This window comes from Papaver somniferum, chromosome 2 (genome assembly GCF_003573695.1).
Source record: "Papaver somniferum cultivar HN1 chromosome 2, ASM357369v1, whole genome shotgun sequence".
Classification (NCBI taxonomy): Eukaryota; Viridiplantae; Streptophyta; class Magnoliopsida; order Ranunculales; family Papaveraceae; genus Papaver; species Papaver somniferum.
Window position 1 is genome coordinate 141,896,878 of NC_039359.1, and position 72,089 is coordinate 141,968,966.

Below are 72,089 nucleotides of genomic sequence, written 5' to 3' on the forward strand. Positions count from 1 at the left end.
GTATACATATAAAATAACGACTCTACGAGTCGTTCTCTGGTACATATGAAGAGTCGTTTGGTTTTAATCATTACGGATTAACGATTCATGTTAGTGGTTGCATTTATTTTTGAATTTAACCCAACCAAATGTGGTTGAGACAGTTTGGTCGCTCCATTCTATATATAGAGGCCCATATCTCACCTATTCCATATCAAAACCCTAATTATCAACCTCCTCTTCTCCTTCTCATTTAATTACCATTTAAGAGAAAAAAAAGAGAAACATCATGACTCCATTCACTAATGAAGAGAATTGTGCCATTACAAGAGCTTGGAAAACAGTCACTAACCACTTTGAAAGTCTAGACAAAGACATTGATGAAACATCGGATGCTTGGTGGAACCGCGTATTCATCGTTTTTGTGGCGTTGGACGGAAATTGCAACTCAAGGTCTTTGAAACAAGTCAAGGAACGCTTCCAGAAGATACAATTCGAGTGTGATGTTTTGAAAAGAGAACTTAAGGCTGTTAGGGAAGCCTTTCCGGATATGTTGAGTGTTGTAAGAGTAAGTATTTGAACAAGAGGTAAAACTTATAAAAAGCTTTGATCGATACTAACTAAGTATATTTGCATTTTCAGTTGGGGAAGGCGTATCGCTATTATGAGGAGCTTCGTGGGGAAAAGTTTGAGCTCCACGATTGCTACTTTATCTTGGAAGGCACTAGATATAACTACGCCATATATGATTAAGTGTATAAGTGCACCTTTATTATCTATTGTATTTCATTTCCTTCAATGCAACGCTATGCGAGATGTATGCCTTTTACGATTCAATGAAATGATTCTATGAAATCAAAAATTATGAGAATCTAGTGCAAGGGTCGTTATTTTATATAACTAATCAAACTAACGACTCTAAAAGAAATTAGTAATTGATAGCTAGGATCGTCATTTCATATGACTACATGTATGACGACCCTAAGTGTTACTTTTTACAGAGAGTTTTGGTTTTAGAGTCGTCAATGTGTAAACAAAACAACAAAACGACTCTAAGTGACCTAGTTAAAAAGGGTCGTCAATGTTTAGCACACTATCCTAACGATTTTTCATAACCTGGAAAAGTTGCAGGTTTGAGTGTGGTAGTGTCAATATACTGACGACCTAGAGATCGTTTGGGTATACACCCCCCGATTATGACGACCCTTTCTCTGAGTTGTTCCATAGTGTGGATGATTCGACCACTTGGAGCACCATTCCGACAATTTGAAGAGTATAGGAGGTTTACCTGATTATTTTGGCCTTGGGGTTCCTCATTTTGAGTGTTGGTTCCTTCATCTTGAGAAATGGGATCTTCATTCCAACTATTGTTCATGCCTTCCTCTATCAACATCTCCTCATCAAACATCCAACCCATATCATTAGTTGAGACAATCTTACCATCAACACAATCATTGTTGTTATTTGAAGCTTCACCAATCTCATTCCCTCCACTTGAATCACCCATTTGTAAAAACCCTAGGTTTTCCTCTCAAACTCCTCCTCTTCTTCTCAACACATAAAACACATTTTCCATAATTTTTTTCCTAAAATCAGATTTTAATCTAAATACACTTACCACACTAATTAAACCAATTAATTCCTAATACTAATCATATAAGGGCAGTTTTTCCATTTAAAAAATATTTTTTAAGGGGTGACCCAAATTAGGATTGGGTGACCTTTTTTGTCCCGTAGTGCATGGCCCCCAATTGGAACTTATGGCCCCCAATTAAACTAGGTTTTAAAACTCAATTGTAGAAGAAGAAGGTTTCATCCCTTGTATTTGATACTTCTCGATTGAATTTTGAAGCAGTTGTCGGCGGTGAAGGTGTGAGTAGTTGCAGAGGTGGTGATGATGAAGATGATGACGGTGGTGGGTTTGGTTTGATTTTCAATTGAAGATCTATCCCTCTCGATCTTAAATATCTTCTCTCTAAAATATTTTTCTCTAACTCTGAAATGGTGGTGGCGTTGCTAGTTGTGGTTGCGATTTGATTTCTTCCACCACCATCATCACTATTCAGTCCGACAGAAAAGGAGGTGGAGAAGACGGTGATGGCGAAGGTGATGAGGAGGAGAAGAGAGAAAGTTTAAGATCTGAAATATCTAGAGGATATTTGTGGGATTATTAATAAAATCAGAATCTCCTTAAAGATGGAAGGATATAAATAGGGAAAATTACGCGCAGACCCAAAAAATATTATTCTCATTGTCAGGCCCACAATTAATTTTAGGTACCATGACACCCATAATTATTTCCGTGACACCCATAATTATATGAAATTATTAAAAATGTCTGCATGACGGATTATGCATCCGCATGACGGGTTATGCATCAGGGGTATAATTGGTAACGCAACTTGGATATAATATATCTAAAAATCCGCGCCTTGGAATTTTACAAATTTGATATCGTTGGAAATCTTTTTAAGAGAGCTACGCAACGAGTACAAACAACAATATCAAATTTTTGTTTTTCACGAAAAAATAGGAGGTGATCATCATTTTAGGCAAAATTTCGAAAACTGACTACATAACCATTATGCAACCACCAAAAAAGATGCATAACACATTCTGCAGATGCATAACGAATTATGCAACCATTTTCTCGACTGCATAACAAATTATGCATTTGCATAACAAAGTTATGCATTTATAACAAGTTATGTAACCGTTGTTTTGGTTGATTTTAGTGTGTACATAAAAAATTGATGCATAATGCAGTATGCAACCATATTTTCGGATGCATATCAAGTTATGCATTCATTACTCTGGATGCATAAAAGATTATGCATCAATTTTTTTTATTTCAATGTACAAAAAAGTGATTACATAATGCTTTATACATCCATTTCACGAATGCATAACATCTTATGCAGATATTATTGTAGGTGCATGACAAGTTCTGCAGTTCTTTTTTTTGTTGTTTTCAATACTAACAAGAAAATTGCTGCATAACGTGTTATGCAACCATTTTTTTGGACTGCATAACAAGTTATGCAACAACTTTTGTAGATGTATAATATGTTATGCAACCATTTTCGTAGCTGCATAACAAAATTATTCAACCATTATGACCAACACCAACACCATTGTGATATTCGTTGTGCAAGCCTAATATTGGCAGTATACATGTAGAAGCCTTGGATTGGTGCATACATTAGGATTAGCCAAAAGCCATGATGCCTTGTCGTGCATCCTACGAATACCCGCATTCGCAAGCCTTAGATTTTGGTTATTTTTCCATTCCCACCTGAACAATAGTAGTAAGCAAATTAAAGACGTTAGTAGCTTCCAAAATGTTCAATGATGTGTTGTTTTATTTCTACTCTTTAACTAAAGCACTTATCACTTGATATTTCTATTAATTGAAGCATTTTGTCTAAGGGTGTACAGTGAGAGGAAACAAGGCTCTTTGAACAAGAGGGTTTCTCTAGAGCTGTTTAACCGAAACGTGAGAAAAAATCCACAAACTTTTCGACCCTAATTTGCTCAATCATACAGATTAATTGAATTTTCTTTTAAAAGAGGAAGCTAATTAGCAAGAAAATACCGGGGGTTAAAAAATGAAGGATGGCGTCATAGAGACGAACTTATTTAGGAATTGTTTTTTAGGGAGTGAATTAGAGAAGGATGAACGGGAGGAGGAGTTGAAGACCACTGGTTTTCAAATCCAGACTCTTTCCTCCACAGCTCAATCTCATCCACCAGCTGCAGTCTCTTTTGCCCAACCATCTAACCACCAACCACATAGCTCATCTCACCTTTGGCTGCACAGAATCCATCTCCCTACTCCAGTTACGCCTTCCCCAACACTTCCATAATTCCAACCATACTAAGAACCCTCTTTTCATTCCATTGTCCAACTTCCATCAGGTCCTGGAACTTGATTCTACCTTCACGCCTGCATAGCATCTCAACCAACTCTTCTTAACTCACTGACTCTCATCCTCCACCAGTACAAACGGCTCAACCTCGTTTCTTGCATGCCAATTGTTTCACAGTAGAGAATTACGAGCTGCTAATGAAAGTCAGTTCCAGACCACCCATTCATTATGACAGGCTCATTCCGGCCACACAAACATCACCACTGCAATCAGCTTTGTCGCAGCTGCCACTCATTTCTGAATTGAAGTACCAAGAGTTTCACATACAACACTTACTGAAATTGGAGACCCACACTACTCGCAGAACAACCAATCATCTTCTGTTGTACATTTCTTCATCGAAAACTCCATCTTCATATTATATTTCAGCACACACAGGCGACTTTGAAACTCATGGAAACATCCCGTCTTCACCTCATATTCACATTGATTTTTCAGATGAACTTCTATTGTTGTTGTTGCCGTAGGACATCGAAAATGCACCACAGTTTTAATTGAATCAGATGAGAACCCCCGAAATGCCTTCTTGACCTTTTAAACAGATCCCAACTCCATTTCCTTATTGATTTCTTCCATGAAAACACTTTACTTATACTTAAATCTCAGACCGTTTGAGACCCCCAAACTGCATTGACGGATAGATGCTAGAGTAAAACACTACTGCTTGCCCTGATTCGACTGCCTGCTGCAATTGCAAATCATAATTTCCAGATTTAAAATGAGTTTTATCAAATTGAAAAAAACAAACATGTCCGTGTTAAGGATCGAGCAAGAGAGAGGAAAGCATAAACGCGGAAGCATTGAATGTCTACATTGATAATAATTCTTGGTGTGTCAACTTTCATGGCTCAACAGCCTATTTATATTGTTCACAAACTTGACAACCACTCAAGGCACTTTCCTAACTAAGATCAAACTCTAAACATAGACACTTTCCTAACATAAACTCTCACAACTTAATGTGCATATCTCCTAAATATAGACTCTCATATATTATTTCCTAATACCCTCCCTCAAGATGGAGCATGTAGATCACGAATGCCCATCTTGGACAAAAGAAATTTAACTTCAGTTTTCTTCTTCTTTTTTTTTTTCAACACTTTGGTGAAAAAAAATCTTCAGATCGTAATTTAAGGACGTTTCGGTCCCCTTCGTAGTTTAAGGACATTTCGGTCCCCTTCGGAAGTTTAAGGACATTACGGTCCTCTTCGTAGTTTAGGGACATCTTTCGGTCATCTTCGTAGTTTAAGGACGTTTCGGTCCCCTATTCGTAGTTTAAGGACATTTCGGTCCTCTTCGTAGTTTAAGGACATTACGGTCCCATCTTCGTAGTATAAGGACGTTTCGGTCCTCTTCGGAAGTTTTAGGACATTACGGTCTCAATCATAGTTTTAGGACATTACGGTCCTCTTCGTAAGAATACTTCTTGTACTCTTGTTTTCTTGGTTTCTTTGATAGAATACTTTTTGTACTCTATCGACAACTCATAGGATCTCAACCTATTATTGTTGTTCTTTTTCTCATCACCTCTTGGTGATTTTTTTTCTTCTCTTTTTTTTTTTTTTTTTTTTTTCTTCACAACATGAATGTTGTTTCTTCTTCTCTCTTGTTCCAGTCACGCACTTCAGTACAATGTCGTTGTTGCTGAGCGCATTCCTACTTCAGTACCTTCTTCGACTACAAAGCCTTGTGAAGATCGAGAGTCCGAATTTTATGTCTTTGGCGTCGACAAATCTCATGACAAATTTCAAACTGATCAGGTATGGGCTCTGTATGACGAGTTGCACAGCTTGCCCAAGTACTATGCTCGGATAAACAAGGTTGAATCATACCCAAAGTTCAAAGTGCACATTCAATGGCTTGAAGCATGCACCCCACCAAAGGGTGTGATCCAGTGGCTTGACAATAAAATGCCCACATGCTGTGGAATTTTTTCTAGTGGTGAGACAATGGAGTTTTATGAAACTGCTCGTTTCTCTCATCTTGCGAAAGGAGCGGTTGCTAGGACGAGAAACAAGTACGAAATCTATCCAAGGAAAGGCGAAGTCTGGGCAATATTCAGAGAGTTCAGTTCAAATTGTCTTCTTCTGACCTCCAAACGTGCCAGTATGAAATAGGCAAAGTTGACAAGGTGAACGCACTTCTTGCGAAACCTTCACACTTCTTTGTTCTTCAAGATTCTCTCACAATCTTTCTCTTGTTACGCTTCTGCCACAAGCAATAACTAACACAAAGTCTGCCACACTTTGTAAGACTTCCAAGTTTCTGTCACAAACTCTTCAACCACACTTCAATCTTCCAACTGTTATAACTCTTTTGTCACGCTCACTGTAACACTTTCTTCTGTAACTATTCTTCAGTAACACTTAACTGTGACATCCTTTTGTCACACTACTGTTCTTATGTAACAATTCTTCTCTAACAATTCTTCATCTGTAACAGTTCTCCTGCAACTGTTGGCCTTTGTTCTTCTGTAACACATATCGCCCTTTTTTTTTTTTTTTTTTTTTTTTTTTTTTTTTTTTTTAAACCACCAATCTTGTAGTAACTCGATTTCTTGAGGTTTGTTTAACATCCGTATGTAACAGATTCGAACTCCTTTGATCTTCATCACATAAGAAACTGCATCAACAGCTCCTTGGAAGCAACGTCATTCTCTTCTTCCATCAACAACCCTTGTTCTTCTCAGCGTCATCATCATCACCGTGTGATTACTGGAAATCACCGAGGTACAATATCACCGCTTCCCTGGAAAACCATTCTTGCCTTCAACTATCCAGCAAACCATCTCCAGCTTCACATGTTAATGGCAGCAACCTTCGTCATGAGCCACCAACACCTGCTCATCATCACAGCAGCAACCACCAGACATAACCATCGTCACTGCCATTACTAGCAGAACCGATCAACCAAATATTCATCATCCATCCATCGTTAATGGCAGCAATCTAACTTTACTGCGAAATTCCTCCTTATTAATGGAAACAACACCTTGCTTGGGCTCTTCTCAACTGCACCCATCTTTATAACGGCTCAATGTACAACCAATAATACCAGCAGCAATAATATTTTCTAACTCGAGCCTATTCATGACTTCCAAAAATCATTCTTTGTTTTTCAACCACACAGCTCCAACTCTATCCTAATAGCAATAGCTCAACTTCTATAATCAACAGCTGTAAACCTTCTGATATCAGCATCTGAACTACGTTCATCATCTGTACTTCAACTTTCTTGCAAACAAATACTCCTCCAAACCTTTTGTATATGACAGCAGCAGCAACTTTCCCTATACGTCTTCTTCTCAGCAGGAACAGCTTCAATTTGAAAGACTTTGCTTTCACAGCAACACGACAAGTCTTCAAACAATTTTTTTTTTTTTCTTATTATTTTTTTTCGATTTCTCTACCAAAACTTACGAAGATTCTTTAACTCTTTCTACCTCTCCTCTCTCCCTCTCACCTTGCTCTGATACCATGTTAAGGATCGAGCAAGAGAGAGGAGAGCATAAACGCGGAAGCATTGAATGTCTACATTGATAATAATTCTTGGTGTGTCAACTTTCATGGCTCAACAGCCTATTTATATTGTTCACAAACTTGACAACCACTCAAGGCACTTTCCTAACTAAGATCAAACTCTAAACATAGACACTTTCCTAACATAAACTCTCACAACTTAATGTGCATATCTCCTAAATATAGACTCTCATATATTATTTCCTAATAGTCCGCAATCAAATCATCAAACTCTGAAGCTACAAAAGAAAGATTGAATTGAATTTTAGGTCATGTCTTCTAGGGTTTTGATTGATTAGATAGGAAGATATCTAAAGAAAGATGTTGTTAATGGTGTTCTCGTCCTTATTTCTCTTGTTTATAGAAAGAGATCTGAAAGAAAAAAAAACATAAAATATTAAAAATATGGGTCTGTGCATAATTTTGTGCGACTGTGAAGTTTTTTTGCCGTGAGTTTTCACAGTGGAGAAATCTGCCAAAATGGATCTTCCAGTAGTTTTCACATATAAATATTGTTGACAGAAATATTTATGAAGGCCCATTAAAACAAGGGATATATATTCAATTTCCACTATAAAAAAAACTGCTTAAGGGCCTTTTAGAATTTCTATCTAATGACCCTGTTTTGTCTTTATTTGGTTCGATTTTTTTTTTTTGGTATGCCCTAAAACATGATTCTAATTTTTGGCCTTCAGGATGTAATATACTTTTTTTTTGCTATCCTTAGCTGGAGCCCAGGTTGCTAGGCTTCAAAGCCAGCAGAGGAGTATTTATGAAACGAATTTGAAATTTAAAACTTATTATTGATTTATCCTTTCCCAATAAACATTTCTACGAAGAGATTCACATCTCTATGAGAGATTTGGGTTACATATGTATACATTTATATAGCTCTTAATCAAAAGACAATGCATCCTCATCGACCATGGCCTTTTACAAACATCAACATTATTGTTCTTCACGTAATTTTCCGAAATCGGCTTCTCCAGCTTGATGGATATGTTAAGACAAGCTTCACCATCTTAGCTTTGAGGGGAAATACTGCAATTTTCAACAACAACAACAAAACCACTTCAGTAACTTTGCAATGCATATAGGGCGGAAATTTTTAAGTGATGAAGAACAGATTTACCCCACCTTTTTTATGAGAGAGAGATAATATGGCTTGACTTTCTCGACATCAACTCTAACTTTGCTCTTGCTGTAAAGATCATATTTGCTGCATACGAGATATCAAGCAGAACAATTAGCACGAGTTCAATCTTCGTTAAACATCAAAATTTCAAGAAAACAAACAATGAAAGCTTTCAGTGAGTAATTTGCATACTTGAATTCATGGAGCCATTTAAGATTTTCATGATCCTCTTCGTTCATGAAATGTTTATATGCTCCACATCTATGTAAAGCTGCACATAAATTATCCACCGTTTAGTTAAAAATGATTTGAAATCTATAAGAACATAAAGCTTTCATTGAGATTGATCTGAGATCACTTACGGTAAAAAGAATGGTATCGAATAATAAATAATGCAGCAGATGGTAGAGTAGTCTTGTTTTCTTTGGCTACCAAATACATATAGTCATCGTGTCCCCAAGACATCATAACATTGTTTAGACCGCAACCTTCAGTGTAAATACCATTTTTACTGGTGTAAGCTGAGTTATTGTAATCCTCATTGTCCTTGAAGTACTGCTCAAAAAGAAGAAAAAAAAATTAGTCACTAATTCAATTCTATTTCGGTTTTATAATTACCCAAAGATTTTGTAAAATAAAAATCACCTTGAAATGAATGTTAGATTCGTCAAAAGCGCAACCAACAGGGAATGTATCACCAACAACAGCCCATTGAGGGAGTCCACCAAATTTTTCATGAAGAAGAACCTTACCCAAATCTGATATTTAACCGTTATATTAGATTGATTAAGATTTTTTTACTTGGATCATTTGGGTTAGTTTTTGAAATGCTACATACCATGAATAAGGCCAGTTAACTGCAACCAGTCTTCATCAGGATAGTCTCGTCGAATCGCTTCTGCAGTTTGTAGCAAGTGTTCAATTTGAGGTTCATCCAAATCAGGATCACTCTCATCCACAAATTCATTGAGCAGTTCACAACATTCCCAAATACTCATTTCTACTCTATCCAATTTCCCATATTTTTCTCTCATTGTTTTCACCTGTTGTGCACAAAACCATTATCTATGTAAATTTCCCTCTAAACGCATCCACAATCCAAAAAATCCGAATATGCTAAGAGAAAAGATGATGTCTTACGAAATCGTATGATTGGTTAATGTGCTGCATACGGTAGAATTCTTCTACGCTGTCCTTTCGTTCGCTTTCAGCATCATAATCCCTGTCAATTAGAGTTCAAATGGCAAATTAGTTTCAATACACCACTTATTCTAGTCCATTTTAGTTACTTCATAAGGTTGGGTGAGTCAGAATACTGACAATGCAATATCACCAAACTGATTAAAACTTGTGAACAGGAGAAAAATATAGGTAGAGCTAAAAACAGATAGAAAATAATTATGGCCCAAAAAATGCAGTTCGGACACCATCTTTGCACTTTGCAATTTTTTTGGCCCATAACCGGCTTGTTTCACGTATATCATGTCATCAGTTTCTTAATATACCTGGAGATGCATATGATTACAGGTACATGACAAGATGGCCGCTTGCACGCAAGCGACGAACATATAATCAAGCACATAATGCAAAAATTAGTAGAAATGGCAAAGGAATTTACCTGAAAGTTTGGCCGAATGCATTACTTTCAGGCATCAAAAAGCCACCATCCAAGACCAATTCATTGGATGTATCAATCTTCTTATGAATATCATCTACTTGATGATCAATTCCTGCTCGTTTAATCCATTTGTTCATAATCAACATCATACAAGTATAACAAACAGAAGAAAAAGAAAGTAAAACTTATGAGGAATGAAGATTAATTACCAGTAGGAACTTGAGGTTGCTCAATGAGAATAGTCATCTCTGAAAAAACTTGATAATTTCAAGCAAAAATATGCAACACAAAAACTGATGGTACAGTGAAAGAAAATGTAGAAGGATTCTGGTGAAAAGAATGTTGATGGAGTATGGTATTTATAGGGTGTTTTCACTGAACCCTAAAAGATGGGCATTGAATTAGTTGAAAGAGATATATTTTTATCTTTAACAAAATTTGAGTAAAGAATAGCAATATTGGTTGGCATCTTGATCATACCTATATTTTTTAATTCACAGATAAGATGAAATCACATAAATTTCTGGCCTTTTCTTCACCTGCATCAACGTTTGTGAACAACACGCACTTATGTAGTATCTAATTTACCTGCAAATGGCCGATGAGTTTATCTCCAAAAGAGCCTCAAAGAGGATGATGTGATATTGTAGGTTTTGTTAACCCATTTTAAGTGTAGGTGATAAAATGTGATTTAGCAATTCAATCAATCTGACTCATCTTTACGTGTAAATCACATCGATCTACCTCGTTCTGAAAATTGTTAGCAGATTTTCAATGTAATTGAGTGGGACCCACGTGACATAGCATCTAGTCAATGAGGTTGACTTTTGAAGAACAGACGTTTGACCAGCAGTGTATCAAGTTGCCCTTAGCTGTGAATGAACCGTCTATCCATGCATGTTGGACAACTCAAAAGGATTGGATTGGATGGGTTGAAAAAGACGATCCAGAAGCTGACACGTCATCGATTACGTGAAGATTTGACAACTTTATTTTGTTCTACTACTAGTTGCAGTAGATTATTGGATACTGACTACTTTCTATCGCTAACTGTTGATTTTTTTTATAGTAATAACTTTTTTTAAATAATTAGGTCAGTTTGTAGAGACTGTTGTCGTGATACCAATTACCAAAACTGATTTTGGTAGTTAAAAAGAGTGTCGGATGCTTGCACCCTTTTGGAGGCGCTTGCCTCCTATTCCATGCCAGTAAGCACATTTACACCCGTTTTTCCCCTTTTGCTCGCAAAAGAGCTCTGAGCTTCTTTCCACAGTTGCCACTCATGACATAACCAAGTATTCTATAAAAACCTTGTCGCGAAGTAAGTTAGTTATGAACTTGCTTTTCCAACCAATAATTAGATTTATGTACTGAGTGAGTATCTTGAGATTTTTCCTAAACTAGTCTATCTATGAGAAACCTCTTAGAAAATTTCTGGATGAATTGATTGTTTTTTCTTATAAATAGAAGCCAGAGTTGTTATAAGCTGTAATGCCCTATACGCATTTGGTATCAATTATTTGTATACATCTACACCTTTTATTCACATTTTTTTTTTTTTTTTGGACAATCAACATATTTCAATTCATTCAAATCAAAAAAGTGATTACATATTTGCTTACAAGAATGACAAAAACATCAAAATAAGAGATAATCAAAACCCTAATACAAATAAGGACATCAATTACAAGTAGATCGCGAAGAGAAAGAGCGATAAACCGCAAAGATATCTAAAACAACTTTATGTATAAGGGAAAGATGATGATATATCCGGAAATATATTCCGACTATTTAATCTGATTGTATTATTCTTCCATAAGAGATGCTCCTAAAACAAATGAGTACTTTGCCCATAAAATTGTCGATCCACACGAATACGGATGCGCGATGTCGTGATAAATCGTCGATGTTTTTGAATCGAGAATATCAAGCCACGAACCAGCCATTAAAATTTGAAGAACACTCCCTACAACGACGAAGAAAAATCGCCCCAAAACGACGAAGAAATATGTCAAATTAAAGACACCAAAAATGATGTAAAAAAATCTTATTCTATTACCTACTATCAAAAACTTTAAAAGGAAACGAATCTTTGCTTAGATCTGGTCCAAAATCTGAGCAAGACAGCTCTTGAGTTTTTTTCTTTTTTTGAGAAAGGGAAGATGAAGAGAAAGAAGAGAGAGAAGGGAAGATTAGATTACACTTTGATTTATTGAGAGGTGGATATGAGGTTCTAAAAAATCGAAATTAAAGGTATATTAAAAGGGAAAATTTAAAAGGTGTGGCGATATTACATTAGCGGAAAGAAAACAAATCAGACTCAAGGACAGTTTACAACCGCATCCCAATTACATATAAGAGAACAAATCAGGTTCAAGGACAGTTTACAATCGCATCCCAATAACATATAAGAGTAGAAAAAGGTAAATTATCGAATAAATTTATGTACATGAACCAACTAAGAATTATACATTTGACAACCACCATTATTTGGTTGAAACTCCGATTCTTGTTGTTGAATGTTAGAATAATTATCTTTATTTACTGTTTTAGTGTAATAGGGGTGTTAGTTTATCTTTAATTCTTTATGTATTAGGGTTCTCAGCCTTTATAAGGACATCAATACAACTATGTTATATTTCTGTTCTTAAACTGAACAGCACAACCACCATTGCAACTGCATCTTCTCCAAGCTCTCCATATTAACATAGTCTCATCATCAAGAACTCAACCACAACACCATGTATTCTGAATTCATAACCACCAACACCTAGCTGCTCTAGAACTGACCATAACAACAACACTTCCTTGTACTTGAACTCAGCACCAAGTTCTCCAAATACAGCAGCTGCACCTTCTCGACTGACAGAGTTTCAGAATAAGCAGAAATAGAACATAGTTGTATTGATGTATCAAGGATAAGAGAGGGGGCTCTCTTTATAAAGGAAGAAAATCATTCAACAATTGTCTTCAAAACCTTATCACAACAATTTTCTGAAACAATTTACAACATTTCAATACCTAGATTCACTTTTATTTCACAACTGATCCACCTTTACTTAGAACCAATTCTACAAATTTTATCGGTTAACCAACACAGAAACATCACATTTTATCTGTCAACCAACACTGAACATCACATTTTATCAGTTAACCAACACTGAACACCACAACATTTTATCTGTTATCCAACACTGAATACCATTACTTTTATCTTTTATGAACAAAGAATCTCACCATCTGAAGAGCAATTGAAAAATGAATAATATTTTATTTTTTATTTCATGTCTGCAAATTGATCCCTTTGTATGGGAAATAAGTATCAATTTGAGGGGGAGTATTAGGAACACCAAATTTCTCACATCCAGTTGAAGAGCAATTTTCAACTTTCTCATACCAACAATTGAAGAAAAGTATTTCTCATATAACATGAAGCTAGAGGAACGAAGAATAAAGAATAAAGAATTTTAGCAACTACAATTTATATCAATTTAGGCAAACTGATGTATTTGCTCTATTTCAGTTTGAGGGGGAGTGTTAGAGTAATTATCTCTATTTACTGTCTTAGTGTAATAGGGGTGTTAGTTTATGTTTACTTCTTTATGTATTAGGGTTCTCTGCCTTTATAAGGACACCCCCCTCTCTTATTCTTGATACATCAATACAACTATGTTATATTTCTGCTTATCCTGAAACTCTGTCATTGAAACATCTATTGTTTATTTTTCGCCGGATGTTACACTACATTATACAAAGAAGTAGGGTCATATCTTCTATTCCAAGCAATCCACTCTAAAATGACATACTTAACATTCTCTTGTAAGACCAATTCAAGCCAAAGTTATACTCCCTCCCTTTTAGAAAGTGATAGTAACACTTTTGTAGAAATAGAGGTAGTGTTGTTTGTGAAGTACTTCCAGAAAGTTATATCGTTGAAGAAGTAGTTCCAGATATCCTTGGTAAAGTTGCAATGCATAACCAATTAAAATGAGAATTAGTTTATGTACCAGCTCCACATATCAGGCAGGTTATAGATTGAGCCTTGTCTGCTCTAAACATAAAGTTTAATGTAGGTGCACCTAACAAAGGGTCCAAACCAGATTTTTTTTTAAAGAGGGGCTTGCGAGGAACACACTTGCCGGCAAGACAGTTATAAACTTGTGAAAATGAGAATTCATTACTAGTAAGCTAGTTCCTCTAATCATTTTTGTGAGCTAAGTGCTTAATAGGCATACCAATTAGCCGCGGAAGCTTAACTACGTTCCTAATTTCAGAGATATTTCCTCTAATATCCTTCAAAAACATATTGTTCATTCCATTCTTGATTGTCAATTTGAACTGCTAGTAACTGAATTTTTCGGATTTTAGAATACCATCCCACTGATAGAACCCATTGGAGAATTAAGATGAAAATAATGAGGATTACCAATGAATTTTTGATGAATAATTTGTCTCCATATAGCATTCTTCTCTATAAGGTTGATAGTTTTAGCAGAATATCACTCTTCATATTGAGTTCGTGTCAGTAATTGCTTGGCCTTGGTCTCTCAGTTGTTGTTATTAATTTATCCTTTTTTTTTGATACCCTAGAGTAGTGGTCTCTAAACTACATCCAAACTCCTTAAATTGGGATGGATTTTTTGCAATTACAGGGTTCGAACCCTTACCTCCGCATTAAGAGGGAGCATGCCAACCACCAGACCACTTGGTGATTAATTTATCCTTACACTTCTTATTCAAGTGAATTTTTTGTAGCCACAAAATTTCCAATGTTTTTGCTCATAGGTGCACTTGCGGTTATTTTCATCGTTCCATACATTTTAATCCTCGACGCTTAACGACTGAATAAAATTAGTTACTAACTTTAGCAATTAACTCCTAGAAAGAAAGAAAATGTAAAATCCATATATTTATATAATGTAGATTAGTCTTAAAAATACTACTAAATATTTATTTGGGTCTGAAATATGGAAATTAATGTTTTAAATTTTAGAAGAAAAACATCAGAAGTTGGTTTGAAAACACAGTTTCAGAATGATTTCTTAAAACAACAAAATTAACTTGTTGCGAAATAAAATACTTTTGCTTCCGAATTCCTTCACTTTAAACATCGGAACACCCTCTTAAGTTGCGAGCCCTTCAAAGGTTAAAAAAATGGCGAGAAAGAATGACGGCACTTATAATTTGGGTGTAAACAACAACATCTTGTTTCTTTACCATTTTTGAGTTCTTATCTCGATACTTCATTTGCTGCTGGAACTAGTGCGTTGAAAAGCGTGTTTGTTGTAGTTAGTACCTCTGAACTGGCAAGATCACAAGAGACAAACAAAAGAGTTGGTCAGAGAAGAACAAAACGAAAAAGACACCATCTTGCATGGAAATAGAGATCAAGGACAAGGAACTATCATTTATAACATCCAAGGATTACCTTTTTCATAATAATTGGTCTTACATCCCATTCTCATTCACCAATAATTTTCATGTATTTCCTAGTTTGTCCTTTCTCATGACTTAACAACTATTTTCAAACATACTTCTGTCCTCAAAAGTACACTGAGAGTCAAACCTATCCTTGGAATAAATTTCCAACAAATAAGGTTTCCTTTTAAGCAATTTAGTATGAACTTCTTAGTTAAATCATTTGTTGAAACACTTGTTATTAAAGAATCAACGTATCTAATCTGCTGGAGTTTAATATTTTGAGCGATGCTTTTTGATCATTAATTTATTTTCAGGATAAGAAATGGCTGGACTAGATTGGCTTAGCTTGACACAGTTTGTCATTACGAGAGATTCCATAACATGTAAAATGATCAGCCATGACTCATCGTTTTTGTTTCCATATGTGGCTCTACCTTTCATGGCTAGAGATTAACTGTTTTTAAATCAAACATGGGCCATGATTGTCCGGGAATCAATGGTCCAGGTAAAAATAAAACAGTGATTCTAAACCAACCGATGGAGGGAAACAATGGCAAAATCGCCTCTCACACAATTTTTTTTTGGGAGAGGTGCAGGGAGGGTACGTGAGAGGCGTTTTTTTTTCCATTGGTTTTTTCTCGGTTCGTCGAGAACTTTTGAAACTAAAAACACGCATTTAGATAGAAACAAAAGTCAGAAACAAAAATATTTTGCTTCATAAAAGATTAATTTTTCTATTTCTAGTACTCATTCTGAAATTATTTATCCAAACTAATTTTTGAGTTCTTTTTTTGCTTCCATATGTCAAAAGAACAGGATAAATATCCAAACACGCTATAAATGTGGGATCCATTTATTTTTGCTTAGGCAGATTTCTCACAATATCATCGTAGCTTATGCTAGTAGTTCATTTTCTGAAAGAAAAATAAAAGAACATATTGAGATTATTAGTCTCACATTGTTGGGCAATTTAAGATCCTGTAGTTTATAATCTCCCCCTCATTGCCAATTGGTTTTGAATTGGATGCCCGTATTCTAAGAGCAAGTCTTATGGTGGAATCCATCCATCTTCCACGCCACCTCAGCACTTGGAACTGTGGATGGAAGAGCAAGTGTAATGGTGGAATAGTAAAAACGTTATTCTTAATGGAGCTAAAAAAACGCAATTAAGAATGAGGCTTTTTTTTCCAGCCGTTAGATTTCAACAACTCATTTTAAATCTATGGATAAAAAGAAAACACAATTCTTAATGGCGTTTTTTTAGCGCCAATCTTATTTGCGTTTAGCGCTATTCTTATTTGCGTTTAGATGGATTCCACGAACCCTTCCACCAAACCATGGAACCCTCCTTGAATTTTTTGTGGAAAGCCCCAACTTGGAAGCCACTAGACTTGACATTCCATGGTTTTTCCACACTTGGAATAGGTTGGATTCCACCATAAGACTTTCTCTAACATGGTATCATAGCAGGTTATTTGTGTCGAGTCGTTTGACCGCACCTTTACTCTGCGTCACTCGATTTATTGTCCACGTGTTAGACCCAACGAGGCTACACGTGAGGGGGCGTATTGAGATTATTAGTCCCACATTGTTGGGCAATCTAAGATCCTGCGGTTTATAATCTCTTAGGGTCTCTCCACTCATTGCCAATTGGTTTTGAGTTGGATGCCCGTATTCTAACAGAACACAAAGAGAGAATTTGATTACTATGAGTTAAAGATTGACATGTCGAAGGCATTTCGAAATAGTAGAATGTGTTTCTTACCAAAGGCTATGGAGGGTTTCTGTTTATGCAATAAGTGGTACTTCCTCCGTGTTTGAAAAAGAGATACTATCACAGTACTTTGGCCTATTTTTATTTTTTTTCCTTTTCAGAATATTTATTTTTCCAGAATCAGAAGGTTAACATATCAACTTGTAGTATCTGTGTTGTTATTAAAACAAGACAGGGGAGGGTAGGTTTCAATATGTTTATGCAATTGCTCTTTTCATAAAACCTCATAGTATTATAGATACAGACCGATCACAGTTCGGATAAATCACAATGCCTTCGTGGTCACCAAATTTCCTACCAAAATGGGCTTCTCTTGATTCCGTTTTGAATAGCCCAGGTCACTCATGCCTTCACGAGCTTCAGCTACTTCTGCTAGTCTTGACCCCTATATCAGCCTGGATGTCATTAAACAGTACCATCTTTCTTCAAAATAATACGAATCTTTTTGAATGATGCGACAATGTAAAATGATATTTTAACGCAATTTTGTACTATAACTTTTTTTGCATGGGACTAGAACAAGCTGTACCCGATTTGAGAATTACGTGTGTACATACTAAACTTAACAAAATTAAGAGCTAATTTAATTATCCTAATTTAATCGACAAAACAGTTTTAAAAATCCTTAAATAGGAACACTTAAGTTTATCAACGGTACGTAATTAACCTATTCGCAAACAGTAAATGAACCAAATCCTTAAATTAATTACTTGGATAAGGATCTGACTATCTACACACGCAGATACAGTACAATTATATTTACCACCCACTATTAATCCATAATCTGATAAGTTTAGTTTCTCCAAGGCTATTTCGGTACATTGACAAAATTAACGGCAGTTCTTTGACGGGTACAATTTTCCAAATTTTAGTGTAATACAGAATATTCAGGGTCCCGTGACTTGCTGAAACCACCCCTATAAAAGGATCTCCATTTTCCTTTAGGGTTCCCAAGCTCTCTCAAAATTTATCTCCTGAAATTTTTTAAATTCATCTTGTTGTTCTTCAAATATTAAGTATTTCTCTTCCTCTTATCTAGGAATCCACCATGACGGTCATTGTTCCAGGTAAATATTGTTTGTTTTAATTCATAATTTGGTGAAAATATATTGTGCATGTTTTACTAATATCTTGGATGTTGATTATAATGTATTTTCAGAACTGGTTGTTGTTGAAAACAACAACCTTGACCACAAGGAAGAGATTAACAAAGAAGAAGAAGTAACAAAAGAAGAACAACAGGATTTGAAACGTGACGGAGGATTCGAAGTTCCGGAAAGCAATGCTTTTGGCCATTCTTTTAGGTTTATAGTTCTCTGTCATTTTAACAATGTCAACGAATTTTTATTTTATCGGATGTATAATATTTCTCTTTAACAAAATTGTGTCATGGAGATTAAAATTTATGCTTTTATTTTTTTTTACAAATTTTCTGAACAAAATAATTATAACTAAGGAAAAGAATTATGAATAATGCAGGGATTATGAAAAGGAGAGCGAGAGAAAAGAATCTGTAGAAGAATTCTACAGAACAAATCACATCAATCAAACCTATGAATTCGTAAGTTTGTTTTTCTATTTTTCATTAAATTCTTTTTTACACCCTAAGTTTTATTTATAGTAATTCTACTTAAGGACAAAAGGGGACTTACATTGAACGTTTTCGATTTTCTACTTCTCAAAGAAGGCCATATTCCGTATCAAATATTGTCCTTTTTCTTTATAAGATTTATATTTGTCCTTTTTTGATATAAAGACAACTTTAAGAAGACTCTTTAAAAAGTAAGGAGTGTCCTTAACTATAAATTCTGAAACCCGTGGGACCCATTGAAACAGAAATTTCTTATCAGTAATTTTGGATTCATACATCAAGATTCTCCGGTTAGCTAGCACAAATAGACACCATTCTTGCACCCAAGGGCTTACACCCATATGTTCGGGCCTGAGTCAGATAAGCACCACCCGTCCCTGTTTGTTTGGAAGCATCTGACTCAATCCGAGTCAGATGTCAAATTATTTTGTTTTTCCATATTTCTGATGTCTGCCTGGAAGGCTAATTCGGCTTATACCTCTGATTAAGAACTATTTGAGTCAGGTATCATTTTATACCCAATTTGTGGATATTTTTTTTAACTTAAGATAAAATGCATTGGTATCTATTTTACCTTGGGCAGGCAATAAAGAAGAAGGAGTACTATGAAAAGCTAGACAAAACTGAGATGAGTATATGGGAATGCTGTGAACTCCTTAATGAATTTGTTGATGAGAGTGACCCAGATTTGGATGAACCTCAGATTGAACATCTTCTTCAAACTGCTGAAGCTATCAGAAGGGATTACCCTAATGAAGATTGGCTTCACCTTACTGCTCTTATCCATGGTAAAAAAAAATCCCCCCAATGTACACATTATGAACACATGGTAATTTTTTCCTGACTGCAGTTTTATAATTATGTTACCAGATTTGGGCAAAGTTTTGTTGCACCCAGCATTTGGCCACCAACCACAATGGAGTGTTGTTGGTGAGTCTTTATATCCTCCCACAAATCAGCATATGATTTTTTTACCCTTTTTACCAAAAATTCGGGCTTTGCGGTTCTAGAGCTGTGTTATATGATATTAACCTACTTGGACGCATGCATACAGGTGATACATTCCCACTTGGATGTGCATTCGATGAAAATATCGTTCATCACCAGGTAAAACATCGTTATATGAATTACAAAAATCATTTGACACTCTAATCGGATTCTGATATGGATTGGTTTATCTAATTGTTATTCCAGTACTTCAAGGAGAACCCAGACAATGATAACCCACTTTACAACACAAAGCTAGGGGTTTACACTGAGAACTGTGGTCTTGACAAGGTTACAATGTCATGGGGCCACGACGAGTACATGTACTTGGTAAGCAACACGCATCACTGGAATTGCGAGTCCAATTCTGTCTACACTCTGAACTTTGAAGTCTGAACAATGTTCACCTGAAATCTCAATCTGTATCGTGATTTGCGTCAGGTGTCAAAAGGAAACAACACCACATTACCTCCAGCTGCTCTATTTATCATCAGATTCCATTCCTTCTATGGTTTGATATTACCTCATTTCATTTGTTTTATCATTCACATATTTGACTTTTCTTATTCATTTCTTTGCCTAGACTTTAACTGACAGTTTTTTGTTTTTCTCATTTCTAGCAATGCACCGGTCTGGAGCATATAGACACCTTATGAATGATGAGGACCACGAAATGCTGAAATGGCTTCATGTCTTCAAGTATGTCTCTTTGTGCATTTCCACTTGATTGATATATTTTCCCTGTAGTCCATTACTAAGCTCGACTTCTTGTATCATGAAACAGCAAATATGACTTGTACAGCAAAAGCAAAGTGAGAGTTAACCAAGAAGAAGTGAAACCCTACTACTTGTCCCTTATTGAAAAGGTATACATCAATTGGAACGTTCAGTATTTCTAGTAACACAAAGTATGGTTTTATGTGTTATTTGGTTCACATTGTTTAATTTGTGTTTCTGCAGTATTTCCCTGCCAAGCTCAAATGGTGAAGACAAATAAAGAGAGGAGAAGGTTTATGAGATCAACCACGAAAAGTTATCATCAGTGTGAATTCGTACGTCTGTCTACATGTATTAGTTTTGTTGTTGTTGTTGTTGTCCCTTGGGTGGTGATGCTTTAGATTTTCTATTCTTAATGTTGAGTATGGCTGCATGGGGTGTTATTTCATTTGGGATGTCTTGTTCTTTTTATCTTTTGTAATAAACAAAACTGAGATAGCTGCTGTATCTATATGTTTTATATAGAGTGTAGCTTCTCTGTTTATACCTCATTAAGTTAATGCTATGATGAGGTTCATTTACTGTCTATCTCTTTCTCTAGTAATTTTCAGTTGAACATTTCCCAACATGGTACAACCCCTATTGCAATGTCTTGCGAGGCCCTACACAAGGTACAGATGATCATGTATGACATTTGAAACAAAGTTATTCTCATTGAGCAAGGTAATTTGTGCCTAAATGGTCTTCTGTTGCATCAATCCAGTCAAATAAACGACAGAATGACTGGTTTCCTGTAGCCTAAGCAGCAATCTCCAGACCCACCCAATCGTTTGACATTAAAAATCAATTACGATACTAGCTTTGTGGATGCCTCTAACTTTGCAGGGAACGGCTTCATCTGTCGTACAAATGCAGTAATAATAAGAAAAAAATAGTAGACCTCAGACACCTTGTGCTTGCTTCTTAAAAATCCAAACCCAGGACTGACTATTGCTTTCAAGTCCCTTTCTGGTTACGCCGCGGCCGCGCCCTCTTCTCCCTTTCTGGCTCCTCCTGCCATTAATATCGCGATTATTACTTTCAAGTCCGGATTCTCTTTCTGTTCTCCTGCAAATTTATAATTTCAACAACCACCTAAAATGGCACTGGCATGTCATGAGCACTCCAAAGCTTTTATAATACAACTAGCAAAGACAAGGGCAATCATAAGGAAGAAGCCTAATCTAGAACCGCGACTTTGACTTGTTGCCATGGCTTAACTTTGCATGTACGGTATAAATTCTTAAAGCTTTTATACAAATAATATATGAGATATCAAGGCTAGCTATTTATATATTGGAGCTTGGTCGAATTTATAGATGAAAATATATATATAAAAAAAAAAATTGTTTCATAGCTGTAAGATATACTAATATAAGTATCCGTGATCTTAATAACTGGAGCCAAATCTGTAGATATTCGGATGATCAAACGCTAATATGATTTCTGAAGCATTTGTCAACTATTCCTCTAGGATTAATAGTGAGATGAGATCTTTCAGTTGAGTATTTTTAATTATGTTTGATTTAACATTTCCAGTTTCTTGTTTTAGCCGTGCAAAGTTGTTGGAATTCTTTCTCTTATTTTTCTTAGGAACCCTCGAAATGGGGGAAGACAAAACGCACGACTTATTTGGTGGGTGTATGATCGGTGAGATGCTTGGAAAATTGGTCTACTTTTTAGATATTCTGCAGGACAGTGGAGCTCTCTGGGAAGGAGTTTGCTGCGCAAAAGAGCTTAATCTGGAGACAGTTCGAATTGAACTTGACTCAAAATTGGTGGTTGATGCTGTTAATAATGGAAGTCTAAATTTAGACTGGAGACTTCACAATATAGTTAGTGACACAATTTAACTCCTGGCCATGTCATTATATTTTTCAAAGGAGATGATAGCAGATATTATACCGAAACATGCTAAAATTGAAAGGTTAAACAATGTACTGTCAACTTCTTCCCCTAGTTGTATCAGATTACAACTTGAGAAAGATATGAGTCATGTACACCATTAATTTCTTTTAATAAATATCTTCTTGCTTCAAAACAAAAAAAGAACAAAAAAATAAATAAAAAATACAAGGGCTGATAATGAATAAATTTCTTCTTGAGAAATATATGAGTCATGCACCAATCAAAAAACTCCCCCATCAAAAATTTATCCTGCTGGTAGTTAACAACAACAACAAAACCAAGCAATTCCTATAACGGGTGGGCTCCTTTAGTCAATTTCTCCATTATTCTTTTTTTTTCGTAAATTTCTCCAAGATAGCTTTTAAGTCGGGTTTCGGTTTCTCCTCTGCGAATTTGTTAATTAACAAATAATCAAGTTTTATTAGTAATACAACCAACTAAGATGACACTAGTATTTCCATGGAACATTTGCAACTGAATGATTACTTACCCTCCGCAACAGATACGAGAATATAACTAGCAAAGACGAGGGCAATCAAAAGAAAGAAGCCTAATCTAGAACCGCGACTTCGACTTATTGACATTGCTAACCGGTAGAAAATATAAAATCTTGAAGCTTTTATACAAATATGAGACATCAGGGCTAGCTATTTATAGATGGAGCTTGGTCGTATTCACAAATGAAGATGTCAAAAAACAACAAAACAAAAACAAAAAAAAATTAAAAATATTGTTTCATAGTTGTAAGATATACTAATGGATAAGTCACCGTGATCTTGCTAGCTGAAGCCGAATCTGGAAATATTCGGATGATCGCATGCTCAATTGATTTTTAAGTATTTGTCAACTCTTCCTTATAGTCTAATAAACAGAGAAGAAGCTTGTTGGCATCACCAATAGTGAGATCTTTCAGCTGAGATTTTCCGATACATATTTAACATTTCCATTTTCTTGCTTGCGACGTGCAGAATTGTAAGAATCTCCCCTCTCATTTTTTCTTCGGAACCCTCAAAATGGGGGAAAACAAAACACACGACTTAAGAGCTTTTCGAAACCGAGAATCATGTAACGTAGTAGTGACATGTCTTGATCATTGGGCCTTTTCCCATCAAAATACACTCCTCTTGGGTTATTTAGGAAACTCAAACCAGCTCTAATGGCTCAAAATTTGGCATAATTACTATTAAAATTGGTAAACGAGGCTTTTCGATACAATATTGAATAAAATCAGATGGCCGCAAAGAGTGAACCTATCATAGGTGATTTCAGAATCAGATGCAACCAACAAGGTCAAACTCCTTGAAATGCTGAACCATTCTAGTCTCTTGGTTGACAGAATGACTTTTCTTTTTTAAGATAAAGAAAGATTCATTGATCAAATAAGGTTTACAAAGGAATGAACCCAAAATAGGGGGAAGAGTATACAAGCACTGACAAGCTCAGTGAAGAAAAAACTAAAATTTCTACCCAAGGAGGTTTAAAATACTGCAAGCAAAATAATGCCGATTAAACTTTTCCATAATTAATTTCATTCATACATGGGTTGTAACATTTGCAACAGAAAATTATATTGCAGTGCTGGATCAACTACATTTCAGATTCTTAATTATATTTCATCCTTTTGGAGGGACCTTGATCTATGATTGGATCAAGAGGAGGAGGCTGAGGTTCAGCTGCTTCTGGATTTTCAGGGCCTTTATCGGCTTCAGATGTTGGAGGAACATAACCTTCTGGATACGGAGGTGGAGGAGGGGCCGGTTGAAGCTGCAACAAAAAGAGGACAAGAACACATGTAACTTTGATATCTCTAAAACATTCATAAATAAGCTACACTAGGACCTGCAGCACAAATTTGCTTCCAAATTAGCAGCAATAATTTTGATCTCTCAGATTCTTTAGATTATCAAGGTCCCTGACACCCTAAATTTGGCAAAAGGACATATACACGAATAAAAACATCAAAGCCGTGAGCAAGAATTACATCTTTTTCTTTGTTGTTTCGTTTACATGAGAGACTGCTGTTGAAAATGAAAAGCAAACATAACCACAAGAATCTCAAAAATGTCTAGTTCAATTTGGGGTATGTTTTGGTGTTGGCCTTGAAACTTTCCGCAGAAAAATACCTGCTTTCAAGTATATACATGACTTTTCCCGGTCTACTAAAATGTCTAATAGTGACATTCTAAACCTCGACAATCATTTACGGAAAGTGCAAATGGGAGTTATAAGTCTACCTTGCGTTGCAGTGCTCCGAGAATGTGGTCTATTCGTTTTACTTCCTTAAAATCGATTGTTTCTTTTACAACCTTTGCTTCCGTGCCAGTACTCTCATTTTCACCATCAACTGCACATAATGGTAAAGTACGCTTGTGTCAAAATAGTAGAATAATAATACAACTCAAATCAAACATTAAAATAAAAAGAAAGAGAATACTTTCAAAAGTAGGCATCACAACAGTAATTCAGCTAGAAATACTAGCAGCAAATATAAGCTGACTCTTCTTTCTATAAATCCCTCATCTCAGAAGATCAGTGACTGAGGAGAGTTTCAATATCCATTATCAGACAGCAGCCAGAAAATTGTTCAGAGATTAGGAACAAATAATGCCAAACATATATAATATGATTCAGCATCCTAATCAAACATCTGGAACTGAGTGAGATGCTAAGGGAAAATCACAGCCAATCAGACATCTCTCTATACAGCAATCAACCTGATCAAACCAAAAAGTAATCAAACTCCATCATCTGCAAGGGTGACTTGAGGCGATTTTTTTTTTTAAGCATGAGGCGAATATATGTTTTTCTCTCCCACCACTTTACTGTTCTATTTTTTTTTCTGGTTAACTGATTTGGCAGACCTATGATTAGGTTTCACACCTTTTGACTTGGCAGAAGTAGCATCAACGTAAACAAGTGAACCCTCTCTTAAGATTCTTCACGCTTACTAATGCATTACTTCATGCGCCATTCAACCAGCCTACTGAAATGGCTCTAAATCAATGCTGTCGGATTCCCGACATGCTTGGATACGAGATATACATTCGGACACGTGACTCTAAGGGTATCAAGTGCGCTAGGGCTATACTTATTGAGACCAGATGATAGGCAAAAGCCATTAGAGGGTTACAACCTTACAGTAGGTATTTATATTCAATTTCTTAGTTTTCTCTTCTCTTTCTACTCTAGAATAAACCAGGGGTATGCTTATTCTATTAGAGGATAGGCAAAAGGCATTAGAGGATTAAAACCCTACAATAGAACCTTGCAATAGCTATTTATAATCAATTTCCTAGTTTTCTCTTCTCTTTTGATACTTATTATGGAATTCAGAATCATGATTCCTAACTAATCAGTAGTATTCGCTAATTAATATTAAGTTCTTAATGATCATGCTTTGTTCAAATCAAAGAGTGGTGTGTTTGACTCAACTTTGACATTATCTGTTGTTATTTTCCAATACCCTCCGGTAAAAAGAACTTACATCACATTATGAGAGACAGGCGCGTGTACAAAAGGGAATAATTGAATGAGAAAAGGAAAAGAAAAGTCAACTGCATGAGAAGTAAAAGTACAGGTACCGTATCCAATTTTCTCCGACTTGGATGCAGCAGTTGTAAAAGCCTTTGATATATGATAAAGTGCTCGTCCCTGGCACATCACAAATTGATCAGGATAAACGTAGAGAGATGGAGAATTTCAAAATAATTGAAGAACAATATTTGAAAACTGGAAAAGTAAGTCTAATTCAAAAACATCAACTGAAGGTGTGACTCAAGAAAAAAAGTGTATAAATTGAAGTCATGAGTGATGATTCATTAAGGAAATACCAGTGTCCCTTCCCCATCTACTCCTATCAATTTACAGGAATAACTCTCATACATGGTCCCGACTCATGAGGGACTGGAACAGGCTCTTCCCATTTTTTTATTTTTTGTTTTTTGTTTTTTTAAGGTATGATCTTCCCAGTTGACCACCATGGGAGCCAAATCTCCTTCAGAGGATTACATAATAAAATGAAAACAAAACAGACACACATTCACTGAATTGCCATTATCTATTCATAAAAAATCCTAAACACCTTGCTCAATTGTTTCATGTGAACTCCCACAAGAATAACATATACCTAGAAGTTAAATTTGTATGATCTTATGCTATCAGAACCGAAAGCATGTGAACAAGTTATGATATATAAGACAGTAATTAGAACACTTACAATTCGAGCTGCAAAGACATTGGCAAGCTGAGGCGCTTGATAAATAGAACCATCCAAGACATAATATGTAAGCATGGGTGTGACTCTCTCAGCTTCTCGCTTTTGTTTTTTAATGACAAATAGATGTGGCTCCATTACTTCACTTAGGCTGAACTCAATGCCAGACATTTTCCTATACAATTACAATATATCAGCAGACGAACGAGCATACATGAGCACATTTCTAGTGTGTGCAAGGTTTTGTTAAACATAATCTAAAACACTAATTGATTGGTGACTTCGAGAGTTACAATCTCACAGAACGTTGTTGAATCACATGGTACGATGTCTAAGCCTAAGTAGAAATTGCATTTAGCTAGACCATAGATGGTGCCGTGACATTGCCCTAATTACCGCAAACTTAGTGTTGTTGAATCAATATGGTGCAATGTCTAAGCCTAAAGTCATAGAAATCGCACACAGCGACACCAAACTCCAAATCAGCGTCTTCTGCGAAAGGTGAAAGTCACTTGACATTGCCCTAATCAACACAAACTTAAGTAAAGGCTAACCAAAGAAGCAAATTCAACATTATAAACAGAGAGGGAGATCTTACTGGAGATGAGAGATATCGAGAGGATGAATCTGTTGCATCCTGAGCTGTTCATTATTACAACTAAAATCATAAAATGGAGATAAAGCGAAGTAATCGAACACAAGATTTCGATCAAGAGGATATGAATTTAACCATAACTGATCTCTAAAACATATTCCTGTCATATCTGTACCAGGAGTTGGTGGTAACTGTGGATTTCCATCCATGTTAGGGTTTCCACCTGGTGGCATCATTGGCGTCGCCATAGTCTCTCAATCCCCGCCAAATTTGAGAAGAATTTCAAAAGTCTAACTAATTTTCACTGTAATTTGGGGGTTTCCTCTTCGATTTAGGGTTTTTGGAAATTTAAATGTTAGTTTACTGTTGCGTTTGAGGTGGAAGCTCCGGAGATTGATCAAGCATCTTCTAGTTATAGCCTTATAGGCTTTAGGTGTTATGTCAAAACGACCAGGCCCATTTGGCGACCGTCAAATAGCTAAAAGTTAAAGTGAAAACTACTGCCACATCCATTTTTCAGATTTTTAACCTGGCGAGATTGGGGTATACTCAAACTAATTGGAATATATCCAATAAGACAAAATGTGATTATTATGAAGTAAAACCAAGCCACCCCTTAACCTTATTTTTTATAAATGGCTAAAATGCCCCCCAATAATTAGCACTAATTTAATTAAAATGATTAGATTAGTTAGATTAGTTAGTTGATTTATAAGTTGGGTTTTAGAAATAATTTAGAGGGAGAAGTAGAATGAAGTAGTAGAGGAAGTTTTGGGGGGGAAAAGTTAGGGTTTTTGAGAAATTTTTGATATGAGTGATTCAAATCCTGATTTTGAAGTGGGGGAGCCTTCTAACTTTCCTCCTACATATGAGTACTTGTATGATGATCTCCCAGACCATGATCAAATGGATTACATGCATGACCCTCACTTTTATTTTCCTCAAACTCATGAAGGGTATGGAAGTGATGAATATCTTGAGCCAAATGTAGAATCCAATAACCAAGAAGAAGAGAATGGAGCTGCAAGTAATCAGGTAGACAACCTACGTGGTGAAGATTGTGATTTTTCCATGCAAATGATGGATTTTGTTTTTGTTTTTTCACTTTTGATGCATACGGTCGACAGGGTCGACGCTTGTCAATCATGCCGGCACCACATGCCGGTGTGGTTGTTAATTGAACAACGTGCCGACTTTTCATAAGCAGCATTTGTGTCGGCAGGGTAGACTTATAAAACCATGCGGACTTTCAGTTTTACAACACATGAGTCACTACTTGAAAATTCTTTAGCCGGAAGCTTAGATTTTTGAACCTTGCCGACTCTAGCTTGGTCGGCACTGTTAAAGTTTGATTCCTTGCCGGCTGTTTTGTTGTCGGCAGGGTTTTACATGTCGACCCTGCCGACTCAGTGAATACATATCAATTAACTTTTGATGTTTTGTAGATCGTTGCATTGGTACCGATGACGGATTAGCCTTAATCTCAGAAAATTAAGGGTCCTGATACTTCCGCACATTATGCTAATGATTTGGAATGGAAGGAAAAAGACGATGCGGTCAATTGGATTGTTGAGAAAGCAAAAGAGAAGATGTGCGTTCTAGTGAAAAACACCCAACAAAAATCTACGCGGTTTGAAATGGTATGCGAGTGTTATGGGTCGTCGGACGAAAGTCACAAGAGAAAGGGTTATGTGTATGATAAGAAGACGAATAGGGTGTACAAGACAAAATCAAAGAAGTGTGGATGCCCATTCAAGATTATTCTTGGGAGGAACAAAGACAACGATGACATGTGGAGAATGACTAGAGTTGATGTTGGTTGGCATAACCATAAAGATTTGGAAACTCTTATTGGGCATTGTCAAGTTGCCAAGTTGAAACCGCACGAGTTCGAACAAGTTTGGGAATTAAACCAAGTAAGATCCTTAGTAAGTTCAAGAGGGATGACCCGCGTAACCTTTCTTCATTGTCTACAATTTATGCGGCCAATGCAACTATTAAAAGAATTGAATGGGATGGAAGAAAGGTGATGGAAGAATCACAATGGTTAATACACGAATACAACTACGCGGTGAGGCACCATGAGTCATCGGAGGGGAAGGTGGATCGTATTTTTCTTGCTCACCCCGATATGATTCAATTGGCGCGTTTCTTTTACCAAGTTTTGTTCATGGATTGTACTTATAAGACGAATAGGTACAACATGCCTTTGTTGAACATTGTTGGACAAACCGGTGTTGCAAGAGTATCGCGTACAACTCCCTTCAATTATTCAAGAGTTCGTTATTGGTACCGACGACATCCCGAAAGATGAAAATTGTGGGTTTCACGTTGTCTCGCAACAATTGGGTCACCTAAGTGGAGCGGTCGAGGAGAATCTCACCCAATGTCGATACATAAGAAAGATGATGGCCGCCCGACTAGAAAACGACAAGGAGTTTCATATCTCAATGATGCTAGAAGGTTCCATGGAGGACAAAGAAGCAACTTTTAAATATTTGCTAACTAGTGTTAAAGGCCCGGAGGGAAATGCACCGGTCAAATGGGAGCATTGGTTGAGAATGCCGGAGTGTGGCCATCTATTGGCGGATACGTGGAATTGCGTGGTACATTTTTTTAGTAAGGGACTATGTATAACATTTGCACCGAAACATGCGGTTTGCGTGGAGCAACTCAAGCATAGAAGAATTGTCATGGCTTTGGTGGATAAAAATAATTTTATTGGTCTACAACTTAACAAGGAATGTCCATTACCTCCTCTTTGTAGGTTTAGTTTTTGGGAAAAGTTCACAAACAACAAGAGCAAGGAATGGATGAAACTTTATGAGGACAACATGACCCTTTGGAATGTTTTAGATGAGTCTAGGGAATGTCCCATAGATTTGACTAAAGGAGGTTCAATAGATTTGAATGAACTCCCTCCAATAGATTTGAGTGATAATTGATTATGGTAGGAACTAAGGAATCTTTTTGTGTAATGTAATTTGGAGTACCACACAAAACATTCGTACTTTTTGGAGTACTTTTGTAATCGCATGCATGTTTTGTATAATGTACTTTGGAGTACTACAAATGAATGAAATGGATGTGGTTTTTTTAGTGTATACTCATTTGGACGGCATTGTATTTGTTACAAGACCCTGCCGACCGTACCAGGGTCGACAGTGTTTTCTTTCGTCAGATTGCCGACAATACTGCATGACAACACAGGAAAAAACCTGCCTGGGAAAGTCGGCAAGGTATTGGTTTTGCCAGGTTGCCGGCTTTTATGTAGACGGCATGGTTTATGAGGACAACCATGTCGGCTAAGAACTCCTTCAAAAAAGTTGTTCCTGAATGTTATCTTCTACCAGAGACGGAAAGGTGTATTAGGAGAACATGCCGACTATATGCTTGCCGGCAAGATTTTGATTTAGTACAATGCGGACCTTTAAGTCGCCGGCAAGCTTTTAATTTAGTATAATGCCAATTATACATCGGATACAAACCTTAATTAAAGCATACAACTTAACCCTAACACATTTAGGACATAGATAATATCTTTTTCTGGTACACAATTTCTTATGAGAGGTAATTAGATTCATCTTACCGTCGCAACATGGATCTGTGCATGGTAGAAGGTTAATTTTAGCAACTTCATCTTCATACGGAGCTAGGCGCTCATCTATCCAATAGAAAAACCCACAACAAGTGCATTTTGAAGCATACGGCTGATATACATCTCATACTACAACTTTCATTAGAAATAAGAATCCCTTACAACCTTCAATAGTGCATTTGCTTCCATCAAAGGGACAATCGTTTGCAAAATGACCACTTAGTGTACAAAGACTACAAATATTTGGTGGTGAAACTTCCATTATTTATGCAAGGTTGAAGATGAAGTTGAGAATGCTTTTATAATAACAACACACCTAATATCTTAATTTTGAAATTTTTAGCCGCTGAGCATTCAATGGGATGTACTTTGTACCTAAAAAGTACAATTAACATTTAAGTCGGCAAGGTAGAGATTTCAAACCATGCCGACCGCCACTCCTCCACAACATAGTGGCATGTAAAAGATTGATACGGTTGGCAAGGTAGAATTTACACACCATGCCGACTTAGAAAACATGAAAATTTGTCTAAAACTGCACAAAAAAAGAATAACTTCTAAAGCATCTGAAACTGAAAATTAACATAAGTTTAACAAGTATAAAACCAACAACTAACAATTCAAATAGTTCAAACCACAATCTACGTTTCTAAAGCAAGTGAAACATAATAAAGTTTAAGAATTTCATGGATCCTTCTTGTTGTTGTTATCTTCCTCCATATCACTAGCTTCTTAACCATCACTAGCTTTTTCAGCAGCATCAACTTTTGTTTTTCCCTTATCTGGACCTATGTAGTTACCGTCCTCATTGTAATAGGGGTTCACTCCAGAAAAGTCACATGCCCTGCAAAAAGTCCTTGGATCAACCTCCTCTTCTTCCTCCTCTGATGATGTGCATTCTTGATAGTTGAGGGGATTGCTATGACTGTCCATAAACTTTAAAAATTCTTCAGTATCTTCCTTACCCCTCAGAAGTAACTTTCTTACAGGGCAATTCTTTTCAGTTTCATCTTTAGGATCTTCTAAATTGGGATAAATTGCGTCAATAAATTGTAATAGCTTTTCTGCAGTAGCCGAACAAGGTGGATCCTCTTTTTTTTTTCCTCTGGGAACCTAAAAAATGCACAAATAAGAGATATGAAAACAAACAACATTGTTGAACATACGATATTGGTCGGTACATTCATGAATTTGGATAACAATTTTCTTCTCCCTTCCACTTTACGTGTATGGGGAAATGGCGAAGAATTATTTACTGTTCTCATTGTTTCTCAGAGAAAAATAATCAATTCCTCACCACTTACTCATACACATAAAGCGGGAGAGAGATGAAAATTATTACACATTTTCATATGGTTTTGGTCATCTACTGGTCGGCAAGGTCGATAAACTAAACAGTGTCGACTACCAACTGGTCGACAAGGTTGTAATTACCTACAATGCCGACTAATAAACAGTCGGAATGGTCCTATTTAAGAAAGATGCCGACACTTAAGTAATGAAAATCAAGTTTCTGTGACCTGAAGTCGGCATGGTACAAGACTAAAACCATGTCGACTATAGATACGTCGGCAAGGTTTGTTAATATACCCTGCCAGCCTTGGTTATTGTCTAACAGTCTCCATGGATGCTATGAAAGGTCGACAGGTTATTCATCCTAATACGATGCCGGCTCTTATAAAACAAACAACAGCCGGCATGTTATGCAAGTATCGACCTTGCCGGCCGAAATCCGTGAAAATCATATTTTTTGATTTCTAACCTAATCTAACAATCACAAAACACTAAACAATAATGGGTTTGAGTTTAGAAATCACTTACAGTCTTCTTTTCACCGGCGGAGGGTTGTTTTCAACATTATCAGGGATTGAACTTTCGGGTTTAGTAGTTCCATCTTTTCCCTTACCTTTTTTCTTTGATTTGTATCTTTTGATACTTCCTATTGGATCTGTGTTATCTATTGATCGTTTGGAATCAACCATTTTTCAGGAAAATCGAATTTTTCAATTTTCGGAGATTTTTTCTTATGAGTTTGATGGAAGATGAGATGAAGAAGAAGAGATGATTAAGAGAAGATTAACGGTTTGTTTAAGTTTTTAATTTTAGGGTTATTAGATTAAGTAATAGGGTTAATTAGTTCAAGGCTAATAAAGTAAACTTACCCCACTTTTAGCCTCCCCTTAGTAAGGCACTATGTCCATATAAAATTTGGGTATACCCCAATATCGCCAGTATTTTCAACACCCTCAAACCCACGAGCGTGAAATTTCAGGCGCGCATGCATTTTTTAAGAGAAAATTTCTCACACACCCACAATTTCTAAAATTAAGTTTTATCATATTTTTTTTCTTTTAAAGGAGAAATATACCATTTCCAATCTTCCTTCGGCGAGAGAAAGAGAGGCGAGATATTTAGAGAGCTGAAGAGGAGATCAGCAGCGATACTCTTTTTCATGTTTTGAGATTACAATTGGATTTGAAGTTGCAGGCATAACCAAACTTGTAGAGATACGTTCAGAGGGTATGTAAGAATCTCCGAGAACCCCAATATTTTTTACTAATTTAATTTTTGAATAAACACCAGTAGATCTAGATTTTGATTTGTTTCTATATTCCTGAACATGGGTTTTCTAGTTCTCAACCATTCCTTGAAGATTACAGTGAAACGATGCCGATATCCATGAAAAAAACACTTGTTAGATCTAGGTTTGAATTATATGAATCATAAATCTTGCAATTCTCATTCTTCTTGTGAAGATTACAGTGAAAAGAAACGAGCTTTTGCGAATTCTGTGTGTTTAGTCCTGTTGTTTAGATTTCGTAGTTTATGACAAATAGCGGGAATTACAAGATAAACAAGAAGAACAGGGCAAAATTGATGAAAGAGAAGGCGAAATTAGTGATGGGGTATGTATATTTAGATTTCGTAGTTTATGTACCTCAATTTCATCACCATAGTATACAGTATTTGGACATCTGTTAGTTGTTGTTGCAGACATATTTGTCCAGCAACTTAAGTTTTTATATCCCTTTTTTAGCAATAGCAATGAAGTATGTTAATTAGTATCATTGACATGAATTTACATGCTTAAGCTGAACAGAATTGCAACTTAATTCATCGAGCCAGTATGAAATTACACTAAAGATAGGCAAAGAGAGACGACTAAGGTTTTCTGAATTATATGTGAAAATCTGTCAAAAGTTCTCTTCGATTTTGTTTTTCGAGATTAAATTTTGCATTCACAAAGGAGGTGTGAGAGTTCTCAATCTTCTGGATTTGAATGTTAATGTTTGATTTTCTTAATTTTTAACGCCATTGATTGAACATGGGTCCTGTTGTTTTCAGAGAGACTACAACTAACTACAAGGTTCGAGATTTGCAAGTTATCGATGTGTTCGCTCTTTGAAGCTGAAGAACACCTCCCAAGTAGAATAATAAGACAAATAATCCCCTTGCTAACACGAATAGATGGGTTTATGTTCCACTAATGACTGGAATAGTGGTAATCTGGTAAATGAATAGTGTTGGGCATGATGTTGTGGGAGTTTTGGTCGAATTCTGGAGCTCAAAGAGCAGTCTACAAATGGTACTGCTGCTGTCTATGTGGTGGATTGTTCTACAGGGTTTAATCTGAATTCAGTGATAGCAGAATTGGTGGAGTTAGAAGACTGATTGGACTAAAGAAGATAATGATGTTGTTGTTGATAAGGGGGACTGAATTGAACTGTGTTGATGGGTTTGAGGTGATTTTCAGGAGCTGTTAAGGATATGGTTTGTGTGTCCACTTTTATGGATACTATGGGTCGAAATCTGAAGCTAAAAGGGTTGTACAAGAGTCGTGCCTGCAATGATTAGTTGCCATGGTTCTGGTGTATGTTGGGAAGCCGGAGATAACATGGAACGAGGGTACGATGTGGTTCATATAAATATCATTTGACGATTTCTCCATTTTCTTGTAATGGTATTCTGTTAATATTGATTGCAGTTGACGGGGCAGTGAGCTGATGAATCTAATTTGGGTACTTTAGCTAGTTGATGTTGATATCGGTATTTGTGTTTGTAGTTCATGGTGGTTTGCAATTGATATGTGCATAATGGGCGGGTGTTTGCAGGTGGAGTAGTGGATGCATAACCTGTTATGCAACTATAAAAGTTGTTGCATAACTTGTTATGCAGTCCAGAAAATGGTTGCATAACACGTTATGCATCAACTTTTTTGTTACTGTTGAAACCAACAAAAGAAAAAATGCATAACTTGTCATGCACCTACAATAATATCCGCATAACCTGATGTGCATCTAAAAATATGGCTGCATAATGCATTATGCATCCAAGTTATGCAGTTGAGAAAATTGATGCATAACCTGATATACATCCAAAATATTGCTGCATAATGCATTATGTATCGAGAAAATTGTTGCACAATCTTTTATGCATCGAGAAAATAGATGCATAACCTTATATGCATCCGTAAATATAGATGCATAGTGCATTGTGCATCAGTTTTTTATGTACGCACTAAAATCAACCAAAACAATGACTACATAACTTGTTATAGATGCATAATTCGTTATGCGTCTGCAGAATGTGTTATGCATCTTTTTTGGTGGCTGCATAATGGTTATGTAGTCAGTTTTCGAAATTTTTCCTAAAATGATGATCACCTCCGATTTTTTCGTGAAAGACAAAAATTTGATATTGTTGTTTGTACTCGTTGCGTAGCTCTCTTAAAAAGATTTCCAACGATATAAAATTTGTAAAATTCCAAGGCGCGGATTTTTAGATATGTTATATCCAAGTTGCGTTTCCAATTATACCCCTGATGCATAACCCGTCATGCGGATGCATAATCCGTCATGCAAACATTTTTAATAATTTCATATAATTACGAGTGTCACGGAAATAATTATGGGTGTCACTGTATCTAAAATTATTTATGGGTCTGACAATAAGAATATTATTTTTTTTGGGCCTGCGCCTAAGTTTCCCTTTACTAGTTAAAGATAGTAGATCTTCTAGTCAATTAGTTATAGGCTTTAGGTGTTATGTCAAAACGACCAGGCCCATTTCGCGACTGTCAAATAGCTATAACTAGTTAAAGATATTAGTTAAGATAGAAACTGTTTTTTTGGGCACCATCCTATTTTGGTGAGGGACCATTATGTCATAAGAATATCCACCCTATAGTTATAAAGAGGTGTTCTAAAGTGTGGAAATGACTAATCTACCTTTAATTTAAAACGAACCTAATAACAACCTATATATATATATATATATATATATATATATATATATATATATATATATATATATATATAGCCATTTCCTCCCACCACCACAGCCGCTCACCACCACCGACCACCACGGAAATACAACCATCACGGCCCTTCACGGGATCTGGCTCAGGAAATGTTTAGCCATCAGGGTCGGACATTGGAACTGGCCTGTGAGCCAAAACTGAATGTATAAACATCTTGGCCGGTTATTCGGAAATATATGGTAACGGCCGTGAATAGTAAAAGTGGGAGTTGATGAATGATTTTTCCTCTCCTAATCTAAGATGTAAAAATGTCAAGTAAACATAAGGGAGGGGTAGTTGGTTGAAGGTGCGTATGCGGACCATGCACCAAGTAAGCTACATAGCTTAGCCAAAAGAGTATAAATGATGCTTAGGCCTTATGGCCTTGCGAATGAAGCATATGACGCTAAGGTATCACTATGCCATTCTACGGAGCAAATATGCATATCCTTGATGCATTTTGACGGAACGACCTAACTAGGCCATTACCATTATTGCTAGGCCACAGCCTTGCAAACGAGTTGGCTTAAGTTGATGTCCCTTCGAGGATGAACTACGGTCTCTTCTTGATCCCTGTAGGATCAGAATCTCGCAGCAATAATTCCCAAGCGAAATTATTAACAACACAACACGACAGTGTTGCAGAACAACTTCAGAAACGACATAGTAAACAACATCATCCAACTCATGAGAAAAGTGTGACGGTCCTGCGAAAATAAGGAAGTTTTGCGAGATTGATATTTTTAAGGTTGCGATAATGTAGCAAGTCATATCAAAAAATAAAGGACAGATTAGCTATCATCCACTATGTAATTCCCTATAAATAGTCGTTCAATTGTAAAGGAAAGAGAGAGATCTTTTTAGAGAGAGGAATAAAAAATAATTAGGAGAGAGAAAATCAAGAGTGGTTGTTGTTCTTAATCCCTTTATCTTTTCTTGTAAGATTGTTCAAATATTCATCAATAAAATTAAGATTGTTAATCCAAAAATGACTTGAATGTTAATGAAATCTTGTGAGGGGTGTAGTGTAGGATTTCCTGCAACTACATAATGGCGCTAGAAACAGGGACTGAAGGTTGAAAGTTGAAGATTGTTGTTGAGATTGTTCAAATCAAGAAAGTGATTAAACAAATCAGTGAACCAGTTAAAAGAAAAATGATTAGAGTCAATGAATATGACAAAAGATTGGAGTGTAATATGATAAGAAAAACAATGGTTAATGAATTCCCTGAAAAAATCAAAGGAAGGATACATAAACGAGATTTTGAAGGAAGGAAGGTTATGGCGGTAGAAAAAACATCACCCTTGAAAGATTGGGAAAAACAAACAATCACATTCATGGCAGCAGAAATACCAAAAGAAAATTTGAGCCACACATCTCCATTGGTTATTAAAGTACCTATTACACGAAAAGAGAAGGGGACAACAACAAAATTCATGGAAGAATGGATGTTGAACAGAACTTTAGTCGATACAGGAAGTTCAGTGGATATAATATTCTATCATGCGTTCAAAGGACTGAGATTCAAAGATGAAGAAATGTCTTTTTCATGGATTTGGAAAATCCACAACAAAACCTAAAGGAAAAATAGTGGTGCGAATTCCACCAGGAGAGATCGAAACACAAGTGACACTATGCGTAGTGGATATGGAATCACCATATAACATGCCGTTGGGGAGGCCATGGATACACGCAATTAAAGCTGTAGCATCAACGTTGCATCAATGCATCAGGTTCCCCATGCCAAATGGAGTAGGTGAAATTAGAGGAGATATTGACAATACGAAATTATGTTATCAAATTGAAGTAAAGCATTATGAAGGACGAGCGAAAATGCGACAATTTCGCAGAAAAATAGCAAAGGAGGCAAAGAAAGAAGAAAAATTTAGAGTGTACATGATAAGAGCAAAAGAAGGTAAAGGAATACCCAACGAAATTTCGGAGGAAAGAGATGAACCTGCGAAGATGATAAAAGAGCCAACACCAATGGGAGAACCCAAGGCCAGTTACACTACGGCAGAACCAACAAAAGAAGTAAATGTTGGGACTATAGAAGAAGCCCTAATACTGAGGATTGAAACCAAGATGGATGCAGAAGAGGAAGAAAGAATTGTTAATCTTTTGCGGGAATATAAAGATATTTTCGCAGGGAGCATGGATGAGATACCTGGAATAGATCCGTCAATTGCATGTCATAAGTTGGAGATTAACAAGAATGTGAGACCATTTAAACAGAGAATAAGAAAAATCGTAACGACCTACCATCCTCAAATAGAAGAAGAATTACAGAAAATGCTTGAGGCGGGAATTATAAGAGAAGCTAAATACCCAGAGTGGATAGCAAACATGGTTGTTGTTCCAAAGAAAAATAAAGGGATAAGAATTTTCATAGATTTCACTGATTTAAATAAGGCTTGCCCTAAAAATAGTTTTCCATTGCCGGTTATTCCTCAAATGGTTGAATCAGCAGCGGGAAATGATAGAGTGTCTTCTTTAGATGGGTACAAAGGTTATAACCAAATCCCTCTCGCTGAAAAAGATCAAGATCATACTGCTTTTTTCTCTCCAAGAGGTTTATACTGTTATACAAAAATGCCGTTTGGTTTGTGAAATGCAGGAGCAACGTATCAAAGAATGGTAGAGAAGGTGTTCGCGAAATGGATACACAAAACATTAGAGGTGTACGTGGATGACATGTTGGTGAAGAGTAAAGAATCCAAAGATCAAGTACAAGATTTGAGGGAGATTTTTGAACAGATGCGGCATCATAACATTAAACTGAACCCTGAAAAATGCATTTTTGGGGTTGCATTGGGAAAATTTTTAGGCTACATTGTATCAAAAAAAGGAATACAAGTTGATCCAGAAAAGGTACAAGCAGTTCGTGACATGCTAACACCAGCAATGATAAAGGATGTACAAAAATTGAACGGATTTTTAGCTTCGCTAGGAAGATTCATTTCGCGATCATCAGACAAATGTAAACAGTTTTCAATATACTCAAGAAGGGTGCGGAATTCAAATGGACTGATGAATGTGAAAAAGCTTTTCAAGGGATCAAAGAACACCTTATGAATACATCTATTTTACAAAAGGCAGAACCAGGAGAAGAACTATTGATCTATCTTGCGACAACATCACATGCTTTAAGTGCTGTGTTATTGCGAACAGACGCAGGAGTGGAAAAGCCCATTTATTACATCAACAAAACATTTAATGCTGCAGAGAGGAATTATTTAAAGATTGAGAAGCTAATTTTAGCATTAGTATACGCCGCATTTAAACTTCACGTATATTTTCAAGCACACAAAATAAGGGTGCTAACAAAAGTACCAATTGAATCAGTGATGAAGAATTCAAAAAGATCACGTAGGGTGGAGAGATGGAATGCAAAATTAGGACATTTCGAAATCAAGTATGAAATATTATCTTCACCAAAATCACAAGTTGTCGCAGATTTCTTAGCAGAATTTCCTTTAGAAGATGATGAAGCGATGGAGGAGATGATGGATATAGAAGAAGAACATGGAGATCCAAAAGACTTATTAACAGAACCAAATAGATGGGAGATATTGGTAGATGGATCATCAAATGGGGAAGACAATGGGGTTGGAATTGTTATATTTTCACCAGAAGGAGCGAAGATGGCTTTTTCATTCAGATTGGAATTCGCATCCACTAATAACGAAACAGAATATGAAGCTGCGGTACATGCCTTAAAATTCGCAATAGAAATGAAACTAGAAAATGCCAGGATCACTAGTGATTCGCAGTTAGTTATTCGCCAAATAAAGGGAGAGTACACTATAAATGAACCATCCTTGAAGAAATACAAGAAGCTCGTTGAAGAATTGTCAGCGAAAATCCCAAAGATAAAATGGAGGCACATTTCAAGGAAGGATAACAGACTCGCAGACACTTTTGCTTTCATCTCAAGCATGATGACAGATCCAACTACGAGATGCATAAAAATACAGACACTTCTGTCACCATCAATCAATAAAGAAGAAGAAGAAGTGAACGTAATGATGATGGAAGGTGGAGAAGAAAAACAAACAAACAATATCGCAGATTGGAGAACAGAACTTCATACATATTTGGCGAAAGGAGAAACACCAAGAAACAGATTGGAAGCACACAAGTTAAAAATCCGCGCAACAAATTATGAATTAAGAGATGGGCTGCTATACCGAAAATCCTTTAATGGACCATCACTCAGATGTTTGACACGAGAAGAAGGAGAAAAGGTGCTAAAAATGTTACATAGTGGGGATGCTGGCAATCATAGCGGGGGAAGATCTTTGGCACATAAAGCAAAAATGCAAGGCTATTACTGTACATACATGCACGAAGATGCAAAACAAATATCAAGACGTTGCGAAGATTGTCAGCGACACGGAAAGAAAATATATGCACCTGGAGCACCATTGTCATCTTCAAACAGTGTATGGCGTTTTGGAAAGTGGGGCTTAGATATTGTGGGGCCATTTTTACCAGGATCTGGACAAAGAAGATACGTAATAGTCGCAATAGATTATTTCACAAAATGGACAGAAGTAAAGGCAGTACAACATATTCGCGACAAAGATATCTTTACATTCATATTCGAAAATATCATTTGCAGATTCGGAATTCCCGCGCAGTTGTTATCTGATAATGGGAAACAGTTTGAAGGACAGAACATAGAAATGTTACTTAATGCATTTAAGATAACATGTGGAAAGTCTACTCCTCTGTATTCACAAGCTAATGGACAGGCAAAGGCAACAAACAAAAAAATTGCAGATATATTAAAGAAAAAATTAGAAGGACATCATAGAGCATGGTGCGAACAAGTACATAATGCAGTATGGGCTTATAACACAACTAGGAGAGAAGCTACTGGAATGTCACCTTTTTGTTTAACATACGGAGTTGAAGTGGTGCTACCAACAGAAGTTGTTATTCCGACGACAAATAGAGAGCTTGGGAGAAAAATCTTAGTGCGGGTTTGATCTTAAACAAACTTGATGAATTAGAAGAAAAAAGAGAAAGAGATTTACAGCATATGGAGAATTATCAGCGAAGATTAGCCCGAGAATATAATAAACGTGTCAAAGTACGCGAATTTCAACCAGGAGATTTAGTTCTGCGAGAGACACCAATATATCAGCGAGAAAATGGTGGAAAGTTAGCGAAAAAATGGGATGGACCTCACATCATTAAGGAGATAGTTGGGACAGGAGCTTATAAATTAATGGATCCAGAAGGTAGAGATGTTGGTCATAGACTTGACAGACCATGGAACAGATTGGACTTAAAGAGATATTATCCATAAGAATCTTTGAGAAGTTATGTATGACGCAACAAAACGATTGCGAATAAACATTCAATGAAAAGAATAGTTGCGAGATTATTCATATCAAAACAAGATCATGATATACGAGAACTTCGCAGAGATAATAAATTCTACAAAAGACAATCAGAGAACAATGACAAAAGAGAAAAGGGGCGAACCTTTATGGCGTACACCCTAGTTCGTGAATGAAATTTCGCAAGAGGCAAATGTAACACCTAAAGTACGTCATATAAGGGGGTACCTGTTGCATGGCTCAGGAAAAGGCTACACCGCCACCGGAACCTGAGTCATGGAGATTTGGGGTCAATAAAGCCCATCCGGGAGATGCACCTTGGATTCTCAGCTTACGCATATGACTTAGGTTGGGCGACTAAGGTAATAAGGACTCTCCCAAGGAGTGAAGAATCTGACCAAGGCGCCGAGGTACACGGTTGAGTCAAGAGTGACAGGGGCGTCTGGAGCGTACCTTGCCATTCTTGACAAGTCTTGGATTATACTGCACTCGGCCCGAAGAAAACCCCACTTAGGGTGCAGTCTCGTAACCATAAACCCTATAGGTAAAAGGGATAAGAGGCTGCGAAAACAACTGGTTGTTGTTAAGACCGGATGGGAGGAGCCAACCTTGTATGGTAGAGGTACGCCTCCTTGAAGGGGCAACCAGGGGGAGATAAGGGCGACACCCTCCATTAGGGAGCTGATAAGTGTCTTAAGATGCAAATGTCATGAGGCTTTTTACTCGCAAGGGTATTAAGGCTTGTCATATTTGTGCGACAATCCTGAAGAGGCAATAATACTAAAGAGAAAGATAAGACGATATCAATGGGTTTTCGCATGAAAGTGCGAAGACGTCCTGCGATTTCGTCGCACGACGACAATGTCATGGGGCTTTATTTTCGCAAGAATATCTAGGCATGTCATATGGTCGCAACAATCCTGAAGAGGCAATAATACAAAAAAAAAGTTAAGGCAAGATCAATGGGTTTTTGCATGAAAATGCAAGGACGTCCTGCGATTTTGTCGCAATGACAAGAGGTTGCATAATAAGACCTTTAATTAGGAAGGAAAAATAAGACCACATGACAAAACAAAATATTTATAAGTATTCATAACATATCATTTATCGCAAGAAAGATAATGAGAGGCAAGTATGGGAATCAGTAAACAAGAGGCATTATCTTTCTCGCCAGCAAAATACTAAAAGAGAAAATTAATTCCAAAGTTGGTTGAAGAATATTATTCGCAAGAAATAATAAAGATGAAACAGTTCAAGAAGATAGAACTAGATAAGAAACTCTTCGCCAATGTTCTCATTATCGCCAGCCTTTTCTTCATTTCAATTCTGATCTTCACCAACAATAATTTCTTTGAGAGGGACTTCTTTTTCGCCGCCATCTTGATTATCGCCAGCAATTACTTCTTTAGAAGGGATTTATTTTAAAGAAGTGCTCTCTGATGATTCCTATCTCGAATATCCTTAAAGTGAGAAAGATAATCAAGTCTTCTTTCTGCTCGGTCACGAGAACCAGTAAGGACAGAGACGAGTAGTGTATTTTCTTTGCGAATTTTGGCATATTTAGCCCCCAAAACAGAAATGGAGGAATGAAAATTTTTCTCAGACTCTGCGAAAAGTAGAATACAAAATTTCAGTAAGATGAAGAACTCAAAAAGGTATGACAGAGAAAATATAGTTAAGGCAGTCAAACTATTATGACTACCTTCCTTTTGCGAAATAAGGTGTTGAATCAAGGTCAAATAACTATTCTCCCAACGGTCCATCACATCATCAAATTTATCTCCAAATAAACTTTTAAGTCGAGACTGAAGATTTTTCTCTTTAGAAATAAGAAAGGCATTTTTCTTCGCAAGTGAAGAATAAGATTCTTCTAATTTGGAATATTGTTCTTTAAGTTGGTTCGCCTTTACACTTACAACTATTCTACCTTGAATGAGTGTATCTCTTTCAGCGATAGATGACTCTGTTACTTCTTGAATTTCATTTCTCAAAGAGCGAAGAGGTTGTTCTTTGTCATCACATACTTTCTGAAGGATGCTAAGTTGTTGCGAAGATATCGCCATCTTGTTTAAACAAGTTCTCTTCTCTTGAGATAGAGTTTTATTCTCATATGATAAAGTTTCCATCCCTAGATTAGCTTTAGTTAAAGAATAGAGAGGCGAGATATTTCATTACTTAATAAATTTTGCCTCTGAATTAATTGGGTATTTTCATTGGTAATATTATTTATATGATCAATAGAATATGAATAGAGGTTATCTAATTGGTTATATTGATCCGTCAAAATCTTTTTATCAACACGGGCTTCTTCAACAACAGATTCAAATTGATATCTCTCTATTATTCGTTTCTGGTTTAAGGCTTAACATGCGAAAAAGGGATTTTAAGGACAATTAAATATAGAAAGGATAAAATCATTAGAAAGGCAAATTGAAGACACAGGTAAGGAAATCATACCTCTCAGTTCATCATTCTTCTTTCGAAGATTGTCGCAATCCAGCGAAACATTCTGGAGCTTTTTATTTTCGAGACGAAGAGCAATACACTCTAAAGTCATCATTTGGAGATTCTTATTCAAGGTTTCAACCTCTTTTTCCAAAGATGTTTGCAAAGCATCTCTGTCAGAGCCAAAATACTTACCCAGAATTTCGCAAACACCAGACTTGACAGGATCAACGGGAGACTTCTTAACATCATCCAGAACCTCAGACAAAACTTTGAAAGAAATATCTATTCCTTCCACAGTTTCTTTCGAAAAAGGAAGAGGCTCAGGTAGAGAACTGGCAATGATATAAGGTTGGGAAACATTATCAATAGGAGGAGAAGAAGTTTCATTTACAGTAGGATTAATAAGGGGGGTTTCAATCATTGAATGGTCAGTTGAAGGATGAAATCTGAGGCAACCTTTTCGCGAATTGAATATAATGGTTTAACTTGCGAAGATGTCACAGGAGATTTTGAAGGGATAAGTAAGTGAAATGGAACAGAGGTTTCAACGGTTTTGCGGTGGAGAGATTTCTTGAGAGGTTTGTTGGCATACTTATCACCCTGCGAATCACAATCCAGATAAGAAACAGAGGCAACAATATTGTTATTAGAAAAGAATAATGTTTCTTACTACCTTATGATCCGCAAACTTTCTTTTGTTTACAACAACCTTATGCTGCGATTTGGGAATATTAGAGTTCTGAACCGTAAATTTGGTGTTAGGGGCGCTTTTGTTGAAATAACAACAGTATGGGAATCACATAAACAACATCACATAAGGCAGTAAGCAAGATCAATTTCAGCAAAACCCATAAGAAAGAAAAAGAAAACTAACCTCGATGAATCCATGGAAAACACTAGCAGGAAGATTAATTCGTAAAAATTAAAAAGGAAGAAAATTACGAACAATGAAGATCTACAGAGTGAACAGTATGGAGATGAAGAAGAAATTAAAAAGATTGAAAGAAGAAGAAAGAAGAAAAATTACAGCAGAGGAATTTACGGAGAAAATGATGAAGTTGCAGAGAAGATGAAAAAGAGAGTAAAAAAGAAGAAAAGGGAGAGTAAGAAGAGTATATATAGAGGATATTTTCGAGAAGATAAATACAATTAGTGTGAAAAGATGTGAGCGGTTGAAAAACAACGATTACAGAAGACGTGTCAAGAAACTGATGGGAGAAAGGATACGTGTGATAAATGCAGAATATGAAGTGATGGATAGATGCGGCATTTCTCACATCGTTCTCTACTTCGCATAGAAGATATGATAAGAGGCAAGATGTAGGATCAGAATCTCGCAGCAATAATGCCTCAGTGAAATTATTAACAACACAACACGACAGTGTCACAGAACAAATTCAGAAACGACATAGTAAACGACATCAGCCAAATCATGAGAAAAGTGTGACGGTCCTGCGAAAATAAGGAAGTTTTGCGAGATTGATATTTATAAGGTTGCGATAATGTCGCAAGTCATATCCGAAAATAAAGGACAGATTAGCTGTCATCCACTATGTAATTCCCTATAAATAGCCGTTCAGTTGTAAAGGAAAGAGAGAGATCTTTTTAGAGAGAGGAATAAAAAACAATTATGAGAGAGAAAATCAAGAGTGGTTGTTTTTCTTAATCCCTTTATTTTTTCTTGTAAGATTGTTCAAAGATTCATCAATAAAATTAAGATTGTTAATCCAAAAATGAGATGAATGTTAATGAAATCTTGTGAGGGGTGTAGTGTAGGATTTCCTGCAACTACAATCCCTTTAGAGTAGGGAAGGATACGTAGGCAGCCGCAATGAGTTGCAGCATTGCCGGTCCAACACATTGTCGCTCATATCATCTATTTGAGAGATGATTGCGGCACATTGGCCTACCATATCATCTGGCTCGGTAGCTCGACACATGAGATGATTGTGGCCAAACTTGATGAGGCAAGTTGCATTTCATTCCTTGGATTCTCAGACTTCCTATCAACGACTTAGGCATGTACCAATGGTGCATTGGTCATGGTCTCGAAAGTAAGCTACATTGATATGCAAGTTAGGAGAGATTGCATAAGCCTAAGGAAAATATGGCATAAGCCTGATTGATGCACCATTGGCACGATCAAGACAAGTGCATGATTTCAGCAATGCCCAAGTTAAATGGTGGTGTAAGGCCTACAATGTCCTATGTAGAAATCCAGGGAATGCCTTATTCCTGGACAAGACACGGAAGCCAATGATGCATGTAAGGTTCATCGACCAACGGTTACTCAGCTAGATAGGAAATTTAGTGATGAACTTCCTACGTTGAGGCAAGGCTTGTACCCTTGTCCTATGGTAAATTGGAACAGTGTGGAAGCTAAGTTAACGACATCATGCACTCACGAGCATGCTTGCAAAGGCAGATGAACGTGCATTTTCCTAGCTTGCACCGCCAGTTAGTAGCATCATCATGGCGCATCGGGGAAGTAATGGCCTGCGTTCCCTGGCGTGCCAGGCGTAATTTTCCGGTCTGTCACATAATTCGTGAAAAGCGTGGGTCTAACAACCACACTCAAAATTTCGTTTAGACAATCTGTAAGGACAAACTCCAATATGTTTCCACTAAAATCAACTAGACAGTCAGACTCAATCAATGGAAATATATCCAAGAGTTGTATCTCTATTTCTCTATACAATCTGCAATCGAACAGATAAGAATCTGTGAGCCTGATTGATAAGAGAAATAGGTTGAACGGTACCAAAGACCAATGTTCAATCAATCAATTTATATCAACAACCAAAGGTTGGATTATCTAATTGATTGAACTACGCACAATCTGTGATATTTCAATTATACAATAATATATAATGCAAAAAAGAAATAACACAGACACCAGAAATTTTGTCAACGAGGAAAACGCAAATGCAGAAAAACACCGGGACCTAGTCCAGTTTTGAACACCACACTGTATTAAGCCGCTACAGACTCTAGCCTACTACACGTTAACTTCTGACTGGAATGTATTTGAGACCTAACCAATCTCACACTGATTAAGGTACAGTCGCATTCCTTACGTCTCTGAATCCCAGCAGGACTCTACGCGCTTGATTCCCTTAGCTGATCTCACCCACAACTAAGAGTTGCTACGACCCAAAGTCGAAGACTTGATAAACAAATCTGTCTCACACAGAAAAGTCTATTGAATAGATAAATCTGTCTCCCACAGAAATACCTACGAGTTTTGTTCCTTCTTTTGATGAATCAAGGTGAACATGAACCAATTGATACGCTGGACTTATATTCCCGAAGAACAGCCTAGTAATATCAATCACCTCACAATAATCTTAATCGTATGGTAGTGAAACAAGATATTTTTGAATCACAAATGATGAGACGAAGATGTTTGTGACTACTTTTTATCTTTCCTATCGGAGATTAAACTCTCGATCAAATCTTAGAGAAGATAGTACTCAATACGATAGCATACAGAAAGATCAAAACACGCAACTACAGAGAAAATAGGTGGGTCTGGCTTCACAATCCCAATGAAGTATTCAAGTCGTTAACCTACAGGGTTTTGGAGAAAACCTAAGGTTAAAGGAGAATCGACTCTAGTCGCAACTAGTATCACTTAGGAGGTGTGGGGATTAGGTTTCCCAGTTGCTAGAGTTCTCCCTTATATAGTCTTCAAATCAGGGTTTGCAATCAAATTTACCTTGGTAACAAAGTATTCAATATTCACTGTTAGATGAAAACCTGATTAGATTCAAGCTAATATCTTTCAACCATTTCAACCGTTAGATCGAACTTAGCTTGTTACATACAAATGAAATGTACCTTCATTTAGATATGGGTAACCGTACCTAAACGTGTACACTTGGTTGGCTCAACAATAGTTAACCGAAGTTAGCCATATGAACACTTTCATATCAACCTTGTTCATCTTAACCATAATTGGTTCAAATGAAACTAGTTCTAGATTTTTTCAATTGTTTATATTCTCATAGAAGTATACAAGACAAATTGAAGCAAAATCGTATTTGATTCACTTGAATCAATTCATGAAAATTATAGCCACGATTTGCAAAAGATTGCATTCCTTATTATATAAATGTATTAGTTCATGAACAAACCGACTTTGGAACATAACCTGCTCAAGTATGCAAACAAGTACGCATACCTAAGAAGCCGGACTTAGTTTGGGTTCGCCAGTATGCGAACGGTTACGCATACCTCCAAACTCATTTGAATTCCCGGACTTGAACTTTCACTCCGGTACGCATACGGGTATGAATACTAAGTTCTCGGACTTCAACTGTCAAACCAGTACGCATACGGGTATGCATACTATGGTTCCCGGACTTCGACTGTTGTATCAGTACGCATACGGGTATGCATACTAAACTCCCAGTCTTGGAATATATTTTCAACAATTAACATACAAGTATACATACTATGCTATATACAATCAATGATTAATTGTTGTAATCTCCCATCTCAATCATTGAAACATTCTTAGAAGACGAGAATAGTTATCTCACATAAACTATTAGCTTCAAAGAAATTTTCAAGTGATCAATACGAAACATTCTGAGTCTACACCAAATGACTGTGTCACACAAATCATATAAGATGTTACCAGGCGATTTTCACATGATCATCTTTTGACTTTGATAAAGAATATAAGATGAACTTGGTTAAAGCGAAAGCTTACCAACACATATTTCGATAAATATGTAAGCGAGTTAAACTCAGCTCGAAATATCAAATGTGTATAAGATGAAGTCTATATAGCTATACGACTTTTGTCTCAAATAGGAGAAAGAGTAGATAGACTTTTGAGTGATAGATGAGTTCAAGTCTCCTCATACCTTTTGTTGATGAAGTTCCACAAGCTCCCCTTAGTATTTCTTCATCTTCAATCGATGAACGACGTGAAGTCTAAAGCTAAAATACACATTCTATCCTAATCTGAGACATAGCTATAAGTAGACTAGAAATCAAAACTTATAGTTTTGGTGACTAAACTTGACAAACAAGCTTGAGATAGCAACGCTTGCGAGTTCGACCGAGCAGTGCTCTAACAATCTCCCCCATTGTCAATTTTAGTGACAAACTATCAATACATATGGATTACAAAATAAACAAACTTTGTAGCTTCTCATCCAAATGCTTGATTTCCTTGGTTCTTCAACATTACTCGAAATCTTCGTCACTGCCAAGTACTCCAGTGATTCTGAACGTGTTCAACTCAACATCATACTTGTTGAAGATCCGTAGCTATAACATTATATATAAAAAATATGTTTTCGTATTGTTATACAGTGTCATAGTATTATTACACAGAATCAAAGTCCAATTGTATCACAACTTTGACAATAATACTACAGTGATATGTATCACTCCCCCTTAGTCAATACTTCATCTCACAATGAAAACCATCGCCCCTTACATAATGATCCGTAAACCATATGTATTCGTAGTGTGAACTACATAATAATTCTCCCCCTTTTTGTCAATATAAATTGGCAAAGGTACGAAAACTAGCGGGATCATAATGAAATTCTCATAAAGATACTTCATGACTAAAAGAGAACATATCAACTTTGTTTCGATGATTTCACATAGTCGAAACTTAGTGCATCAAGGAGTTTATAAAGATACAATAAAACTCCTACAATATTCCACAGCCGCACCTCCCACAAAGATTTGGCAATTAAGCACAAATTCAATTAAGAACTCTCCCCCATAAAATGTCATTACCAAAGGAACAACAAGAGCGACCTTACTTTTACAAGAAAAGAAGGATTTCTTTGGATATTAACAAATCACATGAAACATGAATTTGTATCCGGAAAACTCAATTAAATTAACCACAAAGGAACCTTAATAATTAATTAAATTGGAAATGCTCAACATAAGAAAATTTACGGAGCCATACAATACTTTCACATAGAAGTGGATCAGGGAAAGATCAATACTGCGGAATATTCAAAGATTCATTCTATTTTATATCAATATTTACATAATGATACCATAGACTTAATCTTCGTAATTCAAAAGTTGATTCTATTTTCCATAAATATTTGCATAATGACACAATAGACTTAACTTTTGACAAATATGGGACAATCATAGTTCACAGACGCAAACACACATATCCCATAATATTATTTGCAATATATAAAACCAATAAAGACTAATACTGAAAAATCATCTTCTAAATAAACTTTAGAATTTAAATAAATAAATCTAAAAACATTGCAAGATGAAAATCGTTGGAAATAACTATGTGTACTCACAATAATATTGTTATTCCGAACCCTAGTTATCCTTCTTAAAACACAAGAATAAATTCTCATAAGAAGCTTCCTAGGCAAAATGATTATGGATAAAAACTAATCATTATCGGAATCCATCCAAGATGCTTGAACTTTTTCCATTTCTTCCTTGATTTCGGGAAACTTTGTAGCAATCGTACTAATTTGATTTTGCACACATTTCACCTTGGAATGGATCTTACGCACACCCTTGCGAATTTGATGAAGAAGACCCAAGGTGGTAGGATCACAAGAACCGTCAAGGGAGTCACATCTTTATATTTTTCAAGCATTCTCCTTCATACGTTTGAAAGTAGAAGGACGAACAAGTTTGGGAGTTCCAAGAGAGTTTCATATGGGAACAATGGAATATTCATGACAAATTTGCTAGAAATCTTAACTTCTTGTTGGATGATGTCATTGAGACCATTTGAAGAATGATAAATCCACAAATATCAAGACAAGGAGTACCCAACTCAAGGAAATAGACCAACTCCGCAAACTCACGACTCCACTATAATTCTCAATTGTAGAGGGACAAAGATTAGGAATTCCAAGTTTTTCGAAAGACATCAAAGCAAGACTAAGAAAATTAGTAGGAAATTTCCCTTCAATCCAATCAACACTCTTGGCACAAAGACCATTAGAAATGGTTTCATATGATGGTCTTTCTTTAATTGGTCTAGGGAAGCGAATATCACCCAAAGGAATCTTGGTAATCCTTGAAATCAAATCTCTATTAACAAGAATACTTTCCCTATTTATATGGTCTTGAATTCCATGTCATAAAGATCAACATCATGGATGTTAGCATAGAAGATTCGTGTGAGAGTGTCAAAACCTTCACCAAGACCATCAAAGATGTTTCCTAGATCATACTTTTCAAAGCACACCAAATCTTCTTTATGACCACTAGACAAATACAATTTCTTTTCTAAGATGAAACCATTATAAGCGCAATCCTTTCAAAGGTCTTACCACAAGAATCATTAACAAATCTAGTTCTAATGGAGGCTTGGTCTATAGGTGTGTTCATACTAGAAGAAGATGAACCCAAGTTTTTTGAACTCTTCTTTGAAACCTTGAAATTCCTCATGAGGTCTAAAAATTAAAGAACAAGTAGAAGGAAAGACTTACTTGATATGCTCCTTGAAAAAGAGGAAAACCCTTAGCTTCCTTTGGACCTCAAAAGAAAAAATTAATGGAGATAACACATGAACCCTGGAATCGTTCATGTACGCGGACAAGGGAAGGAAGAAGAAGGGTACACGTACCACAATTCTTAAATACCCAATAATGGGATTGGACCCGTTCACGAACCGCGACCCGCAAAAGGAAAGCAGGATTTCTTAAACCGTTCAACAACCAAGGTTCTCACACTGAAAGGATTAGTAAAGTGCAGTAAAAAGGATAGTAGAAAAAATACATCACTTTATTTAACCTCGGTTAGAAGGATAGAGAAAAAAAATTGTCAAGGAATTTTTCTCAAAGAAAAAGATTAAAAACAAATTAATTCAAACATAAAAATAATCAAACTGTTACTTGCCCCATCTCAAGTTATATGCAAATGGGGTGGATCCAAGCTTGTCACCAACAGGATAAATATGCAGAGTGATCCTCATGCAATTTTTCCGGTTGATATTTGTGAAATGTACCAGAAGTATAATCATAGTAATGATGATACTCAGGTGTTTATGGGGTAAAAACTGTTTCTGCTGGTTTTGGTAAATCTGGGTGTGTGTGGATGAGAAACGAATTTAAACCCTAAACAAATGCATTACACAGGAGTACTTTAGATTCGATAGATCAATCTGTACAATTCTGACCTAAACCAAGAAATGGCCATTCCAGACTTGCTTCGGTCACAAACTGAAGGAGATGGGTTTGATCTTAGGGAGGTGTTGATGGTGGTTATTAGCTTAGCGTTAAAATCGTAAAACCTTAGTCTAATATGATGTCACTCTATAAAGAAACGGATCCATGAGCATCAAACACCCCACTAGCGCATTTATTGAGCCTTTCAATACATCTAGGAGAAAATTACCAGGGTACCTTTATATATATATATATATATATATATATATATATATTTATATACTATGTTCCATGGCAGAGTCCTCAGTGCTGACTAGCATCATCTCCGCGCCAAAGGCATTCCAACCATGCGAGCCGCACCATCGTGCCAAAGGCATGCCAACCATGCCAGACGCACCACCGTGCCAATTGCATGCCATGCCATCCTCACCACCGTGCCAATGGCATGCCATGCCAGCCACGTATCCACGCCAAAGGCATGCCAACCATGCCATCCCAACCAACGTGCCAATGGCATGCCATGCCAGCTACGTCTCCGCGCCAAAGGCATGCCAACCATGCCATACGCACCACCTTTCCAATGGCATGCCATGCCAGCCACGTCTCCGCGCCAAAGGCATGCCAACCATGCCAGCCGCACCACCGTGCCAATGACATGCCATGCCAGCCACGTCTCCGCGCCAAAGGCATGCCAACCATGCGAGCCGCACCACCGTGCCAATGGCATACCATGCCAGCCACGTCTCCGCACCAAAGGCATGCCAACCATGCCAGCCGCACCACCGTGCCAATGGCATGCCAACCTCTCCAGGCATGCCTCCATGCCACTGGCTGCCAAAACGGAGGGTTGCAACAATCGACGACTACCCTTCCTTCTGAGATGTAAATCTCAGCCGTACAAGTTCGCCACCAAACGCGTGGAAACTTCTGGCCCAAGGCCAAAATTCCACGGTTTATGCCAAACCCTATTTTGGTCGCGCCTAAACAATGCCAAAGCCAGACCGGCCATGCCACCATGCCGCTGGCTGCCTAAACGGAGGGTTGTAACAATCGACGGCTACCCTTCCTTTTGAGATGCAAATCTCAGCCGTACAAGATCGCCGCCAAACGCGTGGCAACTTCTGGCCCAATGCCAAATTCCACGGTTTATGCCCAAAACCCTAATTTGGCCGCGCCTAAAACGCGCCAATGGCATGCTAACCATGCCAATCGTGCCACTGTGCCAGAGGCGTGCCAACACTTCCACGCCACTTAGCCAAAAACACTGCTAAACGGCTCCTCCCAAGCCGCATCATGCCAACGAATCCAGGTCGCATCATGCCGATGGCTCCATCCAAGCCGCATCACGCCAACGGCTCCAAGCCGCATCATGCCAACGGCTCCAAGACGCACCATGCCAGCAGCTCCATTCCAAGACGCATGATGCCAACTCTTTGGTCACGGTGCCAAACCCTAATTTAGCCACGCCAAGGCTATGCTGGCCATGCAGCCATGACGCTAGCCGCCAACGGAAGGTAGCCATAATCGACGGCTGCCCTTCCTCGTGAGATGCAGATCTCGGCCGTCGAAGGTAACCACCGAATAGGCAAGCCTCTCAATTTCAACTTGCCACACGCAACAACATGCTACACGTTTTCCACGAAAACACTCGAGACATCAAAACATGTCACAAACTGGGGGATGCTCATCGGGGTATTCGTCTGGCGGTTTACAGCGTGCGGCGTGCAATGCGCTCGTTACAATAAAGTGTCATAAGAGTAAAGCGATTAGTAACGAAAAGAAATAATGGTGAAACGTATCCTTCATTATGGAAACATCAATGCTATGCGTTACCCGTTACTATTCTCTTCCATTACTCAATCGTTTCACTTCTTACGAGGCCAGGGTACGTTTTGTTACGACTTGTATAAATAGGTCTCACCTATTTCCACCAAACAACAAGTTCTGGTCAGGAGAATACAACACTCAGAAATCACTTTTTAGCTTTCTAATATTCTAGCGTTTCACTTTCTGATACAAGTCGTCAAACAACCACTCTTCCAGAATCAACTATTCTGGTCTCAACACTCTCTTCGCTTCCCTCCCTAAGACCAACCCTTCTCCTTCACTTTGTGACCGAAGAAAGTCCGGAACGACCATTTCTTGGTTTAGGACGGATTTGTACAGATTGATCTCTCGAATCAAAGTACTCCCTTGCAGTACATTGTTTAGGGTTTAGACTCGTTTCTCACCCACACACACGAAATTACCAAAATCAGAAGAAACTGTTTTCACTCTTAAACAATTGGCGACCACAGTGGGAGATCAATCTCTCGGTTACGATATCAATTTCCAATTCTCAATTTCACTTGTCAGATAGCGAGATGATAAAAGAAGACTAGCCGCTCGGAGATCAACGGCTCGGTTATCACACGACTCTGGAAAAGCTGGGACTTAAAAACGACTGGGGACTTTCCACAGTCACGGAAGTGCCGCCCACAAAACTCAGACTTACATCCGGGAGATCCATTTTGTTAAGAGACTCTAAAATCAAGTAAGTATTGTCATACGAGGTGTACATTCCACTACTTCGAATTTTCACATTAGATGACAGAAACCGATAGCCATATTATTCCCATGTTTCATTTCATGCTTTCTACTGTCGCACAACGTTCATAGTTCCATGACTTTCCTGGGGTATTTATGCTACTTATAGTCATAACCAAGACAACATTATTCTAAAATAATTCACTCCAAAAGAATAACCCAAAACCCCCATGGGTAACAATTACCTCCCAATTTAAAAATTAGAAAAATCAAACTATAAACTAGGCATTTTTTGCCTTTCAAAAAAAAAAAACCTAAATAAAGAAGTTCAGAAGACAGAAGTACATTCAAGGAAAATCATCTAGTAATGGCTTGCTCTTCTTAGACAAAGCCTCCTTCGTGCTTTCGAGAGCCGCCCGTTTCAGCTTCAGCTCCCTGGATAACCTCTTGATCTCTGCCTTCTGTTGTACGACCTCATCCACGAAAGGGTCTTCAATCGCCGTGGTCTGCAACTTTTCGATCTCAGAGAAACCTTCAACAAACCAGGAAACGTTGAACCCGTGGTCTACGCACACATCACGATGGAACTTTCAGTTTGAGACCACGTCCTCAGAAATGGTATGGCCAGTAACTTTGCGCATGTCCTAAATCGAAGATAAAGCTTCTTCCACACGCTTGACCAGCGCAAACCGACTAGTGACCTTTTTGGTTGTGGCGATGTGTCCATACCTTTCCCATATCTTGGTATATAACGTTTCGTATTTAGCTGGCACGTTGAAGCCCCCGATCAACACATGATCTGGATAAGGAACCAGGTATGGAGGAGTAAAGACGGCGCCCGCAACTGAATCAACAACCGGAAAAATATTCCTAACTACAATTGCTCCAGCAATCACTGGAGTACTCTATATTGTTTGAGCCGCAACAATACCTTCATCTCGATCGACCTCCGTTTCAAGATCACTAGATGCGGCTGCCACGGTTGGAGACAAAGTTGTATCTACAAAAGTATCCGTTTCAGGGCCGTCTTCATAAACGACTTCTACCTACGATATCACGGGTTAGATATTTTCCAAAAGAAGAGAGAGAGGGAAGAAGGAAAAACGTGTAGGAGACTCACTGATTCACTTTCAGACACACTGGAAGAAGACTCGGCACTGCTGTTGGAAGAACTATTCTTACCGTCACGAGATTTCGAGATTTCCTCCTTTTCAGGATCTTCTTCACCATGGGAAGGCTCAGCATTCCCCCCCTCCCCCCCGCCGCCTCAAGAGACGCCGCTTTCTGATGACGTGCAAGTTCAGTAAAAGCGTTCACGCTGCTGAGACCCTGAACAAAGCACAAACACAGATGCTCATAAATGAAACGAAGATATACACAATCCGAATAAACCAACAAGAAAGCGATATATACCCGAATATTGGAAGAACTGAAGGTCACGTGGGCCACCGAATCTGACCGAAAACCGCCTGCACGATCTTTTGACCTTCGCTCCCGCCCTTGGGGATTGTCCACTTCCGGGCAAGGGGACTTTCGTTTGGTCGAAGAGGGATCCCTTAGCAGTGGATGCTCAGCTAAAACCGCAGGGGAAGGCTTACCACGACGGTTTTATACCACATTATTCACGAATCCATGGATGGCGAGAAACTCATCCTGCCAGAACATGTTGTACTTGTAGGTCGTTGACGGATTTCGTTCCGAGAGCAGAAAAGGGAGACTCTTACCCGGCATAAGAACACCAGCATCAAGAGCGGCTGGTAACGAATCTTCTAGAGCAACCGGATGACGAATGAGCGGGACCCCTTGGTCAAATCCCATATGCCGAGCCTCCCTATCGATATTATAAGAGACTGCCTTGCAAGATCCTCGAAAGAAAGATGATACATAACCAGGCGTGCAACTTCGCATGAACACAACCTCTCCAGCGCTCATATTCTTTTCGTCAGAGAGCAAACACATGTTCGGAGCAGGAGCAAAAGTGTTAACCTGAACTATGGATGCAAGCATCGGAGCCCATGGACGAAAGTTGACCGCATGCGAGTTGTCGAGGAATTCAAATAGGTTTTAACCGGCTTTTGGACGCCTGTTCAAACAGCGAAGTATCCTGGAACCACCACAAGACTCGGGAAGTGAAGCCAGCGGTTTGGGAGCGTATATCTCGAAATGCTCCCAAAACCATGCCTGGAGAAAAGCGACATGGACATACGAGTCCACTTTCATGTAACCGTTCGAAGTGCACATGTATGCAACCAGATGATCCAAGTGTATGTACAGAGAACCGAGAAACAAACCTCCAATGGGGAGAACGACACCTTTCACTAATTTTATGGAAAACTTGATAAGTTCCTTTCTTATCTCTTTCTTACCAGAACCATCATCGAAAATGTCTCTGGATAACCAAAGATCCAAGAATGCCGCAACATGAAGTGTACTATTCTTTTGATTCAGCTCCAACTCATCAGGAAACCATTGAGACACCCACCAGCTATAGAAGCACCTCGTCTCGTTTTCCTTCCGAACGAACCCTTTCGACTTCGCAACCAGAGCGGCGCGCATTCCTTCTTCATATTTAGACAACTTGATATCAAGGTTTCTTATTACGGGAAGGTTTAACAAGATGGACAAACTCTCTAAGGAGATAGTCATTTCACCACACCTGCATATGGCCGTGTGAGTATCTGGACACCATCTGGATATGAAAGCAACCAAAACCGGTATATCTTTCCTAATTTTAAGTGTTGCAGAAGCCATGACTGCATCAATGATTTGCGCCTTGGTCAAGCTAGCTCTTACGCAGTCCTGACTTATCATGAATCGCATCCATTTGTCAAAAGAGTGCAATGGACTCAGACATATTTTAAAGTCAATAGGAGAAGCGGAATACTCTTTCCTCTGGAGGCAAAACCGTATTACACCCCCAGGCCGAACCGACCGGGCCCCTCCTTCACCGTCCGAGATGGTCAGAAGAATCAACACATACTTGGGATGGGTTTTCCTAGCTGTGGCAGAAGACATTGTGAAGAATTCATCACCCATGTTTGTCTTGGAGTTTCCAACGTCTTTTGGTACGACAAGACTTTTCTCAGGCGACATCCTAACGAAAATTTCTTGCGTTGCTTTCACTATCAAGGTAACTATAATGGAACAAAACGAAGAGGAGTTACTACAAAGTACGTGAAAACTATTTTATCAACAACGGAGAGTCCATTTTGGACACGAGCCAATTTGTTTTAAGTTACAATTCATAACACGGCCACACCAAGGAAAAGGAGGAAACCCTAAAAACTAGGTTTTCGTGAGGAAAGAATAGGTGACAGTTACTTGCCCGTGCATGCCTACTTTGCGTAATAATTGAGGTGGTCAACATTACTGTGGTATTCTCGCTGAAATATTTCTACAAATTCATGGAAGGTATACCTACGGCTAGGGTTTACACCAATACAGAAGAACAATATTTCTACAAGTTCATGAAAGGTACACCTATGGCTAGGGTTTGCACCAATAAAAAAAAAAGAGATCGAAAGAGAAGCGCTGGAGTACATACCTGGAATATGCTTGCCCTCTTTATCGCTACCACTCTGCCTCTAGCACAAGGACGTGAGAACAAAGATACGAAATAAAGAGGAAAGCAAACCCTTTAATAGGCGTGACACTTTTGGAATTTGAATAAGGAAGGGATTTCATGTTTTATCTACGAATGAAAAGAGGCAACCGGGCCCGCAATGGCAAGCCGCATGGTGCCAACAGTCTGCGTCCAAGCTGAGCAGCACCAAAAGCACATGCCATGCCGAGCCAAAGTCCACGCCCAGCCATCGTCCACGCCCAGCCAGCGTCCAATCCCAAGCCAGCACCCTCGCCAAGCTTATGCTAACGGCTCCATTCCGAGCCAATACAACGCCTGCGGCTCCATTCCAAGCCGCACAATACCTGCGGCTCCCATTCCAAGCCGAGCAACGCCAACAAATCACTTCGCGCTAAGAAATGCAAGCGGCTCCCTACCAATCCAGATTCGCACAAAGCCGCCAACATGGGAATCGCAGATGTTCCTTGCCTCCGAAAAAGGTTAGCCGAATCTTCCCGACCATCTTTTCATGACTTTCCGTTTCGATCTTGTCCTTGTCTGTCACCATCTTATGCTTACCTCTCAACAATGCTCTTGTTCTGAGCTAAGAAGGGGACTTAATGTTCATGGTGGTTTTTAACTTAGGGTCAAAATCGTAAAACCTTAGTCTAATATGACGTCACTCTACAAAGAAACAGATCCATGAGTATCAAACACCCCACTAGCGCATTTATTGAGCCTTTCAATACATCTATGAGAAAATTACCAGGGTACCTTTTTTTTTATATATATACTATGCTCCATGGCAGAGCCTTCAGTGCTGACTAGCATAATCTCCGCGCCAAAGGCATGCCAACCATGCCAGCCATATCTCCGCGCCAAAGGCATGCCAACCATGCCAGCCGCTCCACCGTTCCAATGGCATGCCATGCCAGCCACGTCTCCGCGCCAAAGGCATGCCAACCATGCCAGCCGCACAACCGTGCCAATGGCATTCCATGCCAGCTACGTCTCCGCGCCAGAGGCATGCCAACCATGCCAGCCGCACTACTGTGCCAATGGCATGCCATGCCAGCCACGTCTCCGCGCCGGAGGCATGCCAACCATGCCAGCCGCACCACCGTGCCAATGGCATGCCATGCCAGCCACGTCTCCACGCCAAAGGCATGCCAACCATGCCAGCCGCACCACCGTGCCAAAGGCATGCCAACCATGCCATCCGCACCATCGTGCCAATGGCATACCATGCCAGCCACGTCGTCGCACCAAAGGCATGCCAACCATGCCAGCCGCACCACCGTGCCAATGGAAAGACATGCCAGCCACGTCTCTGCGCCAAAGGCATGCCAACCATGCCCGCCGCACCACCATGCCAATGGCATGCCATGCCAGCCATGTCTCCGCGCCAAAGGCATGCAAACCATGCCAGCTACGTCTCGGCGCCAAAGGCATGCCAGCAGCACCACCGTTCCAATGGCATGCCATCCCTTCCATCCATGCCAGCCACACCAAAGGCATGCCTCCATGCCACTGGCTTCCAAAATGGAGGGTTGCAACAATCTACGGCTACCCTCCCTTCTGACATGCAAATCTCAGTCGTACAAGTTAGCCACCAAACGCGTGGCAACTTCTGGCCCAAGGCCAAAATTCCACGGTTTATGCCAAACCCTATTTTTGCCGCGCCTAAACAATGCCAAAACCAGGCCGGCCATGCCACCATGCCGCTGGCTGCCTAAACGGAGGGTTGCAATAATCGACGGCTACCCTTCCTTTTGAGATGAAAATCTCAGCCGTACAAGATCGCCGCCAAACGCGTGGCAACTTCTTGCCCAATGCCAAATTCCACGTTTTATGCCCAAAACCCTAATTTGGCCGCGCCTAAAACACGCTAATGGCATTCTAACCATGCCAGCCGTGCCACTGTGCCAGAGGCGTGCCAACCCTGCCACGCCACTTAGACAAAAACACTGCTAAACGGCTCCGCCCAAGCCGCATCATGCCAACGGCTCCAAGCCGCAACATGCCGACGGCTCTATCCAAGCCGCATCACGCCAACGGTTCCAAGCCGCATCATGCCAACGGCTCCAAGCCGCACCATGCCAGCAGCTCCTTTCCAAGCCGCATGATGCCAACTCTTTGGTCACGGTGCCAAACCCTAATTTGGCCACTCCAAGGCTATAATGGCCATGCAGCCATGCCGCTAGCCGCCAAAGGAAGGTATCCATAATCGACGGCTTCCCTTCCTCTTGAGATGCAGATCTCGGCCGTCGAAGGTCGCCACCGAATCGGCAAGCCTCTCAATTTCAACTTTCCTTACGCAGCAACATGCTACACGTTTTCCACGAAAACACTCGAGACATCAAAACATGGGGGATGCTCATCGGGGTATTGGTCCGGCGGTTTACAGCGTGCGGCGTGCAATGTGTCCGTTACAAGAAAGTGTCATAAGAGTAAGGCGGTTAGTAACGAAAATAAATAATGGTGAAACGTATCCTTCATTATGGAAACATCAATGCTAGGCGTTACCCGTTACCATTCTATTCCATTACTCAACCGTTTCACTTCTTACGAGGCCAGGGTACGTTTTGTTACGACTTGTATAAATAGGTCTCACCTATTTCCACCAAGCAACAAGTTCTTGTTAGGAGAATACAACACTCAGAAATCACTTGTTAGCTTTCTAATCTGCTAGCGTTTCACTTTCTGATACAATTCGTCAAACAACCACTCTTCCAGAATCAACTATTCTGGTCTCAACACTCTCTTTACTTCCCTCCCTAAGACCAACGTTTCTCCTTCACTTTGTGACCGAAGCATGTCCGGAACGACCATTTCTTGGTTTAGGCCGGATTTGTACAGATTGATCTATCGAATCAAAGTACTCCCTTGCAGTACATTTTTTAGGATTTAGACTCGTTTTTCAACCACACACACGAAATTACCAAAATCAGCAGAAACCGTTTTCACCCTCAAACATGAGGGAAGCGAAGAAGGTGTTGAGATTTTCAAGGTGTTGGCTGTTTATGACTTGTATCAGAATGTTGAACTGGCTTGCGCAATGTAAGCTATCATTTCTGGGTGTTTTCCGGATACTGATGACAACAATTCATTTTTTCTGTGTTGTTTGAAAATAGGTTGAAGAACCTATTTATACAAGTCATTTGAGCGCAACCCTCATCTCGTAGGAAGTGGAGGAAGTTGAGTGATGGAGTACTGGGGTCGTGTAGGTGATTGTCACATGATCACGCCTTTGCCCACTTCCCTCATCATCGTTAACCGTGCATGCCTCCTGACACATTCTCGTAATGGGCTCGTTGCACGCCGCACGCTGTAAACCGCCAGACCAATACCCCAGTAAGTATCCCCCAGTTTGTGACATGTTTGATGTATCGGATGAGTTGGTCAGGTCGTGGGACCCGCCGCAGGAAATAACATACGATGCTATTAAGTTAAATAACTGAGTTATTTATGGAATTCATATTCATGAAATATCGTGTATCCTTTTAAAGCAAGCATCTCAAAACAATCGATATGCATAAAGCATCGCTATTTTAATGCTTGATTGAATAAGTCGCGGATTAGGCGTCTTAAAATGGCAGCACGTCCAACCATCTTCGAGTGATCGTCTGGAAGCCGCATGGGCGGGCCACATCTGGTCGATCACTCCCTGTGACAGAGTGGCAGACGATGGTCATTGAGGCGCTTTATTGATCGCCTAATTTTTAATCCAAGTTGTCCGACCAAGATGGCAACGTTGGACGGACGAGATGATTTACGACACATATTTGCTGCCGTTGATGGATTTAGAGGTGCGAAACATCCCCTCTTTGGCTTGACCGAATCTAAGTATGGGCGCTAATTTTGGTGAGACCAACCAGGCTTGCGTGGAGACGGTCCGCCGGCGTGTCTGAACTGCCTCGGAGACTGTTTAACCGGCTTGGATCCAGGTATGATATGTATATGATGAGTGACCAATTTTTCATCTAAACCGGGCATTTCTTCATACGTCCAAGAAAATATGTCATGGTACTCTTTGAGAAGTTCCACGAGCTTTGTGCGTTCTTCCGTACATAAAGTTGAGCTGATGTAGATAGGCCTAGGAGATTACTCGTTCCCGATGTTAACGATTTCGAGATCATCAGTTGTGGAGTTGGTTCCATCTTGCAGCGGTCGTGGAGCATATAGCACTTATTTTTGCGGCTCTTCGTTATTGTAGCATTCTGTTAGGCGGAGAGACTGGGTAACAGTCTCCCCTGCTAATTGGTAACAGCGGCGTCGGTACGCGGTTTTCCCTTTCTGATCACGGCTCGTCACAAAATTTCGATCCCTCTTAGTGTGAGCGTGGTCTTGGCTTCACATGATGAAGAAGAATTGATACGCCTTGTCAGTAAAGATGCATCGTGGGTCTTAGCCTTTAATGATGCAAGTCAGTCCTCTTCCTAGATTGACGCCCACGTGGGGAGTGGGGTGCAATGAACCTTGTCTGATTCTCCCCGCAGAGCTTCTCTTGGTTCAAACAATTCCGCACAACATATTGGTGCGTAAGGAGACAATGATGCAGGAATACGAACGACTTCTTTATTCAGCATAGTCTTCAGGCATTGGTGATACGTTGAGGGGACGATCCTATTGTCATGAAGCCATGGTCTCCCAGTATCATATGGTAGTCCGGATCATTTTATATGAATTCGAATTTCACCTTTGATTGGACGGGCCCTACAGATAGATTCAGATTGACATACCCGTATGTGTTGGTTTGGTTCCCTTCAAAGTATGTCATCGTGGTAGGCTGTCGCACGATCTTGCTTGGGAGAACCTTGGCCGTCCTGAGTGTCTTGAGAGTAATCACATTCGAAGACGCTCCCGTGTCGATGAGGGCCCTCTTGAACTCTGAATCCTTGATGCGTGCAATAACGTGTAGGGCCCGGTTGTGACCTTATTCCGCCATCATGTCCTCTTCTGTAAATGTAACATTATTCACAGACATCTCTGGTGTTTTTGAGGCTTCTGAGCGCAAAGGATTCAAATGCACGTCCATGGCTATCTGGTTCATTGCAGCAAACGTCTCCGCCCGCTGATTCTTCGATAGGTGTAAATGTTTGCATAAACTTTCCACTAGAGAAGAAGTTTCCTGATCCACCGGTCTCTGGTTCATAGTAAAACTATTGACTTGAGGAGGATCGTTGCGAGGATCAGTCCCCAGTGTAGAAATCTCCGTGACAGGAGAACCGCTAATATCCGATGTCATTTTGACGAGGATATCGAGTATGCCGTTTATTGTTTATTTGATCAGGTCCATGTTCTTTGTGTGAATCTCCTGTACCCGTGCTAAATCGATCAATGTTGGTATTCTTCTGGTTACACCATCAGATACACAGTTGGGAAGAGGGGTATCTTCATTGGAGGAGCTTCGACCGCAATTTGAAATTGTTGGGGAAGTCCTAAGACCAACCATTTTGAAATCAACCAAATGGGATTGGGTATTGAAGAAACTGACTTCACAACTGAGAGATTAATCTCCCACCGTGGTCGCCAATTGTTTATGGGGTAAAAACTGTTTCTGCTGGTTTTGGTAAATTTGGGTGTGTGTGGATGAAAAACGAATCTAAACCCTAAACAAATGCACTACACGGGAGTACTTTAGATTCGAGAGATCAATCTGTACAATTCTGGCCTAAACCAAGAAATGGTCGTTCCATACTTGTTTCGGTCACAAAGATAAAGAGATGGGGTTGATCTTAGGGAGGGAAGCGAAGAAGGTGTTGAGATTTTGAAGGTGTTGGCTGTTTACGACTTGTATCAGAATGTTGAACTGGCTTGCACAATGTAAGCTATCAGTTCTGGGTGTTTTCCGGATACTGATGACAACACTTTGTTTTTTCTGTGTTGTTTGAAAATAGGTTGAAGAACCTATTTATACAAGTCATTTGAGCGCAACCCTCATCTCGTAGGAAGTGGAGGAAGTTGAGTGATGGGGTAGTGGGGTCGTGTAGGTGATTGTCACATGATCACGCCTTTTCCCATTTCATGAATACCCCAGTAAGTATCCCCCAGTTTGTGACATGTTTGATGTCTCGAATGAGTGGGTCAGGCGTGGGACCCGCCGCAGGAAATAGCATACGGTGCTATTAAGTTAAATAACTGAGTTATTTATGGAATCGATATTCATGAAATATCGTGTATATTCGATGCATGTAATGCATCGTTTTAAAGCAAGCAGCTTAAAACAATCGATATGCATAAAGCATCGCTGTGTTAATGCTTGATTGAATAAGTCGCGGATTAAGCGTCTTAAAATGGCAGCACATCCAACCATCTTCGAGTGATCGTCTGGAAGCCGCATGGGCGGGCCACATCTGGTCGATCACTCCCTGTGACAGAGTGACGGACGGTGATCATTGAGGCGCTTCATTGATCGCCTAATTTTTAATCCAAGACGTCCGACCAAGCTGCAAAGTTGGACGGATGAGATGATTACGACACATATTCGCTGCCGTTGAAGGATTTAGAGGTGCGAAACATCCCCTCTTTGGCTTGACCGAATCTAAGCACGGGCGCTAATTTTGGTGGGACCGACCAGGCATGCATGGAGACGGTCCGCCGGCGTGCATGCCTATACCTCTCGGTCCCACAAAGATTCGATCTAGGCCACTCAATTTGACCGGAAAAGATGAGTGGTCGTGATCGATTTGCGATAGAAATAAATTTCCGCAAAGGTTTAAAAGCCATGTGGCATGCCACCTTTTGGGCGTGCATCTCGAGGCGCCGGCCGGTCATACGCAAAGGTGGGCCTACGGTGATCACGTTGACATCCTTGGGACCTCTTGAGTCTATAACTACACCCTCCGTTTAGGCTAGCGAAGATGGATGGTCATGATCGAACTACGACATATGTGCATTGCCGCAAACCCTAATTAGGGTTTTGAATCAGTCACGCACACTTGACTTTGGACAAACGATTTGGAAAGCCGTGACCTCCTTTGGGGAGATCGATCACGTGGGGCCCATGTTGGATCGACGGTGAACTTGCGTGCACCTTTCTAATGGTCTTAAATGCGATCAAAGCCATCCAAATAGGTTGGATAAGTTGTATGGTTGTTACCGATTTAAGACACTAGTGGAATTCCGCGACCCTTAGAAGCATCACACCTGCCATGGTTTGAGCAATCGTTTCATTGCTCCATGGCCTCGCCGTGAGAAAACCGATCGGGTGAAGGAGAAGTGGGCCCGCCAACGTGTGCGTTAGCGCTTCCCTGATCATTCATAGGATGATCTAATCCGTCCAACCAGGCTGGCGAAGTTGGACGGTTGTGATGGTTTTAAGACTGCCCTGAACAGTCTATGCCCATCGAGATTCTCCCAAAACAGCGCGGTCACTCAACTTTGGGTTGGCGTTTGATGGTGCTGGGGAAGTATGGTGATTGTTCGACCGGCTAGGGCATAAGTGGGCCCGTCGATGATCATCACAACAATTGCCTATTTTTGCCAGGGTTTGGCTAGGCTTGTTAAATTGTGCGGCCAACTTGCGTGGCCACAATCGTTTCTGAGACTGATATGGAAAGTCCATATTTTCCTTAAGGGAATTAAATAAGTTTGATCGAGCCGTCTTTAATCAAAAGCGCGTCGTTTCGAAATTCCCTTTGTCAAAGAGTGATGCAACCTGTGTGGGTATTTTATGCATGTCTCAATATTGGCACGGAGATTCATGATACTCTGCTGAGAGTGAACACTCAGTCGTCATGTCATGCCAATAAAGAGAGTTCCGCTGAGAACATAACACGGGAGATACTAGGAAAATTATGCATTAATTAATAATGCTAATAAAATTCACAAAATATGTGGGATTGTTGTTGCACACATCATTCTTGGTGAATTTTGTGTATTTATTGAATTGCTTCGAATAAACAAAGTGAAGAGGTTTTCTGCACTCATCACTTATCAAACGGCTTTACCCTTTGCAGGATGTCAGCGCATTAAATTTGGTTTTAAAATTTTAGCCCTGAACTAAAATCCACCATCAACATTAAGTCTCCTGACTAGCACGCAATGGTTGCACTATTGTGGGGTGGGCATTATATGGTAACAAATAAACATAAAACTTATGAGGCAAAGTTAGATGTTACCAGGAGAGATGGGTCGTCCTGTCCTTGGAGCATGTCACGTTCAAGAGGCGTCCAAATGGGCGTTCCCATAGCATGATGTCGGTTGTCCCCAGGTAGATTAGGCATATGGTTGGTCGGATTCTCAAACTATTCATGACGAGGTCGTAATCCTCAACTTTGATGAGGACGAGCCTTATCATGAGTAATATCCTTAAAAGGCTGCTGAAGAAATTTCTAAAAAAGATGTTGAAGCAGCTCCCAAAGAGAACGTTAATGTAGCTTCCGGAGAGAACGTTGAGGCTCCTGGAGAGAGCGTTGAAGCATCTTCTGGATCGAACGTCGAGGCGGCTCCTGGAGAGAGCGTTGAAGCGCCTTCTTCATGAGAGAGCGTTGAAATGGCTTCTTCAGGAGAGAGCGTTGAAGTGGATTCTTCAGGAGAGACCGTTGAAGCGGTTCTGCTGGAGGGAGCGTTGAAGCGGCTTCTGTTGGAGGGAGCGTTGAAGCGGCTTCTCCTTCAGTTTGACTTCTCATTGCGAATTACATGTTTCTTGATTGACCACCTCTCTTGTGTTGAAGAAGTCCTTGACTTACGGTACAGGAATTTCATGCTGAGCCTCAGTCTCCAAACGTGATTTATATGGTTCTATCTTGTATGGTCGGTGGGATTACCATAATAAGATATCGCCATCTCGCCTCCGTGACTATTACTTCTCCATGGGAAAATAAAATATGCAGAAGTTCGGATTACCTCTGTCCGTAGTGGTTGTTGCTATTCTGAAGCTCGGGATTGGCAGTCTTCATATTGTGATAGAGCTTGTCTCGTTATTAGAGGGAAAAGCTAATGATGGAACCGATATCTTCCTTGATATTGCCTCATGGAATGAAAAAAAAATAAGGAGACAGTCCCCTGCCCACGAGTATCTACTGATCCTTCGACTTGATAGACTTTTTCACGTTGGGTTCATGAGGCCGTCTTTACGTCTGCATTGCGTTTCATAGACGTCCAGGAACATCACTGGACTTTGACAATACGTCTGCTCTCTTGAGTATATCCTCGTCTTTGGAAATCTTGGAATCATAATGATATAATGCTTGCATCTCTCTAAATTCACCATCTTTGAGATGGGCAGTGCTAAGCAGTCCCTAGTCACACTCCTTTGCCATTATCATCTTTGGATCGTGTCTTTGAGGAGTAGGGAAGTTCCTTCATGCAAATGACTTAACTAATAGGTTCTGCAAATATGATGAATCTCTTTTCATGGAGAATATTTATGTACCTCTTAAGTCCCATGTGCAATCTCCTTTGGTAACGCAACTACTTCTTCTACGGGAGACAAAATTCTGAAAGCGTCTCTCATTGATGTTTCTGCCGTCGATACAGATATGGAATATCTTGGACGTTGTTTCATCATTGTGGCAGTTGTGCATGTGGTACTGGAGTTGGAGTTGGCGATTTTGGACGCGCAAGATGTTGTATCTCGGTGGTTTTCCTCTTGCTGATTCAGCGAAACTGCTTACAGAAGGCTGAAGGTTGTATTTCCTGTTGGTGAGATGTATGCTTCCACGAACATTATGAGGCTCTTAATTACTGGCAGGCTTGTTGTTTCCAGCAGGGAAGGTGCTGTCGCAACTGAGCATTTAGCAGCTTCACGGAGTTCAGAGGATGTCTGAAAGCGCAGGTTCTTCGACAAAATATGATAGACAGGTACCATCCTATTGATGCACAATTACACCACTTGTTGTTCAGTCACATTTGGATCGTGACCCTCCAGTGCCTGAATTCGGGACCTCTTGACATAATCATTTGGATGTTCGCTGTTTCGCTGAAGCATTCCTCTTAAATCTGACAGAGTGATTCGCCCAAGCTGCGGATTCTTTCTCGACATGATAATGCGGACATCGCTATCTTCTTGAGGCTTCTCCTTTGAGGTGTCGGCTCCAGTAGATCTGAAGATGTCCTGGGCTCGCTCTTGTCCAGGATGACATAATAGGCGAACCCTTTATGATGATTTGGAGATGACAATATTCGTTGAATCTTCCGAAACACTTCTTATTGTAGTGCGATCCAGACGAAACTTGCTTATTTCTTCAGCAAGGGGGTGAATGAAGCAACAAGCTGGGCTAAACCAGGTATAAAACTGTAGTTCACCTTGCCCATGAAGCTTTCGAGTTCCTTCACAATTCGCGGAGGCAGCGTCGTGAGGATAACTTGGGTCTTGGACGGGTCCACTTTGATTTCCTCAACAGTGACCTTTCGAACACTTGTCGTAAGAATCCTGTGTGGGACACCCGAGCTTTTGATTTGACTACTATATCATCCACACAGTCTTCAACCATGTCGTGGAAGATTGCCGTCATAGCGCGTTGATACGTTGCACCAGCATTAACCAAATGACATTACAATATAATAAAAATTTCCGAGAGGAGTTCGAAAAGCTGTCTTACTGGTGTCATGTTCATACATCCTTATCTGATTGTAGCCGTTATATCCATACATGAAGGAGAACATTCCGTTTCCGATGGTTGCATCTACTAACATGTCGATGTTAGGTAGAGGAAAATCGTCTTTGGGGCAGCATCTATTCAAGTCACTGAAATCCACGCAGCACCTGATCTGTTCTTTTTTCTTTTTTACTGGAACCACATTAGCCAACCAAGTCAGATGATGAATGGGTTTAATGAAGCCAGCAACTAGCAACTTCTGAATCTCAGTCTTGATTTTCTCTTCTACCTTGTGTCTGAACTGCCTCGGAGACTGTTTAACCAGTTTGGATCCAGGTATGACATGTAGATGATGAATGACCAATTTTTCATCTAAACCGGGCATTTCTTCATACGTCGAAGAAAATATGTCCAGGTACTCTTTGAGAAGTTCCACGAGCTTCGTGCGTTCTTCCGTACACAAAGTTGAGCTGATGTAGATAGGCCTAGGAGATTCCTCGTTCCCGATGTTAACGATTTCGAGCTCATCAGTTGTGGAGTTGGTGCCATCTTGCAGCGGTCGTGGAGCATCTAGCACTTCTTTTTGCGGCTCGTCATTGTTGTAGCATTCCGTTGGGCGGAGAGACTGGGTAACAGTATCCCCTGCTAATTGCTAACAGCGGCGTCAGTACGCGGTTTTCCCTTTCTGATCACGGCTCGTCACAAAAGTCCGATCCCTCTTAGTGTGAGCGTGGGTCGTGGCTTCACATGATGAAGAAGAATTGGTACGCCTTGTCAGCAAAGATGCATAGTGGGTCTTAGCCTTTAATGATGCAAGTCGGTCCTATTCCTGGATTGACGCGCACGTGGGGAGTGGGGTGCAATGAACCTTGTCTGATTCTCCCCGCAGAGCTTCTCTTGGTTCAAACAATTCCACACAACATATTGATGCGTAAGGAGACAATGATGCACGAATACGAACGACTTCTTTATTCAGCATAGTCTTCAGGCATTAGTGATACGTCGAGGGGACGATCCTATTGTCATGAAGCCATGGTATCCCCAGTATCATATGGTAGTCCGGCTCATTTTCTATGAGTTCGAATTTCACCTTTGATTGGACGGGCCGTACAGATAGATTCAGATTGACATACCCGTATGTGTTGGTTTGGTTCCCTTCAAAGTATGTCATCGTGGTAGGCTGTCGCACGATCTTGCTTGGGAGAACCTTGGCCGTCCTGAGTGTCTTGAGAGTAATCACATTCGAAGACGCTCCCGTGTCGATGAGGGCCCTCTTGAACTTTGAATCCTTGATGCGTGCAATAACGTGTAGGGCCAGGTTGTGACCTTCTTCCGCCATCATGTCCTCTTATGTAAATGTAACATCATTCATAGACATCTCTGGTGTTTTTGAGGCTTCTGAGCGCAAAGGAGTCAAATGCACATCCAAGGCTATCTGGTTGATTGCAGCAAACGTCTCCGCCCGCTGATTCTTTGAGAAGTGTAAATGTTCGCATAAACTTTCCACTAGAGAAGCCGCTTCCTGATCCACCGGTCTCTGGTTCATAGTGAAACTATTGACTTGAGGATGATTGTTGCGAGGATCAGTCCCCAGTGTAGAAATCTCCGTGACAGGAGAACCGCTCATATCCGATGTCATTTTGACGAGGATATCGAGTATGCCGTTTATTGTTTATTTGATCAGGTCCATGTTCTTCGTGTGAATCTCCTGTACCCGTGCTAACTCGATCAATGTTGGGATTCTTCCGGTGACACCATCAGATACACCGTTGGGAAGAGGGGTATCTTCATTGGAGGAGCTTCGACCGGGATTTGAAATTGTTGGGGAAGTCCTAAGACCAACCATTTTTAAATCAGCCAAATGGGATTGGGTATTGAAGAAATTTACTTCACAACCGAGAGATTAATCTCCCACTGTGGTCGCCAATTGTTTATGGGGTAAAAACTGTTTCAGCTGGTTTTGGTAAATTTGGGCATGTGTGGATGAGAAACGAATCTAAACCCTAAACAAATGCTCTACACGGGAGTACTTTAGATTCGAAAGATCAATCTGTACAAATTTGGCCTAAACCAAGAAATGGTCGTTCCATACTTGCTTCGGTCACAAAGTGAAGGGGATGTGGTTGATCTTAGGTAGGGAAGCGAAGAAGGCGTTGAGATTTTGAAGGTGTTGGTTGTTTATGACTTGTATCAGAATGTTGAACTGGCTTGCACAATGTAAGCTATCAGTTCTGAGTGTTTTCCAGATACTGATGACAACAATTCGTTTTTCTGTGTTGTTTGAAAATAAGTTGAAGAACCTATTTATACAAGTCATTTGAGCGCAACCCTCATCTCGTAGGAAGTGGAGGAAGTTGAGTGATGGAGTAGTTGGGTCGTGTAGGTGATTGTCACATGATCAGGCCTTTGCCCACTTCCCTCATCATCGTTAACCGTGCATGCCTCCTGACAAGTTCTCGTAATGGGCGCGTTGCACGCCGCACGCTGTAAACCTCCAGACTAATACCCCAGTAAGTATCCCCCAGTTTGTGACATGTTTGATGTATCAAATGCGTGGGTCAGGTCGTGGGACCCGTCGCAGGAAATAACATACGGTATAATTAAGTTAAATAACTGAGTTATTTATGAAATTGATATTCGTGAAATATCGTGTATATTCGATTCATGTAATGCATCGTTTTAAAGCAAGCAGCTCAAAACAATCGATATGCATAAAACATCGTTGTTTTAATGCTTGATTGGATAAGTTGCGGATTAAGCGTCTTAAAATGGCAGCACGTCCAACCACCTTCGAGTGATCGTCTGGAAGCCGCATGGGCGGGCCACATCTGGTCGATCACTCCCTATGACAGAGTGGCGGACGGTGATTATTGAGGCGCTTCATTGATCGCCTAATTTTTAATCCAAGCCGTCCGACCAAGCTGGCAAAGTTGGACGGACGAGATGATTTACGACACATATTTTTTGTCGTTGATGGATTTAGAGGTGCGCAACATCCCCTCTTTGTCTTGACTGAATCTAAGCATGGGCGTTAATTTTGATGGGACCGACCAGGCATGCGTGGAGACGATCCGCCGGCGTGCATGCCAAAGAGTGGTCATGATTGATTTGCGATAGAAATACATTGCCGCAAAGGTTTAAAAGCCGTGTGGCATGCCACCTTTTGGGCGTGCTTCTCGAGGTGCCGGGCCCTAGTCT

At 39.2% G+C, this 72,089-nt stretch overlaps 3 protein-coding genes across 3 annotated transcripts; 1 reads left to right on the forward strand and 2 right to left on the reverse strand.

Annotated features, from left to right (window-relative positions):
* Positions 1–8,208: 8,208 nt before the first annotated feature.
* Positions 8,209–10,536, reverse strand: LOC113354042 (probable inositol oxygenase). Its single transcript, XM_026597492.1, has 9 exons — positions 10,389–10,536; positions 10,180–10,291; positions 9,702–9,783; positions 9,400–9,604; positions 9,207–9,319; positions 8,924–9,116; positions 8,754–8,832; positions 8,564–8,645; positions 8,209–8,467 (listed from the first exon to the last, which is right to left on the reverse strand). Exons 1-9 carry the CDS (start codon positions 10,423–10,425, stop codon positions 8,441–8,443), a joined length of 930 nt encoding a protein of 309 aa, XP_026453277.1. The 5' UTR covers positions 10,426–10,536; the 3' UTR covers positions 8,209–8,440.
* Positions 10,537–18,279: 7,743 nt separating this feature from the next.
* On the forward strand, positions 18,280–21,287 carry LOC113349309 (inositol oxygenase 1-like). Its single transcript, XM_026593259.1, has 11 exons — positions 18,280–18,441; positions 18,534–18,678; positions 18,854–18,935; positions 19,549–19,753; positions 19,836–19,895; positions 20,020–20,072; positions 20,160–20,282; positions 20,394–20,463; positions 20,573–20,651; positions 20,737–20,818; positions 20,913–21,287. The coding sequence occupies exons 1-11, from the start codon at positions 18,423–18,425 to the stop codon at positions 20,937–20,939; spliced, it is 945 nt and encodes a 314-aa protein (XP_026449044.1). The 5' UTR covers positions 18,280–18,422; the 3' UTR covers positions 20,940–21,287.
* A 2,700-nt stretch (positions 21,288–23,987) lies between these two features.
* LOC113354043 (mediator of RNA polymerase II transcription subunit 6-like) lies at positions 23,988–27,809 on the reverse strand. The gene is made up of 5 exons (XM_026597493.1): positions 27,428–27,809; positions 26,833–27,004; positions 26,198–26,267; positions 24,851–24,960; positions 23,988–24,380 (listed from the first exon to the last, which is right to left on the reverse strand). The coding sequence occupies exons 1-5, from the start codon at positions 27,670–27,672 to the stop codon at positions 24,219–24,221; spliced, it is 759 nt and encodes a 252-aa protein (XP_026453278.1). The 5' UTR covers positions 27,673–27,809; the 3' UTR covers positions 23,988–24,218.
* Positions 27,810–72,089: the final 44,280 nt, after the last annotated feature.

Coding starts and splice junctions, on each gene's coding strand:
- LOC113354042 (XM_026597492.1), bottom strand. CDS start 10,425: ATGACTATTCTCATTGAGCAACCTCAAGTTCCTACTG. Junction 9,605..9,701: donor TTAACCAATCATACGATTTC/GTAAGACATCAT, acceptor TGTGCACAACAG/GTGAAAACAATGAGAGAAAA. Junction 8,833..8,923: donor TCGATACCATTCTTTTTACC/GTAAGTGATCTC, acceptor ATTTATGTGCAG/CTTTACATAGATGTGGAGCA.
- LOC113349309 (XM_026593259.1), top strand. Junction 20,283..20,393: donor ACGACGAGTACATGTACTTG/GTAAGCAACACG, acceptor GATTTGCGTCAG/GTGTCAAAAGGAAACAACAC. Junction 20,464..20,572: donor CAGATTCCATTCCTTCTATG/GTTTGATATTAC, acceptor TCTCATTTCTAG/CAATGCACCGGTCTGGAGCA.
- LOC113354043 (XM_026597493.1), bottom strand. CDS start 27,672: ATGGCGACGCCAATGATGCCACCAGGTGGAAACCCTAACATGGATGGA. Junction 26,268..26,832: donor ATGTCTTTGCAGCTCGAATT/GTAAGTGTTCTA, acceptor GTGATGTGCCAG/GGACGAGCACTTTATCATAT. Junction 24,381..24,850: donor TCGGAGCACTGCAACGCAAG/GTAGACTTATAA, acceptor TTTTTGTTGCAG/CTTCAACCGGCCCCTCCTCC.